The sequence below is a fragment of the Neolamprologus brichardi genome, chromosome 22 (genome assembly GCF_056152115.1).
Source record: "Neolamprologus brichardi isolate AB-2024 chromosome 22, ASM5615211v1, whole genome shotgun sequence".
NCBI lineage: Eukaryota > Metazoa > Chordata > Actinopteri > Cichliformes > Cichlidae > Neolamprologus > Neolamprologus brichardi.
In genome coordinates, this window is record NC_142124.1 from 5,268,422 (window position 1) to 5,340,510 (window position 72,089).

Genomic DNA, 72,089 nt, shown 5'->3' on the forward strand with positions numbered 1-72,089 from the left:
TCTGAGATCTAATTCCGCCAACCACTAGATGTTTTAAATTTAGCAGAAGGCTGTCATAAAACTTGCTGTTGCAACCTTTCGATCCAATAAATAACAACATACTGTGAACATATATACATTATTTTCCATGGTGTCATCTAGACACAATTTTCATATAGAAATTAACTCTTTATAATAATTTTCATCAGGAAACTGCTGTAGTTGCATCAAATAATTATGAAAATGTCTTTGCCTACAACTTAATTGCTGGATATCAAATATGTACTGAATGAATAACTAAACAACGATGGTGAGTTTGCATATACTTTGTGAATATTTGCATCAGTTCCTCCTTTAGGTGGCGCTCTCACTTGGTGTTGGCTCTCTCTGCAGTATAGTATCACTTCCTGTTACAACCAATGACTGCAGAAAACATGGACGACCTGACAGCTCCCCAAAAATGAAGCCAGAACGTCTCTGACGCCCCCTGGTGTCTGGCTGCAGTATAGGTCATAAACCCTGCCTCCTCCATGTTAGCACATTTTTTTCTTTTTAAATTAACTTTATTTGTGAACAATAATATAAAAATATGAGACCATATTAGTTATCCATGCATATAAATATATACGGTTGAGCATTACAACAACAGAAAAAGAGAGATTTAAAAAAGCAAGAGGAATAACAAAAGAGTGAAAGAAAAAAAAAGTCTTAGGAATTCATTAGTTGGCTAAATCTTAACCTCCATGGCCTCAAATTCTTTTAGAGTATAATTTCTTTTAACTGGGTTGGGACAGATTTTGTTTACCAAAATATTTCTGATCGCTTTGTTTGTAAACCTGCTATCACAAGTCAAAGTCTCCGGCTATGCAGAGCTGTCTCAATCTAGGAGAATTTTTTAGAGTTTAATCATTGATCTCAAAGGGACTGGGATGGCTTTGGTAGTGTTTTATAACTCTTAGCAGTGCATCTTACGTCAAACTTCTCACAGAACGTCTGTTTTAATAAGACCCCATTCTCATCCATAAAATCAGCTACAGCCCAAATCCCTTTGGATCTTCAGTCATCCATGTACACTCATTTTTAACAGGTAACGAACTGCAATCAAAGTCACAATTTAAAATACTGTTCCTCCCATTTTACCAATCATCACATTGGGGTTAACATTTCAAAAGGAATGTTTGTTCTTAAGGATCTTAACCATTTCAATTTTAACACACCATTCATAACAGCTCCGCGTGGCTTGGATAAATTATAAGTATTTAACTGAAGTTTATTTTTATTTGTGTTAGTTCTTTTTTCTTTAACTTGTAGTTCTAAATTGGAAGATTATTGTGATCTTGAAATATAGAAATAAAATTATATTTTATTATCTTTTGTCGCTCAAAATAAGCGTCAAACTCGTGGAAGCTGGTATACCCACCAAAACGTGTGCATTTATTGAGACTTTTGGGGGGTGGTGCAAGATGGCGAGTTGAGCAGTCGCACGAATTAGGAGCTCGATAAATTTGTCCCAGAATTTAGATTGTGTTCTTAATTGTTTCCACTCGAGAATAGTGAAAAGAATACCCCAAGTATAGTTAAACCTGCTAAACTCAAAGTCGACCTCAAAAAACAAGAAACCAACATCGCCATGTGGTGAAAAGAAAGACGTCAAACAGGGAATGGAACATGATTACGCAGCAATGGACGTAGCAGTGAGGAAAAGGGAACATGGCAACGACTTGGTTCCTACACCTAAAAGAAGCCTGCAAAAAATAAAGTTAAATCAGCAGAGATGAGTGAAGGTGATGAAGTCTCTAGCTAACCAAAGATAACTACGATCTTAATGAGAGAGTGAGAGAGAAAGAAAGGTTTAAAATGAGGCGGTGCCTCCGGATTAAAGGATTAGAAGAGAAAAAAAAGATGAAGATGTCACATTATTATTATTATTATTATTATTATTATTATTGGTTATTGGAATCCTTGGCAAGATCGCACCTAATATGATAACAAAGGTTGAGGAATCTGTAGATATGGTGCATAGAGTTGAGAAGAAGATTGAAAACAAGGTCAGAAATGTCATCATTGCTTGCTCTGAGATGTAAAGGAAGAGCGTCGAAGCAAAGGTTTGGCGGTCTGTAAGGACGGCGGTTTCCACTTTGCTGAGGTACTGCCACGGGAGAAGTGGGAAGAGGAGGCGGCTGTGGCCCCAAATTGAACAAGCAAGATGGGCTGGAAAACGGGCCTTTTTCCAGGGTCCGCATGGATAGATGAAGGATGGAGGATTGGTGATGTTGAATGAAAGACTTCATGTAAGACTATATAGTGTAATATTATTAATCGGGCAACAGAGCTCTACTGAAAGTTACAGGTTATTACTCATTGAGTGGGTGACAAGTGTTATGATTTAAACTCATACTTATTTTTTTTATTATTATTTATTTATTTTTTCTTATAGTATGCTCTCTTACTTGTTATGGTTCACTCAAAAATTTTATTTGGTTCATTAAACGATTGGGGTTTGAAGGAAATTGTTAAGAGAAAGGCACTTTTTTTCATTTTGCAAGGAGCAAAAATGTCACTGTGTGTTTCTACAAGAAACTCACACGGTGGATGCTGACCTTTTGGGCTAATCAGTGGGGAGACCAGATTCTTTTCAGCCATGGTTCTAACAGATCTGGAGGTGTGGCGATTTGTTTTAATAAATTCCCAGGGGAGATTGTAACTTACAAAGCTGACAGATGGGCCCATTGGTAAACGGTAGTTTTCAAGAGTGAAGGTATATTTCTAATTGTCACAAATCTTTATAGACATAATAATGAGCATCAAAATAAAAGTCTATTGGAAAATTTAACAAATGTTATTTTAGAGTTTAAAGTTATGTACCCCACGGATTACATCCTAGTAGGAGGAGGTTGGAACATGACAGCAGATGAATGGATGGACAGATGGCCTCCTCGCTAAGGAAGGAGGCAACAAAATAATATTATTGAGAACTTTGCTAGTGATAATAATTTTACAGACATTTGGAGAAGTATGAATCCTAGAGTTAAGAATTTTTCGTGGTTTAAACCTAATAGTTTTCTGGGAACATCTCAGGCTCTCCGAGGTATGGAGGCCTATCTCCCCTCACCACACTCCCTGCCGGTGGCTGATGCCCTCAGACGTTGGTGTGTTGGTGGTTCTTGGTGTCTGGGTGCTCATGTATGTACCAGCTCACTCCTGGTGGCTGATTGGCGGGGCCTGGCGCCTGTGGCCCGGCTGGGCCCCTTCCGGTGGGTGGGGTGCCCCGGCTCCGTCCTCTCTGGCAGAGCCGGCTGCCAGCAGAGCCCGCGGGCACGTCACTGCAACCCCCTCTGGCCTCTGCTCCGTGGCTGCTGGGTGACCTCTCGTTCTGGGCTCTCCTCAGCTCTTCCCAGTAGGGTGGCATGGTTGCCCCTGTGGTGGTCCTCCTTGGGTCCTCGTACTCTGGGGCCTGGATCTCCTCCATACCTGCTTTATGCCCTGGGGGACGGGGCTATGGCTCCCCACAGTCCCTAGCAGATTGTTACATGGAGAAACCGTTTGAATACAAGCATGCTGATCCACACAGGCGTGCACACAGGTATTCACAGACACAAACTACACATTTCTTGGCTGCTATCTCAAAGCACATTGGGCCCTGTGGATCTTGTGTGTTGCACAATAACATGTAATATTTAGTATCTACTGTTATCTACTGTTAGCTAGTTTATTGTGATGGTGTTGTATTTGTTATGTTGCTCTTTCTGGTTTGTTTTCTCTTCTGTTTTTTTTTTTTATCTCCATACAGTTGATCCAGGTGTTTTGTTTGTTTTCTTTTTTTTTCTCTTCTCCCCTCTATTTCTTTCCTTCTTTCTCCCTGTCCTATCCCCCAGTCATGTCTGTCCCGTCTGTAACAACCGACAATCAAATAAAATAAATACATAATTATAATAAAGGTCAATCAAATGGACCAATATGGCAATGCCATGATGATCCACTTGGTAAAGTAAATCCGCTTGGCATCTTTCTTGGCCTTAAGACAACAATTCTGATGGCTAAAGATCCAAACGGGACAGGCAAAAAAAAAAAAAAAATGCCAGCATTACTCTGGGTAACCCTGAACAGTTGCCTATTAAAGTCTGAGAAAAGCTTGCTGATTTTATTAAATGTTTTAATTTAGTTAGAGATTGTTTTCGCCCTCTTGTGGTCATACCTGAAAACATTTACTAAAACCCTTCTTCTCAGCAACATAACTTTTAACCACCACTGAAGTATTGTTACATTTGTGTTGAATCCTCGGGATTCCCATATACTTGTTTGCCATTCAACTAGGGACCATTTTTGAGCCGAGGACAACCCAAGGGCAGTAGGTGCCCATTATGAGCCACAAATGACCCGTTTATGGCAGAAAAAGACATTGCAGTGCACTCTACATCAGTTCTACTCAAAATTTGAGCTACTCTGGTTTTTTTTGGGTGGAAATCAGCAAAAGCCGAAAAGTGGTGAGACTGCTCGAACCACTTTTTGTACCACTTCACATGAGGCTTCTGCTTGGGACATAATGCTCCTTCATGATGAATCTGATTGGCAGACAAGCCTGAGGAGAAAAGCAACCAGTCTGAAGTATGATTAACATTTACATCTTCTGTCTATATTTATCTGTATGTTTGACAAACAGCGAGGCAACATTAGTGTGACTGTGTGAGAAAAAGAGCAACAACTATATGCAGAAAAGACAAAGCCAGACACGTGGCATGAAGAAAGACAGGAAGTCTGTGCGTGTGTGTGTTTGTGTGTGTGATTGAGAGATAGACAGACATGACACAAACTAAATAATCAAATGTAACAGTAACAAAGATAAACATCAGTAGATACATTTTCACTTCTGCCTCTGACTACTAAGACTAAAGCAGTCCTCATCAGCTGCGTTCAAACTCTGCAAGTAAGAAATCTGAACTTTTTTGTAGTTTTGGTTCCTCAAATAAGATTGTTACTTAATATCTCCCACTTATGACTAAAAGAGTTACAGTTGTGTACATTTTACACAGTTTGTGTCTTTCAGGATTGCTGATCTGTTTAACAATAATTTTACATAATACTCCATGTAATATTGGTAGCATCATTCTCATTGATTTTTCCTCACAAGTGTATAAGCTGGTTATAGAGTTTGGTAGTGTTCACTGAAGTCATATTACAGAGATAGTGTTGATAAAACGCACAACTAAGTTAGGCTAAAAGAACCTAACAAAAAAAGTTCTGATCATTTATTAGATGCTACAAAAGAATTTTGATGTTTTTGAAAATTGCATTAATACATTTCATCGTAAATACTGTGACTTTAACAAGAGACGTGTCTTACTATGGTTTTTATAAATTTGCTTTTTGGATATTATCGTTATCTTGTACAACATGCACATATTTGAGGGAAAGAGGATGACTGTGTGGCATCACTTGCACAATTGTGGTACAAAACAGTATTTCAGTCTAATGTACGTGAACTATGCCCAGTATAGAAAATATTAAGCAGAGATACAAATAGTAAGTATCAAAAATGTTCAATTTCTTTCTTTATATAATTTGACTGTATAATGAAAGAAGAGCGCAGTTAATGCGGAGTCATTTCTTTGTGGTGACTGTGTCCAACACTTAACCACCAACTTAAATAAGGCCATTTTATACTACTTTTACCATATTAATGGAGGTTCAGAATGTGTTGTTTCTCAGAGGATCACACAGTTTAATTCTAACGTGTCTGTATAGTTTTATCTCTGTTTCAAATTCATTCTTTTATTGTCTGCACCTTTAAATGCAAATGAGCTCCAGCCAGTTTCACAATGAAGGGTGCTTTCCTAAAGTCCCTCCTATCTCCTTTTCCTACCTCCTTTTTAATGACCTCGATTATGTTTTCAGTAATAAATGGCAATTTAATGTAATGTACTGCATTAATCTTCTTAAAAGTAAGTTTGTATGTTCCAGTATGTTACTTAATTACTCACCAGAGAAAATAATTAATTACATTTCGTTCTCATTACTCAATAAAATGACATGAAAAACATTGTCTCATAAGTTAACAATATAAACATGAGGCTACAGCCACGCACACCAACACAAATACTTATACTAATGAGGGCACAAATAGAATCTTTCTTTTAGTGTTTACATATGAGCACAAAGCAGACAACACAAAGTAAAGATGACAGCTGGCCTAAAGACACTTAAAAGTGATTTTCACAGTGATTCTACATTAAAAACGGAGTGCAGCCTGACTGCTCATCACTGTGTTATCATCACTCTTGGTTCTTGGCTAGCTTTGCGTTAGTATGCTGTCTGTAAAGATCCTGGTAAAGAGATGAGGTTGTGTTAGCAGTATAATGTGGTTGTTTCTGTACTGGATGCTGTTTGCACTTTACCATTGCATTTTTATCCTTTAGTGCATTAAAAATGAAAGTAATATTCATATCTCCACTCCTGAAAAGCTGTATCACTATACCACTGCAACATTTTCCTTTTCTCGAACACATACTGAAATTTCATCATCATCATCATCATCAACTTTATTTATAAAGCACTTTAAAACAACCACAGCTGACACAAAGTGCTGTACATTGGAACTGTAAAATAAAATTACATAAGATATAAGTAAAAACCAAATAAAAGAAGAGTGAAATCATTAAATAACTACTTCAATTAAAAGAGAAAACTAAGTCTCGCTGAGGTTAAAAGCCAAGGAATAAAAGTGGGTTTTAAGACGTGATTTAAAAGTGGACAGTGAAGGGGCCTCTCTAACGTGCATGGGCAAATTATTCCATAATTTTGGAGCCACAATAGAGAAGGCCCCGCCCCCTCTGAGCTTCCTCCTGGATCTCGGTACCTCCAGGAGCAGCTGGTCAGCTGACCTGAGAGACCGACAGGGTATGTGGGGATGAAGAAGCTCAGAGAGGTAAGGCGGGGCAAGACTGTGGAGGCATTTAAAAACAAACATAAGAAGTTTAAAATGAACTCTAAAAGACACAGGCAGCCAGTGCAGAGAGGCCAGCACGGGGGTTATATGCTCTCTTTTTCGAGTTCCTGTTAGGAGTCGTGCAGCTGCATTTTGAACCAGCTGCAGACGTGACAGCAATGACTGACTGACCCCCACATAAAGTGAGTTACAGTAGTCCAGGCGGGAAGAAATAAAAGCATGGATCACTGTTTCAAGATGCTGCCTTGAAAGAAAAGATTTTACTCTTGCCAGTCGCCTTAAATGATAAAAACTGGACTTCACCACTGCTCTGATTTGGTTGTCCAATTTAAAATCACTGTCCAACTTAAAACCAAGGTCAGTAACAACAGGTTTAAAATAGACTTTCCTGATTGTTCCCCTAGTGCACAGGAAGAAAAGAGTTTGATGGGTTTTTTTTCTTTTTATGGCATACAGATAACTGAAGTACCTTTAATTCTGGCATCATGACATATGTGTTTGCAAGAGTTTCCTTTTGACAAGGATCAAATCTGAATGTATTATGCATGGGTGATTTACTAATACTTGTGGCATGCAATTTAGTACAAATAAATGTAATGCTGAAGAAAGCACATTATATTTATCTATAAGCTTAATCACATACAGGAATAAGCACATAAAGGAAATCATGTGGTCATAATTTCTCCAAGAGGTAGAAAAAATCAGTAGAATGCTCACTAAATATTAATTCGTTGTCTCAGTAACTTCCCTTATGTGTTTCAGGTTGTGTACGTCTGTGTGCCTTTGCCTGATTTTGACGTTTTGTACATCAGTGTGAATAAATGGCTCACCTTTTGTTCTCTCCATCTGCCTCCTGTGTATCTGTACTTAGGTCTTAATTGCAGCGCTTTGTGACACATTTTGTCTCTTTGTTGATTTTTGTTGTGCTAATGGAAATGTTGCATTAGAAAATCTCTGCCTATTAGGCTCCCTTCTCTTCTGTAGTGCAGCTAGATGTTGCTAGAACTGCACCCAAAATGCTTCACCAGATGATTTTCAGGCATTTTACCCCTGAGTACCTGAGTGTAGTGCTATATATAAATTATAGATTTTTGCCTCTATTAAATTGTCGTGTTCAATAACAACTGATGACTGATACACCAAAGGGATTGTGCTTTTGTGTTAGTGTGCCCTCAATTTAGGTTCAAATTGGTTTGATGTCAGGAAGGCAATAAGTGAACTAAGTCACCTCAAATGTGAAATGAGAATTATCATACTCTTTCACAGAAATTAAGATGAGAAAATGATGGAATTGTTATGGTCCTGGATCATCTTGACCCAGCGTTCTCAGTTTTCTTGTGATTCTGTATGGTTCCTAGGTTGTTCTTTAGTTTAGTTTATTAGATTCCCCCTTTCATCTTTGCCCTCTGTCTCCCTCTGTGTGTCTGTTTATTTAATTGTGAGTTCTTATGCCTTGTTTCCCCTCCTTGTGTTTCCCCAGCCCATCAGGTCTGTGCTTTCCCCGTGTTCTCTCTCCCCCTCGTGTCTGCGTCTCTGTCTTCCTGTTTTACTTTGATAGTCTCCCGTCAGTGTACGTCACGTTGTGTTTGCTCCTGCTCTGTCTTGTTACCATTATCTGTGTCAGCTGGGTTCCCCGTGTGCTCCCACGTCCCTCGTTTCCTTGAGTGTATTTATGTCCGGGTCTCCCGCAGTTCTGTGCCTCTTCGCATTATTAGTTATTAATTTCCCAGTTTAGTTTTGTACCGTCTTTTTTCCCATTCAGCAAATATAGCTGCATTTTGGGTCGAAATCCAGAGTTCCGCCTGCACACAGCCAATTTATGAAAGGAATGGTAACATTTTATAAACTACAAGACAGATGTCAACTTTACTGTGACGTCAAAATGTTCTGCAAAAACCCAAATGTCTTAAGAACAGAAAGAGCAGTTGTGACCTTTTGTGACACAGATACTGAATTCCTTCAAAGTCTTCGGTTTAAATTATATTTGTTTTTGTCTGTGGACAGACATGGATGCAATGTCATGAACTGGCTGTGTGGAGGCCGATGAGGACCCAAACGCAAAACTCACGGAGACAGGAACTGAACTCAAAATCACTGCTTTATTGCAGGCCTTAACACGAAACAGAACTAAACTGGGAATACTAACAGAAGACCGAGGGAACACAGAAAGCCACACAGGTTCGGGGAGGAGACATTGATGACGCGACACCGAACTGAGGGAGACATGCACATAAATACACAGAGGGTTAATGAGGGAAGTGGGAGCACACGGGGAACACAGCTGACACAGATAATCGTAACGAGACAGGGCAGGAGTGAACACAACATGACACATACTGACGAGAGACTGCCAAAGTAAAACAGGAAGTACACAGAGGTTCAGACAGGAGGAGAGAGAGCACAGACATAACGGGCTGGGGAAAACATTAAATGAAACACGAGGGGAAACGAGGGCTCACAGATACACAGAGGGGCACACAGGGGGTAATCAAATAAGGAACATCTTTAACAGAACCTAGGAACCACGGCATAAGGAACAAAATACAAAAATACAAGAAAACTAAGAATGCTGGGCCAACATGGCCCAGGACCATGACATGCAAACTCTAATTTGACTGGTTGGTAGACAAACATCCATTAGTTTTTTCTTCCTTTGTTTCTATATGTGGTTGAAGAACTTTCTATGGTCACTGTTATGCCATGTTTATTTCCCCTTTCACTGCAGCAGCTTTGCTTCTCTGAACTGAAGAAACCACCTTTGTGCAGAACAGCTTTTTCCTTTGAGGAGTTGTTGTTGTCTTCTTTTCATTTGCACTATAGATTCTTTTTACAGGACTAATGATAGGGCATGGTTGGAACATTATTTGCTTAACATGAGAAGTATAATTTTAATCCCTTGTAACGGGTTTTAATGGTTACATCCTATAGTTTATGTTAAACAATAACAACAATAATGGGCGGTGCTACCAATCGGAGGAGCATCTTCATGTGGATTTCTAAAGTTCTGAATTGATTTTTAGAATTAATGGATCAGGCCAATGACGTAACCTTTTTAACACTTTTTTAACCAAATATAATCTCCATAGCAGCGACTAGACTACTGTTTACCTAATTATAGATAGATAAACTGGAATAATTACGTTGTTAACCCTTGGTAAGTTGTTGCCAAAGCAGAAGTCAAATATCTTCAAAGGTTTAGGTCGGAGGAATAAATCTCACCATAAACACCACCTGGTACCATTTCTGGAGTTTTAGACTTTGCTGATGGTATTTGCCTAATGTCGCTGATTCAATATAATTCAACCATGCACAAAAGTGGTTAAATGTAAAAATAAAAATAGATAAACATGTAAGTTCCAGGTGGAGGCTGGTGAAAGACTGAGTAAGGCTGGCTATGAATTGGGACTAGGGATGGGTATTGATAAGATTTTCACGATTCCGATTCCATTTTTGATTCTGTTTAACGATTCGATTCTTTATCGATTCTTTTTAAAAAAGGAGAACACTAAGGTCGATTAGCTTAGAACTTTGTTTTATATCTTCTCTTTGAACAAGATAGAAATTTAGGAGTAACATGGCCTTACAAACCCAACAGTGAGATCTTAAGAGATCCACAGCCTACGGCTCTTCAATGGGGCGTCACAGGGTCCCCAGGAAAAAAAAATGTAAATGTAAAATAATAAAATAAATATTCTTCTGTAGCAATAACAAAGTATAACATCAATTATTCTGTAGCAATTACACAAGAATATCCAGTAATGTCCCTGCCTACAATTAAACACATTCACTTACTGAAAATCATCTGCTGTGGCAAATGGGTGCAAGCCTTTTACCACAAACTGAGTCACTGCTCGGTGACATTCGTCTATCCTGCCTGAAAGGAGACGCTACCGGTAGACTGCAGCGACAACTGCCAGCATCTGAGCCAGACTCTGTCTCTCTCATCATGGTCACCTAAATGCACAGTAATGGCAGGTTTTGTAATAAGGCAGATCGCGCTAACATAATATGCACTGTTAGTTGATTATTTACCTGCCGCATTAACGGGAGAGGACGTGCAAACGTTACCGCTGCTGCTGGGTTGAGATTCACGAGTCCGGAGCGGAATTAAAAACACGACATTCATTTAAGGTCATCATGTGTTTTGTGAGCAAATGCTTTTGCATATTCGTAGTGTTTCCTCCCTTAAATGAAATATCTACTTTGCAAGTATTGCAAGTTGCCCTGTTGTCATCCATTCTCGTAAAGCAAAACCAAACTTTTGAGCGTTTGAGCCGCTTAGGCGCCGTGTTTCCTGCCAGGTAAATGACGCTCCGCAACGTGGTGACGTCATTCGGGGCGACTGGAATCGATAAGGGAATCGTTTGCAAAAATGGCAAACAATTCCAAGGAATTGAAACACTGGGAACCGGTTCTCAACAAGAACCGGTTTTCGATACCCATCCCTAATTGGGACCTGTCCAGACCTGTTCTAGCTCCTGCTTCCAATGAGCTGTGCATTTAGCCCTGGGCCTTCCGGTGTGCTGTGTGAACGTGTTTCTAGGCTGAGAAGAGCTTGGCTGCGTTGGATATATTGTAAATAGCTTAAATGGACCTTTTTTTTTGTTAATCTGGTAGCTGTAGTGGTGTAAAGTAGGGCTGGGTATCGTCACTGATTTTTAGAATCGATTCAATTCCGATTCACAAGGTCCAGAATCGATTCGATCCACGATTCGATTTAATTCGATTCGATTCGATTCACTTCGATTTGAATATGGGAAATTTTGACAGTCAGAAATATTATAATTCAGATTAGTACGTTTACATATTTTTGTATCTATAAAAAGGAAGCTGACACACGCAAGACTTTATCAAAGGTGTGAGCGTCACAGCAGATGCCTTTGTGTCAAAGTAGCTGAAGATAAAACACAGAAAAACATGAAGGTGATTTTTCCTGGCCTGGGATTTTATAAAAATATTCTGCAGTACATCAAAAATGAAAGAAAACCATTAATCAACACATGAACATCACCTCTGAAGTTACAGCGGTTTTATTAGAGACAGGGCTAAGCATTTTGCATTTTGCATAATTTTAAAAAGTTTAAATTTGTTCAGCATTGAACGGCAGAAATTAGGTTTTCTTTTCGGAAGTATATAAAACAGAAAAGAAAAAAAAAAGTCGGCCGATAGCGCTGTAAACAACTGTAGACTTGTGCGTAACAAGCAAGCGAATAATGCAGAAAACCTTACAGAGAGAGAGAGGGGGAGAGAGAGAGAGAGAGAGAGAGCTGTGCATCGTGGTCGAAGCAAAACAGTAAAAGTAAGAGTGAATACATGACCACGTTTTTGTGAAGCGTAGTTTGGATCTTCTTTTGCTGCTGGTTCGGTCAATATTGTTTGGAGAGACATCAAACTAACAGCTTTAGAATCAGCGCATAAAGGACGTGAACACAAAGCGCAGACCCGCCGACAGATCAGAATCAGCGGGCTGTCGGCTTTCAGCCCCGACCGTGAGAAATTCGACATCTAACTGATTCTGATCCGCGGGCTGCGCTGTGTGTTTAAGTCTTTGTGCAGAATCCGTGTTCCTGCTCTCATTTACTGTTTTAGCTGTTTGGTGGTTGTTGAAATTTTGTGAGATTTCACCTGAGATTCTGGCATTTCGGGCAAAATAAATTTATATTAAAAAAATCGATTCAGGATTTTAATGAATCGATTTTACGTAATTCAAGCCAGAATCGATTTTAATCGATAAATCGATTATAAAAACCCACCCCTAGTGTAAAGTCGTTTTCTTTTAGTACATTTGGGGATTCTCATTATAGGTAAGGCAGTTCTGTTTCATTTCTAGAGTGTTTTGTTTGTTGTTTTTGCTATGCCCACCCTGACACTTGCTACCTTTTGAGTTTAACAAAAACCTGGTTGTTGTAAACCATAATCCTGTGGCAGCGTTCGTTTTTCCTTGGGAGCAGGGAGTGTGGGCATTTTCACTTTCCTTTTTTTATTTTTCTTTTTTGTGTTGTGTTGTGTTGTGTTGTGTCCCACACGGCTCAGACCTGTACATACAGGTCTGCGTCAAGGGCCAGTATAATCATGCACAGCTACTCTTCCAGAGTTCAGGAATAAAAAGTATCTTATTATAACAGTATCACCAGGCTAATGTATCCCTTGAGATTAGCAGCATTAGCTTACAGATTTTGGCAAAATAAGTTCATGAAAACGTTTGCTTATATAAACTGATTTGGCCTTGACTGAAATTATTTCTAAGATAACAATCTATTAAGATGACTTGCACTCCCAGATTTACCTCTCCTGTTAGGCTTCAGTCAATTATCTGTTTGTTTGTTTGTTTGTTAGTCAGGAAGTATGATACTATAGAATGACATATGAGGAAATCCTATGATTTTGTGCTCAGTGTCAGATCAGGAGTTACATGGTTATTAATATTTTGAATTTTCTTTTCAGTTCTCTTTTTTCCAGCAACTTAATGTCTTCCAATGCATCTCTGTCCACCAAGGACAATGATGACATCATCATTAGAAACATCAAGCTTGTCCTCTACACAGTGACCGTTGTGCTCGGCATCACAGGAAACGCTGTGGTGATCTGGATGGCTGGAATCAAACTTAAGGTGAATATAGAGTGTTTTAAATATCTAATTTTGTTTGTCAGTAATATCTTCTGTGTCTCAGTGAAAATGCCAGAACGCGGCAAATCCCCGTTAGCGACTTAACGTGGATCGGCCCGGGCGCTAACGCATTAACGCGCTAATGCTTTGGCGCCTGGGCCGATCCACGTTAACTCGCTAACGGGGATTTGCCGCGTTAAAGCGGTTATGGCATTAACGTTGTATTAATGAGATTAACGCTGACAACACTACTTATATGTAAATGCAGAAACAAGAATATGTCAAACACTATACTCATGGAAACACCTTCAGTGACAAGTTTATCAAACACTTAATAGAGTTGAAAACATTTTTATGCTTAAAAAATGCTGTACAAAAAGTTTTAAAACTCTGTTAAAGAAAAGCAGGTAATAAGAATCCTGTAAGTCTTCACTGTGAATATCATGGCTAAGTACAGTACATCTAAGTTAAAACACAGAATAAGGCCATATGTTCTTGAAAAAACAACATCATTAACATAAGTGGTTGCTAGTAACTCAGACTGAATAATGAATAGTATTGTGCAAAAGTCTTAAGTCAAACTTCATTTCTTTATGTACAGTATACAATACATCTGGAAAGTTTTTACAGCCCTTCACTTGTTCCCTAATTGCCCATGTTTCAGCCTAATTACACAGTAGATTAAAGTAATTCAAAATTCTAAACGAAAAACCCCATAATGACAAAAAGTGTGCTTGAAATTGCCAGGATCCTGGCACAAGCATTTATTTGGCTTAGCAGGCAAATTCCAGGCTGATAGATGTCAGTGACTTTGCTTCTCATCTGTTCTTGAGTTCCTTTAGATCAGGGGTGTCCAACTCCAGGCCTTAAGTGTCAGTGTCCTGCATCTTTTAGATATTACGCTGGGTCCACACACATGAATCAAATGATTAGTTCATTTCCAGGCCTCTGGAGAACTTCAAGACACGTTGAGGACATAATTTAGCCAATTAAATCAGCTGTGTTGGATCAAGGACACATCTAAAACCTGCAGCACACCTGCCCCTGAGGCCTGGAGTTGGACACCCCTGCTTTTGATAATGGCATGTGATGCTGTCTGACATCTTTTAGGCTACTTAACTTTGTCAGGTAGGTTCTATTTAAGTGATTTCATGCATGTTTTGCATGTCATTACCCTGCATGGACGTCTAAAACTAACACATGAGTTAGAGGAAGTTTTTATTGTGCTATGAAGTCCCTTTTATATCAGCAAGAGCAACCTAAGTTTATGTGCTCTGGGAACTGGGTTTGGGCTAAAACACACCGTTTTACAAAGTGACATAATTGCTAATTAACAATATTAGTTGACACCAGATTTTACATCCACTTATTCACATGATCACTAGATGTGTGCATAATGCATGCTGCTCTGTGTATTGATAAATTGATAATGACTGTTTGGGGGGATAATAATATCAAAGTCTGGTTACTTGCTTCATGTAAATAATATATTATTTTACTTTGTCTCTTCTGTCTCTTCAGCCAGCAGTCAACAGTGTGTGGCTGGTGAATCTGGCGATAGCAGATCTGATTTTCTGTTTCACACGAATCTTCTCCATCATCCAGATAAAGTTAGAACGGTGGCCTTTTGGTCTCTTTCTCTGCCAGTTTCATGGTTTGTTCAAACACACCAACATGTTCTGCTCTGTCTTCCTGCTGGCTGTGATCAGTCTGGATCGAGTGCTTTGTGTCCGTCAGCCCATCCTCACGAAGCGTCGACGCACCCTCTTCGCAGCGAGGGTGGTGGCAGTCTGTGTCTGGATTATAGCGCTCCTCTTCAGTATTCCTTTCTTCACCTTCCGCAAAATCTACATGGACAACAACAACCAAACTAAGTGTAAAATGGTGTGGGTGGAGAAGCCAAAGGAAAACAAAAACACCAAAGTTGCTCTCTACTCCATGCAATTCATATTCAGCTTCATATTTCCCTTTATGGTCATTCTCATCTGTTACATCCTGCTTGGCCTGGGCCTCCGACGCACTCGTCTGTCAGGGAAATCTCGGCCCCTTCGTATATTAGTATGTTTGGTCATTGCCTTCTTCCTGTGCTGGGCACCTTATCAGTGCCTTGTATTTGTAGACATGGTGTATAATGAAAACAAAGTGGTGAAAAAGTGGTACTCTATAACAAAGAGCATTGCTTACTTTAACAGCTGTGTGAACCCGGTGTTATATTTCTGTATGGGGCTAAAATTCAAGGAGGGGTTTAGACAGAAACTCATGAGAGTTTATAAAAGGGCTCTGAGAGATGATATGGATGGCCAGATGGCTCAGCCAACTGATCCCTCTTTGGATTAAAGCTCCGGGTTAAAACAGAGAGTTGGCGGAAAGGAGTGGATGTAAGTAAATTTTACCTTTCCCCAGAAAAATACATGTCCTTATACATAACCATTAATATAATATTGAAATGCCGAAAAAAAATTTTGCTTCCATTATATGATCAAAACCAGTATTTCAGAGTGAAACATAAAAGGTGGGAAGACTATAGTAATGATAATCGGTCAAATTAAAAGATTTATCAACAGGCTCAACAAAACAGGTGTGTGAACTCCTACCTTTCACTAAATCTGTTTCACCATCACTATATTTAAAGTCAAGTCTTATGAACAGTGATAATTTGTTTGTTGTTTATTTATTTGTAATTCCTGGAAAATTCATATTGACACCAGAAAATTCACCCTCAATCATTGCGTCATATTTTACATATTATATATTATGTTTTTTCCTTTTTCTTTTCCTTTTTTCTTTTGTTTATCTATAATTACCTAATTATAGATAAGCTGGAATAATTACGTTGTTAACCCTTGGTAAGTTGTTGCCAAAGCAGAAGTCAAATATCTTCAAAGGTTTAGGTCTGAGGAATAAATCTCACCATAAACGCCACCTGGTACCATTTCTAGACTTTGCTGATGGTATTTGTCTAATGTTGCTGAATTGTGTGGGTTTTTTTTGTTGTTTTTTGGATAGTTATATTACATTGATTTTTGGCACTGTTTAAACTTAACTATTCCTCAGATGCCTTAAAATATAATTAAACCATGCACAAAAGTAGTTAAATGTAAAAATAAAAATAGATAAACATGCAAGTTCCAGGTGGAGGCTGGTGGAAGACTGAGTGAGGCTGGCTATGAATTGGGACCTGTTCAGACCTGTTCTAGCTCCTGCTTCCAATGAGCTGTGCATTTAGCCCTGGGCCTTCCGGTGTGCTGTGTGAACGTGTTTCTAGGCTGAGAAGAGCTGCGTTGTATATATTGTAAATAGCTTAAATAGACCTTTTTTTGTTGTTGATCTGGTAGCTGTAGGGGTGGGAAGTCGTTTTCTTTTAGTACATTTGGGGATTCTCATTATAGGTAAGGAAGTTCTGTTTCATTTCTAGAGTGTTTTGTTTGTTGTTTTTGCTATGCCCACCCTGACACTTGCTACCTTTTGAGTTTAATAAAAACCTGGTTGTTGTAAACCATAATCCTGTGGCAGCGTTCGTTTTTCCTTGGGAGCAGGGAATGTGGGCATTTTAGCTTTCCTTTTTTTTTTTCTTTTTTGTGTTGTGTTGTGTTGTGTTGTGTTGTATCCCACACGGCTCAGACCTGTACATACAGGTCTGCGTCAAGGGCCAGTATAATCATGCACAGCTACTCTTCCAGAGTTCAGGAATAAAAAGTATCTTATTATAACAGTATCACCAGGCTAATGTATCCCTTGAGATTAGCAGCATTAGCTTACAGAATTCTGTGCTTAAATAATGAATTTATTTATTTATGTATTTATTTAAACTTTACTAAAGTAACTCATTATTTAATCATTTTAATTTAAAATAAAAACACAATTTTTAAATCGACATTTCAAGCTTAATTATTTATCTATTAATAAATACTTAAATTTATTTAAAGTATTTATTTAAATGCTGTTTGTGCTCATGGCAAAGATGCTAAGCTGTGTGTGTGCTTCTACAAAGACCACTCAGCCTCGGGATTTACACTCTGCCCAACACGGATATAAGAAGAATATGAAAGGACTCTGCAGTGAAACTAAAGGGTGAACCTCCAAGTGTGCGCCTGTGGACTAAGCCTAACCACCAGTTAAAGGTAAGATGCTAATGTTAGCATTGCAGCATGTAGCACCACTCTTTTATGATCATCTTAGCTCATGAAAATATTACTTCCCAGCACTAGAAGTTAGCTACATTTTTTGTAAGCTTCACAAATAAAGCTTGAAGCAGCTCTGACTATTAGAACCAGCACTTAGCCCTGTTACATCTGTACCCTGTGTTAGAGCAATGGCTGCTGCCTACAGCCTTTTAAACACATCTGTCCAGATGTTGCCACATTACTCTCTGATGCTTTGAGTTAAAAGAACTAACTCGGGGTGATTAAAATAACAGCTGTGAGTTCTCTCATTCTTCATATCAATGCCCTCTGCTAAGATTGGAGATAACACTACTGATTTGAGTTCATGGGATGGGAAAAGTCATGTGCACCCAGTGAAGATTAACATATCGACAATATTTCAAATCACAACAAAGTAAAAAGCTCATTCGGTTATAACATGATGGAAACTGAAGCTGCAATTGAGATTTTGCTCTTTTGATATTTATTTTTTTAATTTTACCTGGAGGAGATTAGTGAACAATCACTGAATGTACCTCTACTGAGACCCAAAGATAATTAGAACATAGATATAAGCTAATGATGAACAGACTAATTAAGTATATTTACAGACTCTAACTTTCAGACTATAACAACTGTTCCATGATGTCCCAAACAAACATAAATCACTTTTGCTCCATATTTAGTTTTTTCAGGACATACGCCAGGACAGCCATGCTTTAATTGTACTAGCCGACTTGAAAACACCTAATGTGATGGCTGAAAATGAGATCTTTAAAACTGAAAACATTTAAACATTAAAAGACGACTATCCCATATTCACTGAATTAATACATGTAAATTTCAGTGACACAATTTGTACTTCTGTAACTACAGCTAGGCTTCATTCCAGATGTTAGTAAGGTATGGTTTAACAAGTTGCTCATATTAAACACATACCCCCAGCAGAGAATCTAAACTAAGCACAAAAAGTAGGGAAATTTGTGTTTGGTCAAATATTTCTTTATAAATAGGTTAGCATTGCTAGCACCTAGCAATAGGTTAGCAAAGTGCTTACTTTGTTATAACGAAGGCTGAACTACAGACCAATAGACACACTGATTAACTCAGAGTTATAGGTTATGAACCAGTAGTTATATTTTCCACAGTATGCAGTGTTGCAGAGGTCAGAGTGATTTTACAAACTGAAATACCCAACAGTTGGTGCACCCATGAAAAACTTGTGAAATGCAAAAGAACTTTTTCTGCTACTGACGCTTGTTTGGTGCTGTTTACTGGATCAGATGATTGAAGTCTGGATGTAATGTAATATAAAATTTTAATTATTTAACAAAAAGGGGCCTAACAGGCATGTGCAATGGGATACTATCTCCGGCCAAGTATTATATTTTATTTTATAGTAATTTTATTTATTTATTTATTTATTTGTATATTGGCTGTACAAAGGATCAATCATGATGACATAAATATTAATCACAAATGAGCAATTTAACTTCTTTTCCCTGTGTGCTGATTCAATGACCCACCACAAGATGGTGGGAACTGTTTCACTGCTGTCTTTACTGCTGTGTGTTACAGAATAGTAGAGCCAGTGAGTATTCACAGACACACATCCACTGACAGACATGCCCCAGACATTTAACTGAATTCTAAAAACTAGATGTGTGTATTTATTTCAAGTTTTGTTGTCATGGCTTTTCAAATGTATGCACACTTAATCAACTTAATTAATTTGCAAATTTAAGCAGAGATGAAAACTGCTGATTCTCTGGCTGGCTGGAGCAGCATCTAATAACCAACTCGCAAAATAAAACAAAATAAAAACAAAACAACAAACACGAAAAGACCAGACATTATGATACAGACTTATAATTTGAAATTCGAAATTCTGTAGGCCTACACGAAAAGTGAGCGCGAGAGCTCTCGGTGCGCCTGCTCGCTGCTGAAGTCAAAGTAAACTTTATTGTCATCTCCGCTACATACAGTCCAGTATATAGAGAGACGAGACGACGAGGCTCCAGTTAAAGCAGTGCAAGTAAACAAACAATAAATATAAGAAGAGTAAGAAAATAAATATACACTTTAGGACTCGGGGTAAAGGGATCAATAACAATTTAAAATTTATAATTTACAGTTTGATGATTTAAAGTCTCACACACAACCCGTCGAAAGGGGAAGGGGCGGCTGCTTCCAAATAGAGCACATTTCATTCATAATGTTGTAAATCCAAGCCCATCATGTATTCATGATTTGAGTCCTGGATTGTGTGAAATCTCAGAAATAAACCTTAGACAAAGTGAATCTGTGAACTAAGGTGTAGGTCTATTAGGTTATGTTGTGGTGATCCTCGAGTTGGGGGATTTGTGTTCATACTGGAGTGCAAAATTAAAACCAAGATGGACAAGAAAAGTTCAAAGCCATCAGGTCCTCAGTTTAGAAAAAAGAGAAAAGAAGAAGAGAAACTATCAAAAGATACAGGTAAGCAGATGTGTGATTGGATAATGGCAGGTCATCCTGAAACAATCAGAATCAGAATCAAAATACTTTATTAATCCCTAAGGAAATTATGTGGGTTACAGGTGCTCCAAGAAGAAATGGTAAAAATAGTAACAGTAACAGACTAAACTCCAAACAATACATTATGTTACAGATTTTAATATTAATTAGTCATTGTCAGTTGTTGATTTGTCCTGTTATCATTGTATGAGGAATTATGATGGCTGTTTGGTAGCTGTTTGCATACAATGCATCAATGCATACTCTCTCTCTTCATATGTGTGTCTGTGTGTGTTTCTCTGGCGAAATTCAGTATGGTTCTGACAACAGTTTTATGTTAATGTACAATCCTTAATATGTTTTATGTGTGTGTGTGTGTGGGGGGGGGGGGGGGGGGGGGGCGCCAGAGGGAGTGTTCGCCCGGGGCACCCACAGCAGTGGACCGCCACTGCTGTGGGTTAATATGTTTCTGATTTGATCTTTGTAAGCAAACATTTGTGTAACTACTTCTCTACCAACATTAACTTTCTACAACACATGAGACTAAAAATTTCTCTTTATGTGCTACATCAAATATTAAGTTTTACATTAATTGTTGTACTTTTCCCAAAAGAAAAGTTTTGTGCATTTTGTGACACAAAATAAAGACAAGTCATATAAAAATATTTTAAGATTTTGTTACACAAATCAACACTACAACATATATTTGGCATTACTGCAACAGGGACAAAATAAAATAAAGGTCATATGGTGATATTCAATATACTTTTGTGCTTCCTCTGATACACACAATATCCCCAAAACTTCACCATACCAGTTAAAGGAAATCTGTTTTAACCCGTTTGTGCCGTACTTCTCCCTACTTCCTTTCAATACTCTTTAAAAACATTTAACTTTTTAGCTTAAACACACAAGAAACTTTATAGTAGCTAAAAAAAACTGCTAAAAAATAATTTAACACAAATAAATAACACATTTTCCATATGGAACCCAATGTAAGGGGAAATTATATTAGATTAATTTCATATTTTGAAGAATTGAATTGGAAAATATTTTCAAGTTTTCTTTAAAACAAAGTGTAAACAAATGGAAAAGTAGATCACATGTTTTTATACATTAAAACAATATGAGACAGCAGAAAACTCAATGTCACCAAGACTTATAGTGTAAAAAAATACTTTAGATTCTTCGGTTAAAATGATGAATGACTGATCTGATGTGATTCAAATCAATGTCATTCCTATAATGCCAATTTATAACAACTTCAACGTGCTTTATATTTTAAGGTAAAAACCCTAACAATAAACTGACCCCTATGATCAGCTGGGGGCGAGGGGAAAGAGGAGACCAAATCCTCTAACATTTTCACCGACATACACTTTCTCTTCTTTCTTTTTTTATAGCCTTATTGGCTTATTTTGATGTCTTCAGACTGAAAGATATTTTTTTCTTATATAAATAAATTGCATTTGAATCAATGTAAGTAAAAAAATAAGTAGTGCATGTATTGACATTTTTGGTAAAATCTCACACAACAGATATTTTAAAGTGCTGAACAGTCACACCGGTTGTTTATACCAAATCCTCTTCGTGAGGTCCTCTGGTGACCTCTGACTCAATATCATTGTCCTCAGTATCAAGGTCCTCCATGGAGCTGTAGCTTGAGTCTGCATAAGAACTGGACTCCTTAAAGGCAATTGAAAAACCATTAGCACAAAAATGGATTTCTGTACTGTTTAAAGAATACAAGTAATCTATCTATGCAGTATAGTTGCAAATACCCTTCTCCCTTGCAGGTATGACTTCCGGCTTCCAGTTTTCTTCCTCTCTTTGGGTTCCGTGTCCACAAAAGCTACATAATGGATGAGGGTGTGTATTCTGGATGAATGCAACATAAGAATGTTAGACTGTCTCATTGACTACCAAAAGACTGGGATTTGATCTAAGAGGTCACCTGTGGTATAGCATCGCAAGGAACTGGATAATAACCGTAACAGCAAATCCCATAATGAACATGAAGGGAACTGGTTCAACTTTGATAACATCTCCTGTTTTCTGTAACTGAAGGTTTAACTTTGGGATGCTGATGGCAAAGATGCTATTGAAGATCTGGAGGATGAAGGTTGTCACCAGCCAGAATGCATTCAAGATGAAGAAGGAAAAGTTGATCTGTGTGTAACGAGAAAAAGAAAGTAATTTAAGATTAACTGCACTTGTTTTCCTGTAGGAGAAGTACCAAAGTTCATGTTGATAATAATGATACAAAGTAACAGTGCTTTCACCCTGGAATTCTAAAGATGTACAGTATGCCCCTTCTTGATAACACATCCTCCCACACTTACTTTATTTCTCAGCTGTCGCAGCTCACTGGCCATCTTTTTCTGTTTTTCTTTGTCATCAGGTAGAGGTTTAAGATACTCCTTTTGAAGCTCTTCCCAGAATTCCTTTTCCTCCTGGAAAAGACAGAAACGTTTTCAATAGTTGAAACTAAAGAAATGGCAAAAATAGCTTTAAAGGAAAATAACCCACAAACATTCCTATTGCATTTAAATTTTAATTGGCAAGATAAGCATGTGTGTTTGTTAAAGCACAGTAATTACAGTAAGTTCATCATCAGATGTGAGAAGTAACAAATACTATGTCCAAGGTCCAACTGCTGTAAACAAAACGAGCTAACTTCACTCAGAGATGGAGAAAGATAAGAAAGACAGGACAGGGGAGGAAGAAGAGAGGTTAGATTTAAAGGTAAGGTCAGTGGCATTTGATAAAATAGAAGTTCAAAGCTTCTCTCTCTCTATATATATATATATATCTCTATCTCTCTCTCACTCTCTCTCTCTCTCTCACTCTCTCTCTCTCTCTCTCTCTCTCTCTCTCTCTATATATATATATATATATATATATATATATATATATATATATCTCTATCTCTCTATCTCTCTATCTATCTATATATATATATATAAGTTCTCGTGTTTTTAAATTAGATATTGGGTGTGTACATGTTTTTTTGTATTGTGAAACATGAAACAACATACTGAGGAAGACTAACTTTCATTTAAAGACTGGATCTACAGGTTAGCGCAGGATAAACAGATAAGTCGTCTGTACTGTGATGGAGTTAAAGTAAAGAACAGTGTGTGACTGGTGCACAGTGGCGGTGGTTTCATGGTCAGAGTTGGGTTAGATCATTTGTAGCAGAGATTCATATGAGTTTTAGTTAATAAGGCTGAGATCCACTGACTGAATTTCACCTTCATAGCAACTTTATACCATCTAGAAAACAGACAGCATAAACAGTGTACTGTCAGTGTAGAGGTTGGAAATCAGCCAGGAACACTCATGAAACATCTGCTCACACCTGGTTGATTTCAGGCTTGTACAACCACAAAGAGCAGCAGGTCAGCTGATCAGAGACCTGTACACTGGAAAAATCTACCAGAGCTCTCAATTCTTTTCCCCACACTGAGTCATTACAATTAATTTTAGGGTTCCTCACCCTGCTGAATCCAAATGGAGGAACCCTAAAACACCTGTTTAGAGGCAAAGTCACCCTCTACAATGTAGGGATCAGAAGATAAACATATCAATATAAATTTTGTTCTTTTTCTTCAGATTCAAGCTGATCATCATTCATTCATCATTATCATTATGTTGATATAACACAAGGACCAGTTAGCCTTGCACAAAAATAGAAATGTCCTCTAAAGAGCTTTTTTTGTTTCTTACTTTGAGTACATTTCAGACCTGGAACCTGGAGTAAAAAAGTTGAATCTGTACTTCAACTTTTACTGGAGTATTTTTTTAACAGTTTTAGTATTTGTACATACTGCTCATCGTCCTTTTTATAGATGGGAGTAAAGATAAATTCTGGACAGAGATGTAAACAAGGCAAATGAGATAACTGACAACACGTACACACCTGCTCGAGTGAGTCCTCTTGCAATTTCATGTCACTGGACAAATTCTGTAGCACCTCAATCCAGCTTGCTAATAAAAGGATGGCAAAAATCATTAAATCACAGCTGTATGTTTATCTGAATTCAAAAATAAACAAAAAAAACCTCAGAATGAATTTCATGGACTTACTTTGGATGTTGCTGTCTAATTGCCTGAAAGAAAATTTGGGAAAAAATAAAACTAAATATCAGTACATAGGACTGATGTGCTGAAATTATTTTTCCAGCTTCAGAACATACCCCTGTTCTTCTTCTGTGATAGTTATATCCTCCACAATAGTGTTTTGGGGTTCAGGTTCAAGCTGCTCAGGCTCTTGGGCTGTGTTGTCCTGACTCCTACTCAGCTGTTCACCTTGAAATCTCTGGCTGGATTTTTTGCAGCATTTGATCCATGAGACGAGCCATTGGCAGATACTTTTGGCTGCAAACAAAATCATACACGTTTCATAAAACAGAAAAACAATAACATCTGTGAGTGTCATAGAAAAAAGTCGAATATCTCTTACCTTTCTGTGCTCTCGTTTGTGGCTTGAGAGTTGGAGGTGGGGCTGCACCAGCAGCAGGTTTTGTCTCCCTGGTGCCCCAAGACACATTGTTCATGTTAACCATGGAGTAGATGGTGAGCAGAAGGTAGGCGCTGGGGATGCAGATGATGTAGAGAAAGCCATGGAACACCAGAGGAAATTCCTGAGGATGCATTGCTGCAGTGATTAGGTAAAGGATGGCCATGAAGATGATGAAAATGCTGCTGGGTGTCAGGATGGTTTTCTCTTTCAACATTGATCCTGAATAAACAAGACAGGTGTTCAAGCAGGTTTAAGTATTTCTTGTCAAAACATTAAACAAAATCTGAATAACAAAATGCAAAATTTATTATAAGTTAAATCTGATTAAACATAACATACCAATAATAGAAATTGTCACTGTCAACATAAGGAATGCATAACAGAGACTCAAGATTGCTGCAATGGTAATTTGAGTGTCTGACTTGAGCTTGAAACAAAGACCCAGGTAGATGGCTGGAGGTATCACAGATATGACAAGAGCAGCAGCAGAATTGATGTCCAAAACGAAGGTTAAACTACCTGCAAGATATTTGTCATGTTTTAAAGTTGTATCCATTTTTACCTCAAATAACATTTCAGTGGACACAAATTCACATGTGCACAGGTGATTTTGTAAAACACAAAGGTGATACTTGCCTGCAACCAAAAGACAGATGGTGGAGGGTCCCAGGATGGATGAAATCATACCAAACAGCTGGTAAAACATGAATGGTTTGGAAATGGATTTATTCCTTTTGGCAATAATTTCGGTGGAACCCAGCAGATCCACCACATTGGCCATTGTTGAAGGCCCCCATCGCCGGCGCTGAAAATAGTTATGTTAGGGCTTATTTGCTAATAGCACAAGCAATGTATGGATAGGTGAATAAATTCTATTAAACTTGGAGTAAAAAAGGAGACTGAGGCGTTATCTTTTTTTTATAACAACACAACACCAAATGCAGTATCGTTAGAAAGGTTTTCACCTGGTTGTAGAGTTCCTTGAAGTCCATCGGTGCATTGGTGTAGGCATCAGATGCTGCATTGTACTCCACTCTCCATCCCTGCTTAAGTAGCAGAGTACATAACCAGCGGTCTTCACCTGTGGTTACAAAATATATATGAATATATGTGTGTGTGTAAATAAAGGGCCACTAGAACAAGAAGGCATCGGTGGGCAATAAATGGGAAATGGGAAATGGCCTGTATTTGTATAGCGCTTTTACTAGTCCCCCCTAGGGACCCCAAAGCGCTTTATACACCCAGTCATCCACCCATTCACACACACATTCACACACTGGTGGAGGCAAGCTACAGTTGTAGCCACAGCTGCCCTGGGGTAGACTGACAGAAGTGAGGCTGCCATATCGCGCCATCGGCCCTTCTGGCCAACACCAGTAGGCGGTAGGTGAAGTGTCTTGCCCAAGGACACAACGACCGAGACTGTCCGAGCCGGGGCTCGAACCGGCAACCTTCCGATTACAAGGCGAACTCCCAACTCTTGAGCCTCGATCGCCCCACAATAGACGAAAATAGGGCGCTGTTGGAATGCTACTATGCAAGTAACCCCGGCGGAAGAGGTTACATGAATGGGATGAGGGACCTATGGAATCTTTGAGCTACTAGTTTGTTTGCCGTCAATGTGGATGTTGGGTATCAGTAGGGACTGCTCTCACAGCTATTGACGAGGTACAACACACATACTAGGGGGAGCCAGGATGACAGGTCAGGGGGGAGATATCATCACTCTCAAGTGCGATAGAAGAAGGATCGCGAGATCTGAGGAACTGATTGAAGACAGAATCAGAAGTGTTCCTTCTTCCTGATGTTGCCAACATTCGATATCACTACGTCTATCACTACAGGTGTCTTTTCTGCTTATCTACCACCCCTATGTCCAGTTGGTTAACCACCACCATTTTGTCGGTCTGTATCTGGAAGTCCCACAGGATCTTAGCTTGGTCATAGGGCTCTCATCCTATTAATGTACCCTTTCCTCTTACTTGCGTAGTAGCATTCCAACAGTGCCCTGTTTTCGTCTCTTGCACACCGATGCAGTCTTATTCTAATAGCCCACTTCTCATCAAGGTGCCAAACTTGAAGGCCAGACTGCCAGTGGCGACAGTGGAATAAAAAATATATACAAAAATATTAGAGTGGTCTTTAAACTGTTTGATTATTTACCTTGGTCATACTGGATGTAGTGACTGGCCTCTGTGGACTTGGTAGAATATGTCTTCATCACATTGTCATCCATTAGGGCCTCTGCTCTGAATAGACTGAAGCAGCCAGGGCTGCACAGCACGCAGCCAATCATGTGCTCAGCTGTCTTCTGCAGCCAGTGACTAACAGCATACTCAAACTTTTGGAACCAAACAACAGGACCTGCAAAGGAAATACAAAGTTACTAACTCTCTACAATGTCTACTGCTTTCAGCTGGGTATTTTAGTTCTTCTAGTTCTGTGTGCCTGCTGATTGAGTCCATTGTTTTGGGATTTTTTGGGCTCTAAAAAGCCAACTCTGAAAATAAACCTGTAAAGTGGAGTTGAAAGCATGCAGTAAATTAAATTGATGGAGTTGGGCCGTGCGAGTTTTTCTTTTTGTTCGTTTTATTTTTTCAACTAATTTCCACCTTTCAGTGACTAAAATAAATAAATAAATGCATCATTAGCAGTGATGGGAATAACGGCGTTACAAGTAACGGCGTTACAAGTAACGGCGTTACAAGTAACGGCATTACAAGTAACGGCGTTACTAACGGCGTTACTAACGGCGTTACTTTTTTCAGTAACAAGTAATCTAACCAATTACTATTCCTATCGTTACAACGCCGTTACAGTTACTAACAAGAAAATGCGGTCCGTTACTATTTTTCAACAAACAGGCGGTTGAAGCTGCGTTCAGCTTACCACATCTTATATCAGTTGCACGGAAGTAGCTGTAAGTAATCTGGAGGCTACAGCTTTAAGCAGCTGCGCGCGCTCCCGCGGACGGTAATCACGATCACTGTCTAGCTGTCGTGCTAGACAGTGATCGTGCTCCCTTAGCTCCAGGTGTTGTCCTGGAGCTAAGGGAGCAAAACAATAGCACGGGTGCTGCTGTTTGACTGAGGAAGAATAAAGTAGTCGTGGTAAGCCAATCACACTTCCACTTAAAGACAAAGCAACAACAGTCATGATAAACAATATATACCCGGCGTTTTTTCATCAATAGTTTCGTCACGTTTGGTGTCTAAGGACAGCGCTAGCAAGCACTCTCTGCTTATGAGAGAAAAAAACAAAACAAAACAAAAAACAGGGGAAGTTTTAGGAGTGACGGCGAGAGAGAGCGAGTTTTGAGATGTGAGAGATTTGTGACGTTTAGCGTGTTTGGAGTGTGTAGTTAATGTGTTGTCTTGTGTAGTTAGTGTGTAGTGTTGTGGATAGTTTTGTGTTGTGTGTCAGAACTATGAGGTGACTGCTGTCTCCAGGTAGAAACAGGAGTGATACACCTGCTGCTGTCAGACCTGCAGGTATCAGGCTGTGATGTTCTCCTTTATAGTGGACAGAAATTATTTTTTTGGAGTGGCACAAATAATTTGTGTGGCATCTTATTGAAGAACAGCTGATTGTTCTGTAAATAGTTTGAAATGGTGATTTAAAAAACGGGGTAAAAGGTAAATGGCTGCAAATAACTTTGTTGTTTGCAAAACTTGTGCATAGGATTTTAAAATTGACAATTTATATTTGCATTAAATTTATGAAATATGATTCATTAAACATGTTTGTGGTTGTTAAAGTAAAAAATAAAACTTGATCTGATTTTATGGTTTTTGTCTGATTTTAGATCAATTGTGTTAAGTATGTCAAAATGAAAACATGACTGGAAATTCAGACACGCGAGGTTGTGCTGAAAAGAATGATACCAAAGTAAATAGTTTTAAAGGTAAAATGTGGAGGGAAAATCAAAAGTAGTTAAAAATGGCCAATTATACTCTGGACCCCAGAGGGTTAAACATTTTTTTTAAAGCAACGCAATAGTTACTTTTCAAGTAATTAATTACTTCTAGAATATTGTAACTCTGTTACTAACTCAGTTGCTTTTTTGAAGAAGTAACTATTAACTATAATTAATTACTTTTTGAAAGTAACTTGTCCAACACTGATCATTAGTAACTGCTGTGAGATTAGTATTCCTCTGCAATAATGAGTGTTACCATTAGGCGGTGTTGTGATCCATCCTTTTAGTTGCGTTGAACATGAGCTGTGGTGTGTGTACAGACATAACTAAACTGATGAGACAAGAATTTTCGTCATTGTCACTACTGGATGTAATTCCATGGAAACATGGTGTTGTATGCTCAGTATTAAGCACTGCAGATTAAAGCATCAATGTGCATTTTGCATCCAAGAATTCTCTATGCTAAGAAACTATCTTGGGGCCCAGACGACAGAAGCTTGTTGTATGCATGATATTGTGCACAATTACATTTTATCTCCACCTCTTTGCTTTTTTATAAAAACAAGATGTACCTCATCTAACTGCTGGCCCAAACGGGTGATTTTGCATTCATGTTCTCAATGAACATGTCACTTAAGATATCGATAATTATTAGTTGTTGGAATGATGGCAGCCATTCAGAAATTATTAACATGTCTTCCAATCCAAATCTTTATAAAGTCCCAATGACATCTTACTCATATGTTTTTTTTTTTTTATTTTGTTACTATGTGCAAACCTGATCCAGTGGGGTGAATCCTGCCACATGCTGCACCAACGCGAGGGTACATTCTGAGACGGTCGATGAGCAACACCACAGAAGCAGGCTGGAAGTCAGTGTCCCCATCCAAAGCCAGGACGTAGGTGTTGTGCTTCTCTTTCTGGAAAAACATATACAATTTGCTTTGTTTGACCCTGAAGCTTTGGTTGTTTTTTATGCACCATGACAGTTGTTAGCAAGCATGTTTGAGCAAATCAGAAACTTTCTCTTTCATCTTACCTGAGCTTGTTTTTTTAGCTCGTGCTCATCCTCTCCCCTCTTCCAACGAATGTAATATTTGCTCATGAGTTTCCAGCCCAGGAGATAGTACAAATACATGATCTACAAAAAAACATAAATAATAATTAAAAATCCAATCTTTTTTACAACTCAAGACTTCAGATGATCTACATTACATGTTGCAGTTAATCATTTTCCCACCTGAGACCATCTCTTTTTGTGACGGATGCGTTCTTTATCCTTGAAGTGAACCACAATGTTGTTCCCTTGAGGCATGTTGATAAAAAGACGACCTCCATATGGCGTCTGTATGATTTTCTGATCAGGGACTTGTTGCTGCTTTCTGAAGAACTTTTGATCAACGTTGTTGAAGATGCTGATGATAGTCAGTAAGAAAAAATGTCTCTAAATTAATAGAGATTATAGTCCAGGATGGTAAAATCAATCCTGGACCTAAATGCATTAATAGCAGACTGCATGTAAACATACCCATAAACCTCTTTAATAACTTCTACAAGGTTCTTGGCATATTCATTCAGATGGCGACTCCCCTCAACATGTTCAAATGCGTCATCAAAGTAGATATGAGCTTCAAAAGTGAAATCATTGAACTTCGGGTCCTCCTTTGGTCTGTATTTGTCCAGTCTGTAAGGAAAAGCATGAACAGGAAGTGTGGGGAAATCCACAGCAAGAAAGTAAATTTTTATGATTTTAATACAGTAAACTGGCGTGGCCAAAGACACATATTTTTCACATTATTTTTGAGTGTAACATTGGTACTTTTCACTGTTGTTGGTTTTTCTTTAACTAAATTAAACCCTAATTAAATTTCAGATGCTCTTAATGATAAACTTTTAGTTTTTTTCACATTTTATTTGCTTTAAGGAATAACTGAATTTTCCATGTGGAGAGGGGAAGTCCAGAACATAGTAGTAACTCATTAAAGATTGAAGTTAGAGGAATAGCAAGATTTTTTTTTTCACAGAATCAGTGAGACTCACCTGAATATTGATATTATAATGTTCATCATCTCCTCGTAGGTCTCGTGCCACATGGTCGCACACAGATACACCATGACTGGTTCAAAATACCTACGTCTTCACATAAAATATTTATATGTGTATATTTAAAATGCATTGCATATTTGTAGTTTGAAGAATTGACAGTATCATAAAATATTGCCTATACCTAGTCACAACTAATAAAAACACCATGTCCAAACACACCTAAATGAACCACAGAAGCACAATGAAAGAACAATGGTACACACACTTACTTTTTCATCCTTTCTTTGGTCTGGATGTCAAATCGGATGTTGAGGAGGAGGGACTGCTCGATAAAGGCTCCCTCATACAACCTCCTCATGAACAGGTCTTGAGTCCTCTCTATTCGGTGCACATTGAGCTTCCAGAGATGTAGGGTTACCAACACAAAGCCAATCCACCAGCACACTGCTGAACCTGAAGGAAGGTAAGGAAAATATTATTCATTGAACACTTTTTTTTATCAATAAATATGCTGATAATTTATAACACTCTATTTTATTACCTGTGAGTATGCCAATGTCAGCTATCTTGGACATGTCAAGGAAGCACAGAGTGTATGTAACATCCAGCACCAGATGTGGAAACACACTGTCATTCAGGCTTTGATTCCTTCCATCCACAGCCACCTTACAGTAGTCTGTGAAGTTGATGTTTGTAGTCCCATTCAGGCTTGTTCTGTAGTCCTGATAGTAAACAATAACTGGAATGACCAGCAGAGCCAAAACAGCTAGAGAGGCCAGGTATAGAGGAAGGATGAAGCATCGCCGCAAAGCATGCATCTTGCAGGCTACCAAGGCAAACCAGTGGCAGAGTGCTGAGGAGACCAGCTGGACCCCAATGATGATGGCTATAATTCTTGTCTCATGGCTCGGGATGGAGGTCAGAATGCTCCAGTCCATTTTGGCTAGAGGGATGTAGGCCCCAACAACACACGCAGTCACAACGATCCTGATGAGGCTGGAGAGAATGTGCAGTATGTTCTGGCACTCTTTTATGTCATTGCAAAGGTTCTCGAGGAAGGTGGGGCTGCTGTTCGCTGAGATTGTTTTTTTCAAGTAGTTTTCCCACCAGTTGAAAGACACCAAAATAGACCCTCCAACAGCTAACCCCACCCAGATGATCATGTTGTTATCAGAAGGATTCTTTGTAATATATAACAGAAGAAACAGGACATAACCAATCAAAATAAAGATGAAACCAAAGATGCAAGGCAGCACGAAGTGTTTCGTTTGTTTGGCAGAACACTGAGCGATCAGCTGTAGGATTGCAGAGATGACAGCTACTCCGTTGAATATCGTCACATTGGTCACAATGTCCAAGTGTGGCATCGCCACGATGGTGAGAATTGATGCACCTGCAGAAACCAGAAACTCAAAAAACAGAACCTAAAGAAGAAGCAGAAGATGATTACATTTTAAAGCATGATGAGAAAAAAAGTTAAAATCTGCAGACTTTCTGTTTTTAGCATCAAAGTTTTCTTACTAGGGCTGCAGTTGTTTTTCTGGGCACCTTTGATGTTTTATAACATGATTTCCAGATGCTTTTGAGGAATAGAAATACACTGGAGGCGATGAGAGAGCAGCCGATACACAGCAGTGCAACGGGTTTCTGTTCAGGAGGGAGAGTCTTTGTGCCTTCATTGGACAACGTGATTAGGAGGAGAAAAGACGTCTGTAAGAGAGGAAAAGAAATCTCTGAATATGTCAGTTATTAGTGACACTATTTTTTGGCAAGGGAAAATCAACAACTGCTCTGTGTGATTGATTCCTTAGAATAAGTATAAATATTAATATCTATCTTTTTAGCTGCAGCAGAATAAATATCACATATGTTAAAAAATGTCCAAAAAACAACAAACCTTGCTACATAATGCCGATCCAAACACAATAACAGTTACAGCAAACAGACAAATGATCTTCAGCAATTTGATCATTTTCCATGGTGTCTGTTCATCTTCAATGATTGGGACTTCTTGACAGGTGTCCCACGGCCTCCTGAATGAAGAGACAAAAAGTCAAAGTCTGACGTAGAAAGGCATGTAAAGAGCATAGTTAAGTGTAAATTATTGAGCCTGATAAAATGTATTAAACTTGTTAAATAATGTCAAATGATAAAATTTAAATTTCCTAAATGGCACACATATGTCTTACTATTTCTGTGTTATGGCTAATGGGTTTTACTAGTTTTTCCAGTAAAACATGGAAATTAAAATATAAAAATTACATTTCTTTACAGATCACACTTACTTTGGTAAATCTCTTTGCTCCTCCATGATTAATACAGCAAATGAATGTCTCTGTTTGGAAGCACTATATAGCGGTTTAGGTATGAGTCATCATGTAGCCACTCCCACATGTAAGGGAAATACCTGATTGCAGCAGGTGAAGAGAAATATGAACAAACAGGATCCAGAAAAACTGAAACTAACTGCATATTTTCATGTTTAGTGCATAATATTTAGTAGGATATTAAGAGTCTTTAACTATCTGTACATAATGTATGGGACATGCAGGAAACAAATATAGGTTTTTTCTTCTGTTCTTAGGACTTCTGTCCCACAAAAACAAAGGTTCCATCCTCTAAGAAATATATGTTGATTAAATTTTCTGCCAGTCTCCAAATATTTAACTTATGAATTCTTTTTTTTAATTCTTTATTTTATTTATGCGTTAGAGCAGGGGTTGGGGAACTCCAGATCTCAAGGGCCAGTGTCCTGCAGATATCACCCTGGCTCAACATACAAATGGGTCAAACGTCAAATGATTAGTTCATTATCAGGCCTCTGGAGAACTTCAAGACATGTTGAGGGCTGAGGAGGTAATTTAGCCATTTAAATCAGCTGTGTTGGATCAAGGACACATCTAAAACCTGCAGGACACCGGCTCTTGAGGCCTGGAGTTCCCCAGCTTAATCTTTGTAGCTTTAAGTGTTGCTGTGCATTTACTGTACATGCAGAGTTACATTTATGTGGATAGTCGATGTGGATAAGTACATATCTTAGTAAGCTTAACAAGCCATTTCATCTTGGATTAAACTAAATAATAAGTAAAAACAGTAACAGCATCCTGTTGTTGATACTTTGTGCTAAACAACAGCTCAAGAAGAGCACATCATAATGTTTCTTACTTTTTGTTTTGTGAACAATTGCCTCAGTATTTTTGCTCCACTGTATAGCACAAAAAGCACAAGTGTCCATTATTATTATTATTATTATTATTTTTTTTTAAATGTATCTTCATGGTGTTATACATTTTTTCTCCCTCATCTGTATTTATGAGTCATTGATGTCGGACCAAAACTCCAGAGAATAATGTGTCACTGCATTTATGTAGAAATAGCTTTTCATCTGTGTGGAACTCTTGACAATTGTAACTAAGTATGGCACATGCTCAAACTTTGAGTGCTGAAATGCACACCCATTACAAAGAACAACATCTTTTCAGAATGTAGGTGTGAGCGGTTTTACAAGGAAATTTAACAATACACTTGAAAGAACACTAGTTGTCCCGTAAGTATCATTCAAAGTAGGATGTCTATGTGCTATTCAGATAGTGTTAAACTCGCCATAAACTAAGCCTCATAAAGTATTGCAGACTGAAAGAGAAAATTAACTATATTATAAATAACTGAGATTATATTTTTTAAAGAGCTTTATTGCTGACAGAGCAAACTGTGATTTGTGTATACGTGTGTTTGCCTACCATAGCAGGAACCACAAAAGATATTTAAAGAGTTTTGCCCCCATCCAAAGCCAGGATGTAGGTGTTGTGCTTCTCTTTCTGAAGTATGCTTGTTTTTATTGTCTTTCATGTTGACAGATGTTATCAATATTCTGTCATCAATGTAAGATTTATTCATGAAATGTTTATAGGTTTATAGTCATTACAAAATAAAGGCCAAGTTTAAAATGGTCCATGCCATGTGGTTATAATCAGAGAAAATATCTATATGAGTTATCTTTTTAAAGTTTAGCATTAAGTGATCCAAAGTGATGCAAAAAAGTGTTTTAATTAAAAGTGAGACATCAACATAACAACAATAATGTAAAACCTATGACTGTAACTAGGGATGGGTATTGATAAGATTTTCATGACTCCGATTCCAGTTTTGATTCTGTTTAACGATTCGATTCTTTATCGATTCTTTTTAAAAAAAGGAGAACCCTAAGGTCGATTAGCTTAGAACTTTGTTTTATATCTTCTCTTTGAACAAGATAGAAATTTAAGAGTAACATGGCCTTACAAACCCAACAGTGAGATCTTAAGAGATCCACAGCCTATGTCTCTTCAATGGGGTGTCACAGGGTCCCCAGGAAAAAAAAATGTAAATGTAAAATAATAAAATAAATATTCTTCTGTAGCAATAACAAAGTATAACATAAATTATTCTGTAGCAATTACACAAGAATATCCAGTAATGTCCCTGCCTACAATTAAACACATTCACTTACTGAAAATCATCTGCTGTGGCAAATGGGTGCAAGCCTTTGACCACAAACTGAGTCACTGCTTGGTGACATTCGTCTATCCTGGCCTGAAAGGAGACGCTACCGGTAGACTGCAGCGACAACTGCCAGCATCTGAGCCAGACTGTGTCTCTCTCATCATGGTCACCTAAATGCACAGTAATGGCAGGTTTTGTAATAAGGCAGATCGCGCTAACATAATCTGCACTGTTAGTTGATTATTTACCTGCCGCATTAACGGGAGAGGACGTGCAAACGTTACCGCTGCTGCTGGGTTGAGATTCACGAGTCCAGAGCGGAATTAAAAACACGACATTCATTTAAGGTCATCGTGTGTTTTGTGAGCAAATGCTTTTGTATATTTGTAGTGTTTCCTCCCTTAAATGAAATATCTACTTTGCAAGTATTGCAAGTTGCCCTGTTGTCATCCGTTCTCGTAAAGTATAATTAAACTTTTTAGTGTTTGAGCCGCTTAGGCGCCGTGTTTCCTGCCAGGTAAATGACGCTCTGCAACATGGTGATGTCATTCAGGGCGACTGGAATAAGGAAATCGTTTGCAAAAATGGCAAACAATTCCAAGGAATTGAAACAGTGGGAACCGGTTCTCAACAAGAACCGGTTTTCGATACCCATCCCTACCTGTAACAGACAGGTCCGTCCATGTGCACGCATTTCTTCCTGCTGCTGTAAGGTTTCAGGGAGCAGACACAGTCTCATGGGTCATAATATTTAGTAGGATATTAAGAGTCTTTAACTATCTGTACATAATGTATGGGACATGCAGGAAACACCTATAGGTTTTTTCTTCTGTTCTTAGGAGTTCTGTCCCACAAAAACAAAGGTTCCATCCTCTAAGAAATATATGTTGATGAAATTTTCTGCCAGTCTCCAAATATTTAACTTATGAATTCTTTTTTTAATTCTTTATTTTATTTATGCGTTAGAGCAGGGGTTGGGGGAACTCCAGATCTCAAGGGCCAGTGTCCTGCAGGTTTTAGATATCACCCTGGCTCAACATACAAATGGGTCAAACGTCAAATGATTAGTTCATTACCAGGCCTCTGGAGAACTTCAAGACATGTTGAGGGCTGAGGAGGTAATTTAGCCATTTAAATCAGCTGTGTTGGATCAAGGACATCTAAAACCTGCAGGACACCGGCTCTTGAGGCCTGGAGTTCCCCAGCTTAATCTTTGTAGCTTTAAGTGTTGCTGTGCATTTACTGTACATGCAGAGTTACATTTATGTGGATAGTCGATGTGGATAAGTACATATCTTAGTAAGTTTAACAAGCCATTTCATCTTGGATTAAACTAAATAATAAGTAAAAACAGTAACAACATCCTGTTGTTGATACTTTGTGCTAAACAACAGCTCAAGAAGAGCACATCATAATGTTTCTTACTTTTTGTTTTGTGAACAATTGCCTCAGTATTTTTGCTCCACTGTATAGCACAAAAAGCACAAGTGTCCATTATTATTATTATTGTTATTTTTTTTTTTTTAAATGTATCTTCATGGTGTTATACATTTTTTCTCCCTCATCTGTATTTATGAGTCATTGATGTCGGACCAAAACTCCAGAGAATAATGTGTCACTGCATTTATGTAGAAATAGTTTTTCATCTGTGTGGAACTCTTGACAATTGTAACTACCTATGGTACATGCTCAAACTATGAGTGCTGAAATGCACACCCATTACAAAGAACAACATCTTTTCAGAATGTAGGTGTGAGCGGTTTTACAAGGAAATTTAACAATACACTTGAAAAAACACTAGTTGTCCCGTAAGTATCATTCAAAGTAGGATGTCTATGTGCTATTCAGATAGTGTTAAACTCGCCATAAACTAAGCCTCATAAAGTATTGTGGACTGAAAGAGAAAATTAACTATATTATAAATAACTGAGATTATATTTTTGAAAGAGCTTTATTGCTGACAGAGCAAACTGTGATTTGTGTATACGTGTGTTTGCCTACCATAGCAGGAACCACAAAAGGGATTTAAAGGGTTTTGCCCCCATCCAAAGCCAGGATGTAGGTGTTGTGCTTCTCTTTCTGAAGTATGCTTGTTTTTTTTGTCTTTCATGTTGACAGATGTTATCAATATTCTGTCATCAATGTAAGATTTATTCATGAAACGTTTATAGGTTTATAGTCGGCAACAAAATGAAGGCCAAGTTTAAAATGGTCCTGTTGCCATGTGGTTATAATCAGAGAAAATATCTATAGGAGTTATCTTTTTAAAGTTCCATTTAGCATTAAGTGATCCAAAGTGATGCAAAAAAGTGTTTTCATTAAAAGCGAGACATCAACATAACAACAATAATGTAAAACCTATGACTGTAACTAGGGATGGGTATTGATAAGATTTTCATGACTCCGATTCCAGTTTTGATTCTGTTTAACGATTCGATTCTTTATCGATTCTTTTTAAAAAAGGAGAACACTAAGATCGATTAGCTTAGAACTTTGTTTTATATCTTCTCTTTGAACAAGATAGAAATTTAGGAGTAACATGGCCTTACAAACCCAACAGTGAGATCTTAAGAGATCCACAGCCTACGGCTCTTCAATGGGGTGTCACAGGGTCCCCAGGAAAAAAATTGTAAATGTAAAATAATAAAATAAATATTCTTCTGTAGCAATAACAAAGTATAACATAAATTGTTCTGTAGCAATTACACAAGAATATCCAGTAATGTCCCTGCCTACAATTAAACACATTCACTGTGGTGCAAGCCTTTTACCACAAACTTAGTCACTGCTCGGTGACATTCGTCTATCCTGGCCTGAAAGGAGACGCTACCGGTAGACTGCAGCGACAACTGCCAGCATCTGAGCCAGACTCTGTCTCTCTCATCATGGTCACCTAAACGCACAGTAATGGCAGGTTTTGTAATAAGGCAGATCGCGCTAACATAATATGCACTGTTAGTTGATTATTTACCTGCCGCATTAACGGGAGAGGACGTGCAAACGTTACCGCTGCTGCTGGGTTGAGATTCACGAGTCCGGAGCGGAATTAAAAACACGACATTTATTTAAGGTTATCGCGTGTTTTGTGAGCAAATGCTTTTGCGTATTTGTAGTGTTTCCTCCCTTAAATGAAATATCTACTTTGCAAGTATTGCAAGTTGCCCTGTTGTCATCCGTTCTCGTAAAGTATAATGAAACTTTTTAGTGTTTGAGCCGCTTAGGCGCCGTGTTTCCTGCCAGGTAAATGACGCTCTGCAACATGGTGATGTCATTCAGGGCGACTGGAATAAGGAAATCGTTTGCAAAAATGGCAAACGATTTCAAGGAATTGAAACAGTGGGAACCGGTTCTCAACAAGAACCGGTTTTCGATACCCATCCCTACCTGTAACAGACAGGTCCGTCCATGTGCACGCATTTCTTCCTGCTGCTGTAAGGTTTCAGGGAGCAGACACAGTCTCATGGGTCATAATATTTAGTAGGATATTAAGAGTCTTTAACTATCTGTACATAATGTATGGGACATGCAGGAAACACCTATAGGTTTTTTCTTCTGTTCTTAGGAGTTCTGTCCCACAAAAACAAAGGTTCCATCCTCTAAGAAATATATGTTGATTAAATTTTCTGCCAGTCTCCAAATATTTAACTTATGAATTCTTTTTTTAATTCTTTATTTTATTTATGCGTTAGAGCAGGGGTTGGGGGAACTCCAGATCTCAAGGGCCAGTGTCCTGCAGATATCACCCTGGCTCAACATACAAATGGGTCAAACGTCAAATGATTAGTTCATTACCAGGCCTCTGGAAAACTTCAAGACATGTTGAGGGCTGAGGAGGTAATTTAGCCATTTAAATCAGCTGTGTTGGATCAAGGACACATCTAAAACCTGCAGGACACCGGCCCTTGAGGCCTGGAGTTCCCCAGCTTAATCTTTGTAGCTTTAAGTGTTGCTGTGCATTTACTGTACATGCAGAGTTACATTTATGTGGATAGTCGATGTGGATAAGTACATATCTTAGTAAGCTTAACAAGCCATTTCATCTTGGATTAAACTAAATAATAAGTAAAAACAGTAACAACATCCTGTTGTTGATACTTTGTGCTAAACAACAGCTCAAGAAGAGCACATCATAATGTTTCTTACTTTTGGTTTTGTGAACAATTGCCTCAGTATTTTTGCTCCACTGTATAGCACAAAAATCACAAGTGTCCATTATTATTATTATTGTTATTTTTTTTTTTTTAAATGTATCTTCATGGTGTTATACATTTTTTCTCCCTCATCTGTATTTATGAGTCATTGATGTCGGACCGAAACTCCAGAGAATAATGCGTGACTGCATTTATGTAGAAATAGTTTTTCATCTGTGTGGAACTCTTGACAATTGTAACTACCTATGGTACATGCTCAAACTATGAGTGCTGAAATGCACACCCATTACAAAGAACAACATCTTTTCAGAATGTAGGTGTGAGCGGTTTTACAAGGAAATTTAAAAATACACTTGAAAAAACACTAGTTGTCCCGTAAGTATCATTCAAAGTAGGATGTCTTTGTGCTATTCAGATAGTGTTAAACTCGCCATAAACTAAGCCTCATAAAGTATTGTGGACTGAAAGAGAAAATTAACTATATTATAAATAACTGAGATTATATTTTTGAAAGAGCTTTATTGCTGACAGAGCAAACTGTGATTTGTGTATACGTGTGTTTGCCTACCATAGCAGGAACCACAAAAGGGATTTAAAGGGTTTTGCCCCCATCCAAAGCCAGGATGTAGGTGTTGTGCTTCTCTTTCTGAAGTATGCTTGTTTTTATTGTCTTTCATGTTGACAGATGTTATCAATATTCTGTCATCAATGTAAGATTTATTCATGAAATGTTTATAGGTTTATAGTCATTACAAAATGAAGGCCAAGTTTAAAATGGTCCTGTTGCCATGTGGTTTGTCGGGTGAAAAGGGAGGATAAAAACATCAAGTTCACCAGGGAAGACACAAAGGACGACTGTTTGCCTTTCCTGGACTGCGCTGTGCACATTGAAGAGAATGGCAACCTCAACATCGAAGTTTACCGGAAGCCCACACACACGGACCAGTACCTCCTGTTTGACTCCCATCACCCTCTGGAACACAAACTTGGAGTAATTAGGACCCTACACCACCGGGCAGAACATGTTCCCTCTAAGCCTGAGGGGAAAAAGAAGGAACACACACATGAACACACACACTCAAAACGTGCGGCTATCCTAAATGGGCGTTCTTAAAGTCAGCAAAGAGGCACAGAAAAGAAGATCAGACACCAGTGAGGGAGGATAAGAAGGACAGACGCAACAACATTGTCATCCCCTATGTAGCCGGTGTATCAGAGAAACTCAGGAGGGTTTTCTCCAAGCATGACATCCCGGTGTACTTCAGACCCAGCAACACACTCAGACAAAAACTGGTTCACCTGAAAGACAAAACGCCAAAACACAGACTTAACAATGTGGTGTATGCCGTACAGTGCAGCGAGGAATGCCCAGACCTCTACATTGGAGAGACCAAACAGCCACTTCACAAGCGCATGGCACAACACAGAAGAGCCACCTCCACAGGACAAGACTCAGCTGTCCATCTGCATCTAAAGGTCAAAGGTCACTCTTTCGAGGATGCCAATGTTCACATTTTGGACAGAGAGGACAGATGGTTTGAAAGAGGAGTGAAAGAAGCATCTATGTCCACTGTGAGCGACCATCTTTGAACAGAGGCGGTGGTTTACGACACCAACTGTCTGCCATCTATAATCCAGTTTTGAGATCCCTTCCCAGACGCCTTAACGCCCACTCACATCCTGGGCCATCTGACCTCAGGAATTCGCATGATAAGGTGGGGCCAGGGTTAAAAAAAAACTCACCCGAAACTCTGGCTGATTGGGACTCACACCCAGTTCCACACAGGCGATTAGAGGATCATCAGGGGGTCCTTTTGTCCCTCTGTGGGGGGACACTCCCACTAGGTTTATATCTGGGACTCCCCACCATTTGACCTTAGAACTGAAGAAGCTTCTCGGATGAGAGGTGAAACGTCTTCAAGTAACTTAAAGAAGTCCAGACGCTTTTCTTTGCAAGCTCCTTTGACTACGATGACCTGGATGACTGAGAACCTTCACAGACAGAAAGGACTCTGCAGTGAAACTAAAGGGTGAACCTCCAAGTGTGCGCCTGTGGACTAAGCCTAACCACCAGTTAAAGGTAAGATGCTAATGTTAGCATTGCAGCATGTAGCACCACTCTTTTACGATCATCTTAGCTCATGAAAATATTACTTCCCAGCACTAGAAGTTAGCTACATTTTTTGTAAGCTTCACAAATAAAGCTTGAAGCAGCTCTGACTATTAGAACCAGCACTTAGCCCTGTTACATCTGTACCCTGTGTTAGAGCAATGGCTGCAGCCTACAGCCTTTTAAACACATCTGTCCAGATGTTGCCACATTACTCTCTGATGCTTTGAGTTAAAAGAACTAACTCGGGGTGATTAAAATAACAGCTGTGAGTTCTCTCATTCTTCATATCAATGCCCTCGGCTAAGATTGGAGATGACACTACTGATTTGAGTTCATGGGATGGGAAAAGTCAAGTGCACCCAGTGAAGATTAACATATCGACAATATTTCAAATCACAACAAAGTAAAAAGCTCATTCAGTTATAACATGATGGAAACTGAAGCTGCAATTGAGATTTTGCTTTTTTGACATTTCTTTTTTTAATTTTACCTGGAGGAGATTAGTGAACAATCACTGAATGTACCTCTACTGAGACCCAAAGATAATTAGAACATAGATATAAGCTAATGATGAACAGACTAATTATGTATATTTACAGACTCTAACTTTCAGACTATAACAGCTGTTCCATGATGTCCCAAACAAATATAAATCATTTTTGCTCCATATTTACTTTTTTCAGGACATACGCCAGGACAGCCATGCTTTATTTGTACTAGCCGGCTTGAAAACACCTAATGTGATGGCTGAAAATGAGATGTTTAAAACTGAAAACATTTAAACATTAAAAGACGACTATCCCATATTCACTGATAAATACATGTAAATATCAGTGACACAATTTGTACTTCTGTAACTACAGCTAGGCTTCATTCCAGATGTTAGTAAGGTATGGTTTAACAAGTTGCTCATATTAAACACATACCCCCAGCAGAGAATCTAAACTAAGCACAAAAAGTAGGGAAATTTGTGTTTGGTCAAATATTTCTTTATAAATAGGTTAGCATTGCTAGCACCTAGCAATAGGTTAGCAAAGTGCTTACTTTGTTATAACGAAGGCTGAACTATAGACCAATAGACACACTGATTAACTCAGAGTAATAGGTTATGAACCAGTAGTTATATTTTCCACAGTATGCAGTGTTGCAGAGGTCAGAGTGATTTTACAAACTGAAATACCCAACAGTTGGTGCACCCATGAAAAACTTGCGAAATGCAAAAGAACTTTTTCTGCTACTGACGCTTGTTTGGTGCTGTTTACTGGATCAGATGATTGAAGTCTGGATGTAATGTAATATAAAATTTTAATTATTTAACAAAAAGGGGCCTAACAGGCATGTGCAATGGGATGCTATCTCCGGCCAAGTATTATATTTTATTTTATAGTAATTTTATTTATTTATTTATTTATTATTTATTTGTATATTGGCTGTACAAAGGATCAATCATGATGACATAAATATTAATCACAAATGAGCAATTTAACTTCTTTTCCCTGTGTGCTGATTCAATGACCCACCACAAGATGGTGATAACTGGTTTAAAACTGTTTAACTGCTGTGTGTTACAGAATAGTAGAGCCAGTGAGTATTCACAGACACACATCCACTGACAGACATGCCCCAGACATTTAACTGAATTCTAAAAACTAGATGTGTGTATTTATTTCAAGTTTTGTTGTCATGGCTTTTCAAATCTATGCACACTTAATCAACTTAATTAATTTGCAAATTTAAGCAGAGATGAAAACTGCTTTTACAGCTGGACATCTAAATAGACTCCTGGTTATAAGAAAAAGGGGATTGTTTATGCCATCATCCCCTTGTCTGCCACAGACTGTCTCAGTTTTAGACTAGAAAAACCCTCAGATTGTAAGAACTGAGATGATTTTGGAGGTCTTGTTATTTTACTCACACAGAAAATGGAAGCACAAATTATTAATTAACAGTATAAATTGCAGGGGTGTGGGTTAATATGTTTCTGATTTGATCTTTGTAAGCAAACATTTGTGTAACTACTTCTCTACTAACATTAACTTTCTACAACACATAAGATTAAAATTTTCTCTTTATGTGCTACATCCAGTGTTGGGAAGGTTACTTTTAACATGTATTCCATTACAGAATACAGAATACATGGCCTAACATGTATTCTGTAACGTATTCTGTTACGTTACTCGATGAGAGTAACGTATTCTGAATACTTTGGATTACTTAATATATTATCATGCTGTTTACAACTACATGAATGTACTATTGCTGTGATTTATTACTGTTACTGAAGGTCCGCGGCTCCGAACCGTAGTAAAGGGACCTCTGGCTAATACGGTGGGTTCTGTGTCGGCTCGTAGCTGAAAACTAGCTTTACTTTGTTGTCTGGGTCAACTTTGCTAGCGAGAGACAGAGAGAGGCGTTGAAAGGCTGCTCCAACAGAACTTATTGTTTTTGGAGGAAAACACGAACACGTTGTACAGTCGAGTCTTAATAGCTTACTTACAACTGGGCTCGTCAGGCTCTCTTCTTGGCTGCAGTGGTTATTATTATATTTACATGCTTCCAGCTCCCGTTTTTGCTCGATGACAGCTCGTACTTTTCCTTTTTCTCCCTCCCTCGCTCACAGACACATAACGTGTATGGCAGTCCATTCTCCCTGCAGCACGGACTACACTGCCTATGATGCTACATTCTTTAGAGCTATACCTGTAGCATTCTGCCTATTAGCTTAGCACAACGACAACAAAAAGGCCTCTCTCACCCAGGAAACACACAGAGAGCGAGCGTCACCCTGTAACCATGGCAACCGTGACGCTGCCACCTGGAACAACAGAACGTAGCTGTCAAACAAAACCCAAACAGTCCTGACCCGCCACAATATGAAACAGGGAAGTACCGCCGTGTAATCCATTTATTTCAACAAAGTAACTGTATTCTAAATACCACCTTTTTAAACTGTAACTGTAACGGAATACAGTTACTCATATTTTGTATTTTAAATAGTAACGGCGGTACATGTATTCCGTTACACTGGCTACATCAAATATTAAGTTTTACATTAATTGTTGTACTTTTCCCAAAACAAAGACATTTTGTGCACAAAATAAAGACAAGTCATATAAAAATATTTAATGACTTTGTTACACAAATCAACACTACAACATATATTTGCCATTACTGCAACAGGGACAAAATAAAATAAAGGTCATATATGGTGATATTCAATATACTTTTGTGCTTCATCTGATACACACAATATCCCCAAAACTTCACCACACCAGTTAAAGGAAATCTGTTTTAACCTGTTTCTGCCGTACTTCTCCCTACTTCCTTTAAATACTCTTTAATAACATTTAACTTTTTAGCTTGAACACAGAAGAAAGAAACTTTATAGTAGCTAAAAAAACTGCTAAAAAATAATTTAACACAAATAAATAACACATTTTCCATATGGAACCCAATGTAAGGGGAAATTATATTAGATTAATTTCATATTTTGAAGAATTGGAAAATATTTTCAAGATTTCTTTAAAACAAAATGTAAACAAATGGAAAAGTAGATCCCATGTTTTTATACATTACAACAATATGAGACAGCAGAAAACTCAATGTCACCCAGACTTATAGTGTAAAAAAATACTTTAGATTCTTCGGTTAAAATGATGAATGACTGATCTGATGTGATTCAAATCAATGTCATTCCTATAATGCCAATTTATAACAACTTCAACGTGCTTTATATTTTAAGGTAAAAACCCTAACAATAAACTGACCCCTATGATCAGCTGGGGATGAGGGGAAAGAGGAGACCAAATCCTCTAACATTTTCACCGACATACACTTTCTCTTCTTTCTTTTTTTATAGCCTTATTGGCTTATTTTGATGTCTTCAGACTGAAAGATATTTTTTTCTTATATAAATAAATTGCATTTGAATCAATGTAAATAAAAAAATAAGTAGTGCATGTATTGACATTTTTGGTAAAATCTCACACAACAGATATTTTAAAGTGCTGAACAGTCACACCGGTTGTTTATACCAAATCCTCTTCATGAGGTCCTCTGGTGACCTCTGACTCAATATCATTGTCCTCAGTATCAAGGTCCTCCATGGAGCTGTAGCTTGAGTCTGCATAAGAACTGGACTCCTTAAAGGCAATTGAAAAACCATTAGCACAAAAATGGATTTCTGTACTGTTTAAAGAATACAAGTAATCTATCTATGCAGTATAGTTGCAAATACCCTTCTCCCTTGCAGGTATGACTTCCGGCTTCCAGTTTTCTTCCTCTCTTTGGGTTCCGTGTCCACAAAAGCTACATAATGGATGAGGGTGTGTATTCTGGATGAATGCAACATAAGAATGTTAGACTGTCTCATTGACTACCAAAAGACTGGGATTTGATCTAAGAGGTCACCTGTGGTATAGCATCGCAAAGAACTGGATAATAACCGTAACAGCAAATCCCATAATGAACATGAAGGGAACTGGTTCAACTTTGATAACATCTCCTGTTTTCTGTAACTGAAGGTTTAACTTTGGGATGCTGATGGCAAAGATGCTATTGAAGATCTGGAGGATGAAGGTTGTCACCAGCCAGAATGCATTCAAGATGAAGAAGGAAAAGTTGATCTGTGTGTAACGAGAAAAAGAAAGTAATTTAAGATTAACTGCACTTGTTTTCCTGTAGGAGAAGTACCAAAGTTCATGTTGATAATAATGATACAAAGTAACAGTGCTTTCACCCTGGAATTCTAAAGATGTACAGTATGCCCCTTCTTGATAACACATCCTCCCACACTTACTTTATTTCTCAGCTGTCGCAGCTCACTGGCCATCTTTTTCTGTTTTTCTTTGTCATCAGGTAGAGGTTTAAGATACTCCTTTTGAAGCTCTTCCCAGAATTCCTTTTCCTCCTGGAAACGACAGAAACGTTTTCAATAGTTGAAACTAAAGAAATGGCAAAAATAGCTTTAAAGGAAAATAACCCACAAACATTCCTATTGCATTTAAATTTAAATTGGCAAGATAAGCATGTGTGTTTGTTAAAGCACAGTAATTACAGTAAGTTCATCATCAGATGTGAGAAGTAACAAATACTATGTCCAAGGTCCACCTGCTGTAAACAAAGAGAGCTAACTTCACTCAGAGATGGAGAAAGATAAGAAAGACAGGACAGGGGAGGAAGAAGAGAGGTTAGATTTAAAGGTAAGGTCAGTGGCATTTGATAAAATAGAAGTTCAAAGCTCATATATCTCTCTCTCTCTCTATATATATATATCGCTATCTCTCTATCTCTCTATCTATATATATATATATAAGTTCTCGTGTTTTTAAATTAGATATTGGGTGTGTACATGTTTTTTTGTATTGTGAAACATGAAACAACATACTGAGGAAGACTAACTTTCATTTAAAGACTGGATCTACAGGTTAGTGCAGGATAAACAGGTAAGTTGTCTGTACTGTGATGGATTTAAAGTAAAGAACAGTGTGTGACTGGTGCACAGTGGCGGTGGTTTCATGGTCAGAGTTGGGTTAGATCATTTGTAGCAGAGATTCATATGAGTTTTAGTTAATAAGGCTGAGATCCACTGACTGAATTTCACCTTCATAGCAACTTTATACCATCTAGAAAACAGACAGCATAAACAGTGTACTGTCAGTGTAGAGGTTGAAAATCAGCCAGGAACACTCATGAAACATCTGCTCACACCTGGTTGATTTCAGGCTTGTACAACCACAAAGAGCAGCAGGTCAGCTGATCAGAGACCTGTACACTGGAAAAATCTACCAGAGCTCTCAATTCTTTTCCCCACACTGAGTCATCACAATTAATTTTAGGGTTCCTCGCCCTGCTGAATCCAAGTGGAGGAACCCTAAAACACCTGTTTAGAGGCAGTCACCCTCTACAATGTAGGGATCAGAAGATAAACATATCAATATAAATTTTGTTCTTTTTCTTCAGATTCAAGCTGATCATCATTCATTCATCATTATCATTATGTTGATATAACCCAAGGACCAGTTAGCCTTCCACAAAAATAGAAATGTCCTCTAAAGAGCTTTTTTTGTTTCTTACTTTGAGTACATTTCAGACCTGGAACCTGGAGTAAAAAAGTTGAATCCGTACTTCAACCTTTACTGGAGTATTTTTTTAACAGTTTTAGTATTTGTACATACTGCTCATCGTCCTTTTTATAGATGGGAGTAAAGATAAATTCTGGACAGAGATGTAAACAAGGCAAATGAGATAATTGACAACACGTACACACCTGCTCGAGTGAGTCCTCTTGCAATTTCATGTCACTGGACAAATTCTGTAGCATCTCAATCCAGCTTGCTAATAAAAGGATGGCAAAAATCATTAAATCACAGCTGTATGTTTATCTGAATTCAAAAATAAACAAAAAAAACCTCAGAATGAATTTCATGGACTTACTTTGGATGTTGCTGTCTAATTGCCTGAAAGAAAATTTGGGAAAAAATGAAACTAAATAAATAATATCAGTACATAGGACTCATGTGCTGAAATTATTTTTCCAGCTTCAGAACATACCCCTGTTCTTCTTCTGTAATAGTTATATCCTCCACAATAGTGTTTTGGGGTTCAGGTTCAAGCTGCTCAGGCTCTTGGGCTGTGTTGTCCTGACTCCTACTGAGCTGTTCACCTTGAAATCTCTGGCTGGATTTTTTGCAGCATTTGATCCATGAGACGAGCCATTGGCAGATACTTTTGGCTGCAAACAAAATCATACACGTTTCATAAAACAGAAAAACAGTAACATCTGTGAGTGTCATAGAAAAAAGTCGAATATCTCTTACCTTTCTGTGCTCTCGTTTGTGGCTTGAGAGTTGGAGGTGGGGCTGCACCAGCAGCAGGTTTTGTCTCCCTGGTGCCCCAAGACACATTGTTCATGTTAACCATGGAGTAGATGGTGAGCAGAAGGTAGGCGCTGGGGATGCAGATGATGTAGAGAAAGCCATGGAACACCAGAGGAAATTCCTGAGGATGCATTGCTGCAGTGATTAGGTAAAGGATGGCCATGAAGATGATGAAAATGCTGCTGGGTGTCAGGATGGTTTTCTCTTTCAACATTGATCCTGAATAAACAAGACAGGTGTTGAAGCAGGTTTAAGTATTTCTTGTCAAAACATTAAACAAAATCTGAATAACAAAATGCAAAATTTATTATAAGTTAAATCTGATTAAACATAGCATACCAATAATAGAAATTGTCACTGTCAACATAAGGAATGCATAACAGAGACTCAAGATTGCTGCAATGGTAATTTGAGTGTCTGACTTGAGCTTGAAACAAAGACCCAGGTAGATGGCTGGAGGTATCACAGATATGACAAGAGCAGCAGCAGAATTGATGCCCAAAACGAAGGTTAAACTACCTGCAAGATATTTGTCATGTTTTAAAGTTGTATCCATTTTTACCTCAAATAATATTTCAGTGGACACAAATTCACATGTGCACAGGTGATTTTGTAAAACACAAAGGTGATATTTACCTGCAACCATAAGACAGATGGTGGACGGTCCCAGGATGGATGAAATCATACCAAACAGCTGGTAAAACATGAATGGTTTGGAAATGGATTTATTCCTCTTGGCAATAATTTCGGTGGAACCCAGCAGATCCACCACATTGGCCATTGTTGAAGGCCCCCATCGCCGGCGCTGAAAATAGTTATGTTAGGGCTTATTTGCTAATAGCACAAGCAATGTATGGATAGGTGAATAAATTCTATTAAACTTAGAGTAAAAAAGGAGACTGAGGCGTTATCTTTTTTTTATAACAACACAACACCAAATGCAGTATCATTAGAAAGGTTTTCACCTGGTTGTAGAGTTCCTTGAAGTCCATCGGTGCATTGGTGTAGGCATCAGATGCTGCATTGTACTCCACTCTCCATCCCTGCTTTAGTAGCAGAGTACATAACCAGCGGTCTTCACCTGTGGTTACAAAATATATATGAATATATGTGTGTGTGTGTAAATAAAGGGCCACTGGAACAAGAAGGCATCGGTGGGCAATAGACGAAAATAGGGCGCTGTTGGAATGCTACTATGCATGTAACCCCGGCGGAAGGGGCTACATGAATGGGATGAGAGACCTATGGAATCTTTGAGCTACTAGTTTGTTTGCCGTCAATGTGGATGTTGGCAGTGTTGGGAAGGTTACTTTTAAAATGTATTCCATTACAGAATACAGAATACATGCCCCAAAATGTATTCTGTAACGTATTCCGTTACGTTACTCAATGAGAGTAACGTATTCTGAATACTTTGGATTACTTAATATATTATCATGCTGTTTACAACTACATGAATGTACTATTGCTGTGATTTATTACTGTTACTGAAGGTCCGCGGCTCCGAACCGTAGTAAAGGGACCTCTGGCTAATACGGTGGGTTCTGTGTCGGCTCGTAGCCGAAAACTAGCTTTACTTTGTTGTCTGGGTCAACTTTGCTAGCGAGAGACAGAGAGAGGCGTTGAAAGGCTGCTCCAACAGGACTTATTGTTTTTGGAGGAAAACACGAACACGGCGTACAGTCGAGTCTTAATAGCTTACTTACAACTGGGCTCGTCAGGCACTCTTCTTGGCTGCAGTGGTTATTATTATATTTACATGCTTCCAGCTCCCGTTTTTGCTCGATGACAGCTCGTACTTTTCCTTTTTCTCCCTCCCTCGCTCACAGACACATAACGTGTATGGCAGTCCATTCTCCCTGCAGCACGGACTACACTGCCTATGATGCTACATTCTTTAGAGCTATACCTGTAGCATTCTGCCTGTTAGCTTAGCACAACAACAACAGGCGCTCTCTCACCCAGGAAACATGCAGAGAGAGAGCGTCACCCTGTAACCATGGCAACCGCAACGCTGCCGCCTGGAACAACAGAACGTAGCTGTCAAACAAAACCCAAACAGGCCTGACCCGCCACAATATGAAACAAGGAAGTACCGCCGTGTAATCCATTTATTTCAACAAAGTAACTGTATTCTAAATACCACCTTTTTAAACGGTAACTGTAACGGAATACAGTTACTCATATTTTGTATTTTAAATACGTAACGGCGGTACATGTATTCCGTTACTCCCCAACACTGGGTGTTGGGTATCAGTGTTCCAACATTCTGAAGAAGGGACTGCTCTCACAGCTATTGACGAGGTACAACACACATACTATGGCAAGGGGGAGCCAGGATGACAGGTCAGGGGGGAGATATCATCACTCTCAAGTGCGATAGAAGAAGGATCGCGAGATCTGAGGAACTGATCTCAAAGACAGAATCAGAAGTGTTCCTTCTTCCTGATGTTGCCAACATTCGATATCACTACGTCTATCACTACAGGTGTCTTTTCTGCTTATCTACCACCCCTATGTCCAGTTGGTTAACCACCACCATTTTGTCGGTCTGTATCTGGAAGTCCCACAGGATCTTAGCTTGGTCATAGGGCTCTCATCCTATTAATGTACCCTTTCCTCTTACTTGCGTAGTAGCATTCCAACAGTGCCCTGTTTTCGTCTCTTGCACACCGATGCAGTCTTATTCTAATAGCCCACTTCTCATCAAGGTGCCAAACTTGAAGGCCAGACTGCCAGTGGCGACAGTGGAATAAAAAATATATACAAAAATATTAGAGTGGTCTTTAAACTGTTTGATTATTTACCTTGGTCATACTGGATGTAGTGACTGGCCTCTGTGGACTTGGTAGAATATGTCTTCATCACATTGTCATCCATTAGGGCCTCTGCTCTGAATAGACTGAAGCAGCCAGGGCTGCACAGCACGCAGCCAATCATGTGCTCAGCTGTCTTCTGCAGCCAGTGACTAACAGCATACTCAAACTTTTGGAACCAAACAACAGGACCTGCAAAGGAAATACAAAGTTACTAACTCTCTACAATGTCTACTGCTTTCAGCTGGGTATTTTTGTTCTTCTAGTTCTGTGTGCCTGCTGATTGATTTCATTGTTTTGGGATTTTTTTGGGCTCTAAAAAGCCAACTCTGAAAATAAACCTGTAAAGTGGAGTTGAAAGCATGCAGTAAATTAAATTGATGGAGTTGGGCCGTGCGAGTTTTTCTTTTTGTTCGTTTTATTTTTTCAACTACTTTCCACCTTTCAGTGACTAAAATAAATAAATAAATGCATCATTAGCAGTGATGGGAATAACGTTGTTACAAGTAACGGCGTTACAAGTAACGGTGTTACTAACGGCGTTACTTTTTTCAGTAACAAGTAATCTAACCAATTACTATTCCTATCGTTACAACGCCGTTACAGTTATTAACATGAAAATGCGGTCCGTTACTATTTTTCAACAAACAGATGGTTGAAGCTGCGTTCAGCTTACCGCATCCTATATCAGTTGCACGGAAGTAGCTGTACGTAATCTGGAGGCTACAGCTTTAAGCAGCTGCGCGCGCTCCCGCGGACGGTAATCACGATCATTGTCTAGCTGTTGTGCTAGACAGTGATCGTGCCCCCTTAGCTCCAGGTGTTGTCCTGGAGCTAAGGGGGCAAAACAATGGCACGGGTGCTGCTGTTTGACTGAGGAAGAATAAAATAGTCGTGGTAAGTCAATCACACTTCCACTTAAAGACAAAGCATTGCATTTTGCATCTTGGGGCCCAGACGACAGAAGCTTGTTGTATGCATGATATTGTGCACAATTACATTTTATCTCCACCTCTATGCTTTTTTATAAAAACAAGATGTACCTCATCTAACTGCTGGCCCAAACGGGTGAGTTTGCATTCATTTTCTCAATGAACATGTCACTTAAGATATCGATAATTATTAGCTGTTGGAATGATGGCAGCCATTCAGAAATTATTAACATGTCTTCCAATCCAAATCTTTATAAAGTCCCAATGACATCTTACTCATATGTTTTTTATTTTGTTACTACGTGCAAACCTGATCCAGTGGGGTGAATCCTGCCACATGCTGCACCAACGCGAGGGTACATTCTGAGACGGTCGATGAGCAACACCACAGAAGCAGGCTGGAAGTCAGTGTCCCCATCCAAAGCCAGGATGTAGGTGTTGTGCTTCTCTTTCTGGAGAAACATATACAATTTGTTTTGTTTGACCCTGAAGCTTTGGTCGTTTTTTATGTACCATGACAGTTGTTAGCAAGCATGTTTGAGCAAATCAGAAACTTTCTCTTTCATCTTACCTGAGCTTGTTTTTTTAGCTCGTGCTCATCCTCTCCCCTCTTCCAACGAATGTAATATTTGCTCATGAGTTTCCAGCCCAGGAGATAGTACAAATACATGATCTACAAAAAAACATAAATAATAATTAAAAATCCAATCTTTTTTACAACTCAAGACTTCAGATGATCTACATTACATGTTGCAGTTAATCATTTTCCCACCTGAGACCATCTCTTTTTGTGACGGATGCGTTCTTTATCCTTGAAGTGAACCACAATGTTGTTCCCTTGAGGCATGATGATAAAAAGACGACCTCCATATGGCGTCTGTATGATTTTCTGATCCGGGACTTGTTGCTGCTTTCTGAAGAACTTTTGATCAACGTTGTTGAAGATGCTGATGATAGTCAGTAAGAAAAAATGTCTCTATATTAATAGAGATTATAGTCCAGGATGGTAAAATCAATCCTGGACCTAAATGCATTAATAGCAGACTGCATGTAAACATACCCATAAACCTCTTTAATAACTTCTACAAGGTTCTTGGCATATTCATTCAGATGGCGACTCCCCTCAACATGTTCAAATGCGTCATCAAAGTAGATATGAGCTTCAAAAGTGAAATCATTGACCTTTGGGTCCTCCTTTGGTCTGTATTTGTCCAGTCTGTAAGGAAAAGCATGAACAGGAAGTGTGGGGAAATCCACAGCAAGAAAGTAAATTTTTATGATTTTAATACAGTAAACTGGCGCGGCCAAAGATACATATTTTTCACATTATTTTTGAGTGTAACATTGGTACTTTTCACTATTGTTGGTTTTTCTTTAACTAAATTAAACCCTAATTAAATTTCAGATGCTCTTAATGATAAACCTTTAGTTTTTTTCACATTTTATTTGCTTTAAGGAATAACTGAATTTTCCATGTGGAGAGGGGAAGTCCAGAACATAGTAGTAACTCATTAAAGATTGAAGTTAGAGGAATAGCAAGATTTTTTTTTTTTTTTCACAGTATCAGTGAGACTCACCTGAATATTGATATTATAATGTTCATCATCTCCTCGTAGGTCTCGTGCCACATGGTCGCACACAGATACACCATGACTGGTTCAAAATACCTACGTCTTCACATAAAATATTTATATGTGTATATTTAAAATGCATTGCATATTTGTAGTTTGAAGAATTGACAGTATCATAAAATATTGCCTATACCTAGTCACAACTTATAAAAACACCATGTCCAAACACACCTAAATGAACCACAGAAGCACAATGAAAGAACAATGGTACACACACTTACTTTTTCATCCTTTCTTTGGTCTGGATGTCAAATCGGATGTTGAGGAGGAGCGACTGCTCGATAAAGGCTCCCTCATACAACCTCCTCATGAACAGGTCTTGAGTCCTCTCTATTCGGTGCACATTGAGCTTCCAGAGATGTAGGGTTACCAACACAAAGCCAATCCACCAGCACACTGCTGAACCTGAAGGAAGGTAAGGAAAATATTATTCATTGAACACTTTTTTTTATCAATAAATATGCTGATAATTTATAACACTCTATTTTATTACCTGTGAGTATGCCAATGTCAGCTATCTTGGACATGTCAAGGAAGCACAGAGTGTATGTAACATCCAGCACCAGATGTGGAAACACACTGTCATTCAGGCTTTGATTCCTTCCATCCACAGCCACCTTACAGTAGTCTGTGAAGTTGATGTTTGTAGTCCCATTCAGGCTTGTTCTGTAGTCCTGATAGTAAACAATAACTGGAATGACCAGCAGAGCCAAAACAGCTAGAGAGGCCAGGTATAGAGGAAGGATGAAGCATCGCCGCAAAGCATGCATCTTGCAGGCTACCAAGGCAAACCAGTGGCAGAGTGCTGAGGAGACCAGCTGGACCCCAATGATGATGGCTATAATTCTTGTCTCATGGCTCGGGATGGAGGTCAGAATGCTCCAGTCCATTTTGGCTAGAGGGACGTAGGCCCCAACTACACACGCAGTCACAACGATCCTCATGAGGCTGGAGAGAATGTGCAGTATGTTCTGGCACTCTTTTATGTCATTGCAAAGGTTCTCGAGGAAGGTGGGGCTGCTGTTCGCTGAGATTGTTTTTTTCAAGTAGTTTTCCCACCAGTTGAAAGACACCAAAATAGACCCTCCAACAGCTAACCCCACCCAGATGATCATGTTGTTATCAGAAGGATTCTTTGTAATATATAACAGAAGAAACAGGACATAACCAATCAAAATAAAGATGAAACCAAAGATGCAAGGCAGCACGAAGTGTTTCGTTTGTTTGGCAGAACACTGAGCGATCAGCTGTAGGATTGCAGAGATGACAGCTACTCCGTTGAATATCGTCACATTGGTCACAATGTCCAAGTGTGGCATCGCCACGATGGTGAGAATTGATGCACCTGCAGAAACCAGAAACTCAAAAAACAGAACCTAAAGAAGAAGCAGAAGATGATTACATTTTAAAGCATGATGAGAAAAAAAGTTAAAATCTGCAGACTTTCTGTTTTTAGCATCAAAGTTTTCTTACTAGGGCTGCAGTTGTTTTTCTGGGCACCTTTGATGTTTTATAACATGATTTCCAGATGCTTTTGAGGAATAGAAATACACTGGAGGCGATGAGAGAGCAGCCGATACACAGCAGTGCAACGGGTTTCTGTTCAGGAGGGAGAGTCTTTGTGCCTTCATTGGACAACGTGATTAGGAGGAGAAAAGACGTCTGTAAGAGAGGAAAAGAAATCTCTGAATATGTCAGTTATTAGTGACACTATTTTTTGGCAAGGGAAAATCAACAACTGCTCTGTGTGATTGATTCCTTAGAATAAGTACAAATATTAATATCTATCTTTTTAGCTGCAGCAGAATAAATATCACATATGTTAAAAAATGTCCAAAAAACAACAAACCTTGCTACATAATGCCGATCCAAACACAATAACAGTTACAGCAAACAGACAAATGATCTTCAGCAATTTGATCATTTTCCATGGTGTCTGTTCATCTTCAATGATTGGGACTTCTTGACAGGTGTCCCACGGCCTCCTGAATGAAGAGACAAAAAGTCAAAGTCTGACGTAGAAAGGCATGTAAAGAGCATAGTTAAGTGTAAATTATTGAGCCTGATAAAATGTATTAAACTTGTTAAATAATGTCAAATGATAAAATTTAAATTTCCTAAATGGCACACATATGTCTTACTATTTCTGTGTTATGGCTAATGGGTTTTACTAGTTTTTCCAGTAAAACAGGGAAATTAAAATATAAAAATTACATTTCTTTACAGATCACACTTACTTTGGTAAATCTCTTTGCTCCTCCATGATTAATACAGCAAATGAATGTCTCTGTTTGGAAGCACTATATAGCGGTTTAGGTATGAGTCATCATGTAGCCACTCCCACATGTAAGGGAAATACCTGATTGCAGCAGGTGAAGAGAAATATGAACAAACAGGATCCAGAAAAACTGAAACTAACTGCATATTTTCATGTTTAGTGCATAATATTTAGTAGGATATTAAGAGTCTTTAACTATCTGTACATAATGTATGGGACATGCAGGAAACAAATATAGGTTTTTTCTTCTGTTCTTAGGACTTCTGTCCCACAAAAACAAAGGTTCCATCCTCTAAGAAATATATGTTGATTAAATTTTCTGCCAGTCTCCAAATATTTAACTTATGAATTCTTTTTTTTAATTCTTTATTTTATTTATGCGTTAGAGCAGGGGTTGGGGAACTCCAGATCTCAAGGGCCAGTGTCCTGCAGATATCACCCTGGCTCAACATACAAATGGGTCAAACGTCAAATGATTAGTTCATTATCAGGCCTCTGGAGAACTTCAAGACATGTTGAGGGCTGAGGAGGTAATTTAGCCATTTAAATCAGCTGTGTTGGATCAAGGACACATCTAAAACCTGCAGGACACCGGCTCTTGAGGCCTGGAGTTCCCCAGCTTAATCTTTGTAGCTTTAAGTGTTGCTGTGCATTTACTGTACATGCAGAGTTACATTTATGTGGATAGTCGATGTGGATAAGTACATGTCTTAGTAAGCTTAACAAGCCATTTCATCTTGGATTAAACTAAATAATAAGTAAAAACAGTAACAGCATCCTGTTGTTGATACTTTGTGCTAAACAACAGCTCAAGAAGAGCACATCATAATGTTTCTTACTTTTGGTTTTGTGAACAATTGCCTCAGTATTTTTGCTCCACTGTATAGCACAAAAAGCACAAGTGTCCATTATTATTATTATTATTATTTTTTTTTTTTAAATGTATCTTCATGGTGTTATACATTTTTTCTCCCTCATCTGTATTTATGAGTCATTGATGTCGGACCAAAACTCCAGAGAATAATGTGTCACTGCATTTATGTAGAAATAGCTTTTCCTCTGTGTGGAACTCTTGACAATTGTAACTAAGTATGGCACATGCTCAAACTTTGAGTGCTGAAATGCACACCCATTACAAAGAACAACATCTTTTCAGAATGTAGGTGTGAGCGGTTTTACAAGGAAATTTAACAATACACTTGAAAGAACACTAGTTGTCCCGTAAGTATCATTCAAAGTAGGATGTCTATGTGCTATTCAGATAGTGTTAAACTCGCCATAAACTAAGCCTCATAAAGTATTGCAGACTGAAAGAGAAAATTAACTATATTATAAATAACTGAGATTATATTTTTTAAAGAGCTTTATTGCTGACAGAGCAAACTGTGATTTGTGTATACGTGTGTTTGCCTACCATAGCAGGAACCACAAAAGATATTTAAAGAGTTTTGCCCCCATCCAAAGCCAGGATGTAGGTGTTGTGCTTCTCTTTCTGAAGTATGCTTGTTTTTATTGTCTTTCATGTTGACAGATGTTATCAATATTCTGTCATCAATGTAAGATTTATTCATGAAATGTTTATAGGTTTATAGTCATTACAAAATAAAGGCCAAGTTTAAAATGGTCCATGCCATGTGGTTATAATCAGAGAAAATATCTATATGAGTTATCTTTTTAAAGTTTAGCATTAAGTGATCCAAAGTGATGCAAAAAAGTGTTTTAATTAAAAGTGAGACATCAACATAACAACAATAATGTAAAACCTATGACTGTAACTAGGGATGGGTATTGATAAGATTTTCATGACTCCGATTCCAGTTTTGATTCTGTTTAACGATTCGATTCTTTATCGATTCTTTTTTAAAAAAGGAGAACACTAAGGTCGATTAGCTTAGAACTTTGTTTTATATCTTCTCTTTGAACAAGATAGAAATTTAAGAGTAACATGGCCTTACAAACCCAACAGTGAGATCTTAAGAGATCCACAGCCTATGTCTCTTCAATGGGGTGTCACAGGGTCCCCAGGAAAAAAAAATGTAAATGTAAAATAATAAAATAAATATTCTTCTGTAGCAATAACAAAGTATAACATAAATTATTCTGTAGCAATTACACAAGAATATCCAGTAATGTCCCTGCCTACAATTAAACACATTCACTGTGGTGCAAGCCTTTGACCACAAACTTAGTCACTGCTCGGTGACATTCGTCTATCCTGGCCTGAAAGGAGACGCTACCGGTAGACTGCAGCGACAACTGCCAGCATCTGAGCCAGACTCTGTCTCTCTCATCATGGTCACCTAAACGCACAGTAATGGCAGGTTTTGTAATAAGGCAGATCGCGCTAACATAATATGCACTGTTAGTTGATTATTTACCTGCCGCATTAACGGGAGAGGACGTGCAAACGTTACCGCTGCTGCTGGGTTGAGATTCACGAGTCCGGAGCGGAATTAAAAACACGACATTTATTTAAGGTTATCGCGTGTTTTGTGAGCAAATGCTTTTGCGTATTTGTAGTGTTTCCTCCCTTAAATGAAATATCTACTTTGCAAGTATTGCAAGTTGCCCTGTTGTCATCCGTTCTCGTAAAGTATAATGAAACTTTTTAGTGTTTGAGCCGCTTAGGCGCCGTGTTTCCTGCCAGGTAAATGACGCTCTGCAACATGGTGATGTCATTCAGGGCGACTGGAATAAGGAAATCGTTTGCAAAAATGGCAAACGATTTCAAGGAATTGAAACAGTGGGAACCGGTTCTCAACAAGAACCGGTTTTCGATACCCATCCCTACCTGTAACAGACAGGTCCGTCCATGTGCACGCATTTCTTCCTGCTGCTGTAAGGTTTCAGGGAGCAGACACAGTCTCATGGGTCATAATATTTAGTAGGATATTAAGAGTCTTTAACTATCTGTACATAATGTATGGGACATGCAGGAAACACCTATAGGTTTTTTCTTCTGTTCTTAGGAGTTCTGTCCCACAAAAACAAAGGTTCCATCCTCTAAGAAATATATGTTGATTAAATTTTCTGCCAGTCTCCAAATATTTAACTTATGAATTCTTTTTTTAATTCTTTATTTTATTTATGCGTTAGAGCAGGGGTTGGGGGAACTCCAGATCTCAAGGGCCAGTGTCCTGCAGATATCACCCTGGCTCAACATACAAATGGGTCAAACGTCAAATGATTAGTTCATTACCAGGCCTCTGGAAAACTTCAAGACATGTTGAGGGCTGAGGAGGTAATTTAGCCATTTAAATCAGCTGTGTTGGATCAAGGACACATCTAAAACCTGCAGGACACCGGCTCTTGAGGCCTGGAGTTCCCCAGCTTAATCTTTGTAGCTTTAAGTGTTGCTGTGCATTTACTGTACATGCAGAGTTACATTTATGTGGATAGTCGATGTGGATAAGTACATATCTTAGTAAGCTTAACAAGCCATTTCATCTTGGATTAAACTAAATAATAAGTAAAAACAGTAACAACATCCTGTTGTTGATACTTTGTGCTAAACAACAGCTCAAGAAGAGCACATCATAATGTTTCTTACTTTTGGTTTTGTGAACAATTGCCTCAGTATTTTTGCTCCACTGTATAGCACAAAAATCACAAGTGTCCATTATTATTATTATTGTTATTTTTTTTTTTTTAAATGTATCTTCATGGTGTTATACATTTTTTCTCCCTCATCTGTATTTATGAGTCATTGATGTCGGACCGAAACTCCAGAGAATAATGTGTCACTGCATTTATGTAGAAATAGTTTTTCATCTGTGTGGAACTCTTGACAATTGTAACTACCTATGGTACATGCTCAAACTATGAGTGCTGAAATGCACACCCATTACAAAGAACAACATCTTTTCAGAATGTAGGTGTGAGCGGTTTTACAAGGAAATTTAAAAATACACTTGAAAAAACACTAGTTGTCCCGTAAGTATCATTCAAAGTAGGATGTCTTTGTGCTATTCAGATAGTGTTAAACTCGCCATAAACTAAGCCTCATAAAGTATTGTGGACTGAAAGAGAAAATTAACTATATTATAAATAACTGAGATTATATTTTTGAAAGAGCTTTATTGCTGACAGAGCAAACTGTGATTTGTGTATACGTGTGTTTGCCTACCATAGCAGGAACCACAAAAGGGATTTAAAGGGTTTTGCCCCCATCCAAAGCCAGGATGTAGGTGTTGTGCTTCTCTTTCTGAAGTATGCTTGTTTTTATTGTCTTTCATGTTGACAGATGTTATCAATATTCTGTCATCAATGTAAGATTTATTCATGAAATGTTTATAGGTTTATAGTCATTACAAAATGAAGGCCAAGTTTAAAATGGTCCTGTTGCCATGTGGTTTGTCGGGTGAAAAGGGAGGATAAAAACATCAAGTTCACCAGGGAAGACACAAAGGATGACTGTTTGCCTTTCCTGGACTGCGCTGTGCACATTGAAGAGAATGGCAACCTCAACATCGAAGTTTACCGGAAGCCCACACACACGGACCAGTACCTCCTGTTTGACTCCCATCACCCTCTGGAACACAAACTTGGAGTAATTAGGACCCTACACCACCGGGCAGAACATGTTCCCTCTAAGCCTGAGGGGAAAAAGAAGGAACACACACATGAACACACACACTCAAAACGTGCGGCTATCCTAAATGGGCGTTCTTAAAGTCAGCAAAGAGGCACAGAAAAGAAGATCAGACACCAGTGAGGGAGGATAAGAAGGACAGACGCAACAACATTGTCATCCCCTATGTAGCCGGTGTATCAGAGAAACTCAGGAGGGTTTTCTCCAAGCATGACATCCCGGTGTACTTCAGACCCAGCAACACACTCAGACAAAAACTGGTTCACCTGAAAGACAAAACGCCAAAACACAGACTTAACAATGTGGTGTATGCCGTACAGTGCAGCGAGGAATGCCCAGACCTCTACATTGGAGAGACCAAACAGCCACTTCACAAGCGCATGGCACAACACAGAAGAGCCACCTCCACAGGACAAGACTCAGCTGTCCATCTGCATCTAAAGGTCAAAGGTCACTCTTTCGAGGATGCCAATGTTCACATTTTGGACAGAGAGGACAGATGGTTTGAAAGAGGAGTGAAAGAAGCATCTATGTCCACTGTGAGCGACCATCTTTGAACAGAGGCGGTGGTTTACGACACCAACTGTCTGCCATCTATAATCCAGTTTTGAGATCCCTTCCCAGACGCCTTAACGCCCACTCACATCCTGGGCCATCTGACCTCAGGAATTCGCATGATAAGGTGGGGCCAGGGTTAAAAAAAAACTCACCCGAAACTCTGGCTGATTGGGACTCACACCCAGTTCCACACAGGCGATTAGAGGATCATCAGGGGGTCCTTTTGTCCCTCTGTGGGGGGACACTCCCACTAGGTTTATATCTGGGACTCCCCACCATTTGACCTTAGAACTGAAGAAGCTTCTCGGATGAGAGGTGAAACGTCTTCAAGTAACTTAAAGAAGTCCAGACGCTTTTCTTTGCAAGCTCCTTTGACTACGATGACCTGGATGACTGAGAACCTTCACAGACAGAAAGGACTCTGCAGTGAAACTAAAGGGTGAACCTCCAAGTGTGCGCCTGTGGACTAAGCCTAACCACCAGTTAAAGGTAAGATGCTAATGTTAGCATTGCAGCATGTAGCACCACTCTTTTACGATCATCTTAGCTCATGAAAATATTACTTCCCAGCACTAGAAGTTAGCTACATTTTTTGTAAGCTTCACAAATAAAGCTTGAAGCAGCTCTGACTATTAGAACCAGCACTTAGCCCTGTTACATCTGTACCCTGTGTTAGAGCAATGGCTGCAGCCTACAGCCTTTTAAACACATCTGTCCAGATGTTGCCACATTACTCTCTGATGCTTTGAGTTAAAAGAACTAACTCGGGGTGATTAAAATAACAGCTGTGAGTTCTCTCATTCTTCATATCAATGCCCTCGGCTAAGATTGGAGATGACACTACTGATTTGAGTTCATGGGATGGGAAAAGTCAAGTGCACCCAGTGAAGATTAACATATCGACAATATTTCAAATCACAACAAAGTAAAAAGCTCATTCAGTTATAACATGATGGAAACTGAAGCTGCAATTGAGATTTTGCTTTTTTGACATTTCTTTTTTTAATTTTACCTGGAGGAGATTAGTGAACAATCACTGAATGTACCTCTACTGAGACCCAAAGATAATTAGAACATAGATATAAGCTAATGATGAACAGACTAATTATGTATATTTACAGACTCTAACTTTCAGACTATAACAGCTGTTCCATGATGTCCCAAACAAATATAAATCATTTTTGCTCCATATTTACTTTTTTCAGGACATACGCCAGGACAGCCATGCTTTATTTGTACTAGCCGGCTTGAAAACACCTAATGTGATGGCTGAAAATGAGATGTTTAAAACTGAAAACATTTAAACATTAAAAGACGACTATCCCATATTCACTGATAAATACATGTAAATATCAGTGACACAATTTGTACTTCTGTAACTACAGCTAGGCTTCATTCCAGATGTTAGTAAGGTATGGTTTAACAAGTTGCTCATATTAAACACATACCCCCAGCAGAGAATCTAAACTAAGCACAAAAAGTAGGGAAATTTGTGTTTGGTCAAATATTTCTTTATAAATAGGTTAGCATTGCTAGCACCTAGCAATAGGTTAGCAAAGTGCTTACTTTGTTATAACGAAGGCTGAACTATAGACCAATAGACACACTGATTAACTCAGAGTAATAGGTTATGAACCAGTAGTTATATTTTCCACAGTATGCAGTGTTGCAGAGGTCAGAGTGATTTTACAAACTGAAATACCCAACAGTTGGTGCACCCATGAAAAACTTGCGAAATGCAAAAGAACTTTTTCTGCTACTGACGCTTGTTTGGTGCTGTTTACTGGATCAGATGATTGAAGTCTGGATGTAATGTAATATAAAATTTTAATTATTTAACAAAAAGGGGCCTAACAGGCATGTGCAATGGGATGCTATCTCCGGCCAAGTATTATATTTTATTTTATAGTAATTTTATTTATTTATTTATTTATTATTTATTTGTATATTGGCTGTACAAAGGATCAATCATGATGACATAAATATTAATCACAAATGAGCAATTTAACTTCTTTTCCCTGTGTGCTGATTCAATGACCCACCACAAGATGGTGATAACTGGTTTAAAACTGTTTAACTGCTGTGTGTTACAGAATAGTAGAGCCAGTGAGTATTCACAGACACACATCCACTGACAGACATGCCCCAGACATTTAACTGAATTCTAAAAACTAGATGTGTGTATTTATTTCAAGTTTTGTTGTCATGGCTTTTCAAATCTATGCACACTTAATCAACTTAATTAATTTGCAAATTTAAGCAGAGATGAAAACTGCTTTTACAGCTGGACATCTAAATAGACTCCTGGTTATAAGAAAAAGGGGATTGTTTATGCCATCATCCCCTTGTCTGCCACAGACTGTCTCAGTTTTAGACTAGAAAAACCCTCAGATTGTAAGAACTGAGATGATTTTGGAGGTCTTGTTATTTTACTCACACAGAAAATGGAAGCACAAATTATTAATTAACAGTATAAATTGCAGGGGTGTGGGTTAATATGTTTCTGATTTGATCTTTGTAAGCAAACATTTGTGTAACTACTTCTCTACTAACATTAACTTTCTACAACACATAAGATTAAAATTTTCTCTTTATGTGCTACATCCAGTGTTGGGAAGGTTACTTTTAACATGTATTCCATTACAGAATACAGAATACATGGCCTAACATGTATTCTGTAACGTATTCTGTTACGTTACTCGATGAGAGTAACGTATTCTGAATACTTTGGATTACTTAATATATTATCATGCTGTTTACAACTACATGAATGTACTATTGCTGTGATTTATTACTGTTACTGAAGGTCCGCGGCTCCGAACCGTAGTAAAGGGACCTCTGGCTAATACGGTGGGTTCTGTGTCGGCTCGTAGCTGAAAACTAGCTTTACTTTGTTGTCTGGGTCAACTTTGCTAGCGAGAGACAGAGAGAGGCGTTGAAAGGCTGCTCCAACAGAACTTATTGTTTTTGGAGGAAAACACGAACACGTTGTACAGTCGAGTCTTAATAGCTTACTTACAACTGGGCTCGTCAGGCTCTCTTCTTGGCTGCAGTGGTTATTATTATATTTACATGCTTCCAGCTCCCGTTTTTGCTCGATGACAGCTCGTACTTTTCCTTTTTCTCCCTCCCTCGCTCACAGACACATAACGTGTATGGCAGTCCATTCTCCCTGCAGCACGGACTACACTGCCTATGATGCTACATTCTTTAGAGCTATACCTGTAGCATTCTGCCTATTAGCTTAGCACAACGACAACAAAAAGGCCTCTCTCACCCAGGAAACACACAGAGAGCGAGCGTCACCCTGTAACCATGGCAACCGTGACGCTGCCACCTGGAACAACAGAACGTAGCTGTCAAACAAAACCCAAACAGTCCTGACCCGCCACAATATGAAACAGGGAAGTACCGCCGTGTAATCCATTTATTTCAACAAAGTAACTGTATTCTAAATACCACCTTTTTAAACTGTAACTGTAACGGAATACAGTTACTCATATTTTGTATTTTAAATAGTAACGGCGGTACATGTATTCCGTTACACTGGCTACATCAAATATTAAGTTTTACATTAATTGTTGTACTTTTCCCAAAACAAAGACATTTTGTGCACAAAATAAAGACAAGTCATATAAAAATATTTAATGACTTTGTTACACAAATCAACACTACAACATATATTTGCCATTACTGCAACAGGGACAAAATAAAATAAAGGTCATATATGGTGATATTCAATATACTTTTGTGCTTCATCTGATACACACAATATCCCCAAAACTTCACCACACCAGTTAAAGGAAATCTGTTTTAACCTGTTTCTGCCGTACTTCTCCCTACTTCCTTTAAATACTCTTTAATAACATTTAACTTTTTAGCTTGAACACAGAAGAAAGAAACTTTATAGTAGCTAAAAAAACTGCTAAAAAATAATTTAACACAAATAAATAACACATTTTCCATATGGAACCCAATGTAAGGGGAAATTATATTAGATTAATTTCATATTTTGAAGAATTGGAAAATATTTTCAAGATTTCTTTAAAACAAAATGTAAACAAATGGAAAAGTAGATCCCATGTTTTTATACATTACAACAATATGAGACAGCAGAAAACTCAATGTCACCCAGACTTATAGTGTAAAAAAATACTTTAGATTCTTCGGTTAAAATGATGAATGACTGATCTGATGTGATTCAAATCAATGTCATTCCTATAATGCCAATTTATAACAACTTCAACGTGCTTTATATTTTAAGGTAAAAACCCTAACAATAAACTGACCCCTATGATCAGCTGGGGATGAGGGGAAAGAGGAGACCAAATCCTCTAACATTTTCACCGACATACACTTTCTCTTCTTTCTTTTTTTATAGCCTTATTGGCTTATTTTGATGTCTTCAGACTGAAAGATATTTTTTTCTTATATAAATAAATTGCATTTGAATCAATGTAAATAAAAAAATAAGTAGTGCATGTATTGACATTTTTGGTAAAATCTCACACAACAGATATTTTAAAGTGCTGAACAGTCACACCGGTTGTTTATACCAAATCCTCTTCATGAGGTCCTCTGGTGACCTCTGACTCAATATCATTGTCCTCAGTATCAAGGTCCTCCATGGAGCTGTAGCTTGAGTCTGCATAAGAACTGGACTCCTTAAAGGCAATTGAAAAACCATTAGCACAAAAATGGATTTCTGTACTGTTTAAAGAATACAAGTAATCTATCTATGCAGTATAGTTGCAAATACCCTTCTCCCTTGCAGGTATGACTTCCGGCTTCCAGTTTTCTTCCTCTCTTTGGGTTCCGTGTCCACAAAAGCTACATAATGGATGAGGGTGTGTATTCTGGATGAATGCAACATAAGAATGTTAGACTGTCTCATTGACTACCAAAAGACTGGGATTTGATCTAAGAGGTCACCTGTGGTATAGCATCGCAAGGAACTGGATAATAACCGTAACAGCAAATCCCATAATGAACATGAAGGGAACTGGTTCAACTTTGATAACATCTCCTGTTTTCTGTAACTGAAGGTTTAACTTTGGGATGCTGATGGCAAAGATGCTATTGAAGATCTGGAGGATGAAGGTTGTCACCAGCCAGAATGCATTCAAGATGAAGAAGGAAAAGTTGATCTGTGTGTAACGAGAAAAAGAAAGTAATTTAAGATTAACTGCACTTGTTTTCCTGTAGGAGAAGTACCAAAGTTCATGTTGATAATAATGATACAAAGTAACAGTGCTTTCACCCTGGAATTCTAAAGATGTACAGTATGCCCCTTCTTGATAACACATCCTCCCACACTTACTTTATTTCTCAGCTGTCGCAGCTCACTGGCCATCTTTTTCTGTTTTTCTTTGTCATCAGGTAGAGGTTTAAGATACTCCTTTTGAAGCTCTTCCCAGAATTCCTTTTCCTCCTGGAAAAGACAGAAACGTTTTCAATAGTTGAAACTAAAGAAATGGCAAAAATAGCTTTAAAGGAAAATAACCCACAAACATTCCTATTGCATTTAAATTTTAATTGGCAAGATAAGCATGTGTGTTTGTTAAAGCACAGTAATTACAGTAAGTTCATCATCAGATGTGAGAAGTAACAAATACTATGTCCAAGGTCCAACTGCTGTAAACAAAACGAGCTAACTTCACTCAGAGATGGAGAAAGATAAGAAAGACAGGACAGGGGAGGAAGAAGAGAGGTTAGATTTAAAGGTAAGGTCAGTGGCATTTGATAAAATAGAAGTTCAAAGCTTCTCTCTCTCTATATATATATATATATCTCTATCTCTCTATCACTCTATCTATCTATATATATATATATAAGTTCTCGTGTTTTTAAATTAGATATTGGGTGTGTACATGTTTTTTTGTATTGTGAAACATGAAACAACATACTGAGGAAGACTAACTTTCATTTAAAGACTGGATCTACAGGTTAGCGCAGGATAAACAGATAAGTCGTCTGTACTGTGATGGAGTTAAAGTAAAGAACAGTGTGTGACTGGTGCACAGTGGCGGTGGTTTCATGGTCAGAGTTGGGTTAGATCATTTGTAGCAGAGATTCATATGAGTTTTAGTTAATAAGGCTGAGATCCACTGACTGAATTTCACCTTCATAGCAACTTTATACCATCTAGAAAACAGACAGCATAAACAGTGTACTGTCAGTGTAGAGGTTGGAAATCAGCCAGGAACACTCATGAAACATCTGCTCACACCTGGTTGATTTCAGGCTTGTACAACCACAAAGAGCAGCAGGTCAGCTGATCAGAGACCTGTACACTGGAAAAATCTACCAGAGCTCTCAATTCTTTTCCCCACACTGAGTCATTACAATTAATTTTAGGGTTCCTCACCCTGCTGAATCCAAATGGAGGAACCCTAAAACACCTGTTTAGAGGCAAAGTCACCCTCTACAATGTAGGGATCAGAAGATAAACATATCAATATAAATTTTGTTCTTTTTCTTCAGATTCAAGCTGATCATCATTCATTCATCATTATCATTATGTTGATATAACACAAGGACCAGTTAGCCTTGCACAAAAATAGAAATGTCCTCTAAAGAGCTTTTTTTGTTTCTTACTTTGAGTACATTTCAGACCTGGAACCTGGAGTAAAAAAGTTGAATCTGTACTTCAACTTTTACTGGAGTATTTTTTTAACAGTTTTAGTATTTGTACATACTGCTCATCGTCCTTTTTATAGATGGGAGTAAAGATAAATTCTGGACAGAGATGTAAACAAGGCAAATGAGATAACTGACAACATGTACACACCTGCTCGAGTGAGTCCTCTTGCAATTTCATGTCACTGGACAAATTCTGTAGCACCTCAATCCAGCTTGCTAATAAAAGGATGGCAAAAATCATTAAATCACAGCTGTATGTTTATCTGAATTCAAAAATAAACAAAAAAAACCTCAGAATGAATTTCATGGACTTACTTTGGATGTTGCTGTCTAATTGCCTGAAAGAAAATTTGGGAAAAAATAAAACTAAATATCAGTACATAGGACTGATGTGCTGAAATTATTTTTCCAGCTTCAGAACATACCCCTGTTCTTCTTCTGTGATAGTTATATCCTCCACAATAGTGTTTTGGGGTTCAGGTTCAAGCTGCTCAGGCTCTTGGGCTGTGTTGTCCTGACTCCTACTCAGCTGTTCACCTTGAAATCTCTGGCTGGATTTTTTGCAGCATTTGATCCATGAGACGAGCCATTGGCAGATACTTTTGGCTGCAAACAAAATCATACACGTTTCATAAAACAGAAAAACAATAACATCTGTGAGTGTCATAGAAAAAAGTCGAATATCTCTTACCTTTCTGTGCTCTCGTTTGTGGCTTGAGAGTTGGAGGTGGGGCTGCACCAGCAGCAGGTTTTGTCTCCCTGGTGCCCCAAGACACATTGTTCATGTTAACCATGGAGTAGATGGTGAGCAGAAGGTAGGCGCTGGGGATGCAGATGATGTAGAGAAAGCCATGGAACACCAGAGGAAATTCCTGAGGATGCATTGCTGCAGTGATTAGGTAAAGGATGGCCATGAAGATGATGAAAATGCTGCTGGGTGTCAGGATGGTTTTCTCTTTCAACATTGATCCTGAATAAACAAGACAGGTGTTCAAGCAGGTTTAAGTATTTCTTGTCAAAACATTAAACAAAATCTGAATAACAAAATGCAAAATTTATTATAAGTTAAATCTGATTAAACATAACATACCAATAATAGAAATTGTCACTGTCAACATAAGGAATGCATAACAGAGACTCAAGATTGCTGCAATGGTAATTTGAGTGTCTGACTTGAGCTTGAAACAAAGACCCAGGTAGATGGCTGGAGGTATCACAGATATGACAAGAGCAGCAGCAGAATTGATGTCCAAAACGAAGGTTAAACTACCTGCAAGATATTTGTCATGTTTTAAAGTTGTATCCATTTTTACCTCAAATAACATTTCAGTGGACACAAATTCACATGTGCACAGGTGATTTTGTAAAACACAAAGGTGATACTTGCCTGCAACCAAAAGACAGATGGTGGAGGGTCCCAGGATGGATGAAATCATACCAAACAGCTGGTAAAACATGAATGGTTTGGAAATGGATTTATTCCTTTTGGCAATAATTTCGGTGGAACCCAGCAGATCCACCACATTGGCCATTGTTGAAGGCCCCCATCGCCGGCGCTGAAAATAGTTATGTTAGGGCTTATTTGCTAATAGCACAAGCAATGTATGGATAGGTGAATAAATTCTATTAAACTTGGAGTAAAAAAGGAGACTGAGGCGTTATCTTTTTTTTATAACAACACAACACCAAATGCAGTATCGTTAGAAAGGTTTTCACCTGGTTGTAGAGTTCCTTGAAGTCCATCGGTGCATTGGTGTAGGCATCAGATGCTGCATTGTACTCCACTCTCCATCCCTGCTTAAGTAGCAGAGTACATAACCAGCGGTCTTCACCTGTGGTTACAAAATATATATGAATATATGTGTGTGTGTAAATAAAGGGCCACTAGAACAAGAAGGCATCGGTGGGCAATAAATGGGAAATGGGAAATGGCCTGTATTTGTATAGCGCTTTTACTAGTCCCCCCTAGGGACCCCAAAGCGCTTTATACACCCAGTCATCCACCCATTCACACACACATTCACACACTGGTGGAGGCAAGCTACAGTTGTAGCCACAGCTGCCCTGGGGTAGACTGACAGAAGTGAGGCTGCCATATCGCGCCATCGGCCCTTCTGGCCAACACCAGTAGGCGGTAGGTGAAGTGTCTTGCCCAAGGACACAACGACCGAGACTGTCCGAGCCGGGGCTCGAACCGGCAACCTTCCGATTACAAGGCGAACTCCCAACTCTTGAGCCTCGATCGCCCCACAATAGACGAAAATAGGGCGCTGTTGGAATGCTACTATGCAAGTAACCCCGGCGGAAGAGGTTACATGAATGGGATGAGGGACCTATGGAATCTTTGAGCTACTAGTTTGTTTGCCGTCAATGTGGATGTTGGGTATCAGTAGGGACTGCTCTCACAGCTATTGACGAGGTACAACACACATACTAGGGGGAGCCAGGATGACAGGTCAGGGGGGAGATATCATCACTCTCAAGTGCGATAGAAGAAGGATCGCGAGATCTGAGGAACTGATTGAAGACAGAATCAGAAGTGTTCCTTCTTCCTGATGTTGCCAACATTCGATATCACTACGTCTATCACTACAGGTGTCTTTTCTGCTTATCTACCACCCCTATGTCCAGTTGGTTAACCACCACCATTTTGTCGGTCTGTATCTGGAAGTCCCACAGGATCTTAGCTTGGTCATAGGGCTCTCATCCTATTAATGTACCCTTTCCTCTTACTTGCGTAGTAGCATTCCAACAGTGCCCTGTTTTCGTCTCTTGCACACCGATGCAGTCTTATTCTAATAGCCCACTTCTCATCAAGGTGCCAAACTTGAAGGCCAGACTGCCAGTGGCGACAGTGGAATAAAAAATATATACAAAAATATTAGAGTGGTCTTTAAACTGTTTGATTATTTACCTTGGTCATACTGGATGTAGTGACTGGCCTCTGTGGACTTGGTAGAATATGTCTTCATCACATTGTCATCCATTAGGGCCTCTGCTCTGAATAGACTGAAGCAGCCAGGGCTGCACAGCACGCAGCCAATCATGTGCTCAGCTGTCTTCTGCAGCCAGTGACTAACAGCATACTCAAACTTTTGGAACCAAACAACAGGACCTGCAAAGGAAATACAAAGTTACTTTTAACTCTCTACAATGTCTACTGCTTTCAGCTGGGTATTTTAGTTCTTCTAGTTCTGTGTGCCTGCTGATTGAGTCCATTGTTTTGGGATTTTTTGGGCTCTAAAAAGCCAACTCTGAAAATAAACCTGTAAAGTGGAGTTGAAAGCATGCAGTAAATTAAATTGATGGAGTTGGGCCGTGCGAGTTTTTCTTTTTGTTCGTTTTATTTTTTCAACTAATTTCCACCTTTCAGTGACTAAAATAAATAAATAAATGCATCATTAGCAGTGATGGGAATAACGGCGTTACAAGTAACGGCGTTACAAGTAACGGCGTTACAAGTAACGGCATTACAAGTAACGGCGTTACTAACGGCGTTACTAACGGCGTTACTAACGGCGTTACTTTTTTCAGTAACAAGTAATCTAACCAATTACTATTCCTATCGTTACAACGCCGTTACAGTTACTAACAAGAAAATGCGGTCCGTTACTATTTTTCAACAAACAGGCGGTTGAAGCTGCGTTCAGCTTACCACATCTTATATCAGTTGCACGGAAGTAGCTGTAAGTAATCTGGAGGCTACAGCTTTAAGCAGCTGCGCGCGCTCCCGCGGACGGTAATCACGATCACTGTCTAGCTGTCGTGCTAGACAGTGATCGTGCTCCCTTAGCTCCAGGTGTTGTCCTGGAGCTAAGGGAGCAAAACAATAGCACGGGTGCTGCTGTTTGACTGAGGAAGAATAAAGTAGTCGTGGTAAGCCAATCACACTTCCACTTAAAGACAAAGCAACAACAGTCATGATAAACAATATATACCCGGCGTTTTTTCATCAATAGTTTCGTCACGTTTGGTGTCTAAGGACAGCGCTAGCAAGCACTCTCTGCTTATGAGAGAAAAAAACAAAACAAAACAAAAAACAGGGGAAGTTTTAGGAGTGACGGCGAGAGAGAGCGAGTTTTGAGATGTGAGAGATTTGTGACGTTTAGCGTGTTTGGAGTGTGTAGTTAATGTGTTGTCTTGTGTAGTTAGTGTGTAGTGTTGTGGATAGTTTTGTGTTGTGTGTCAGAACTATGAGGTGACTGCTGTCTCCAGGTAGAAACAGGAGTGATACACCTGCTGCTGTCAGACCTGCAGGTATCAGGCTGTGATGTTCTCCTTTATAGTGGACAGAAATTATTTTTTTGGAGTGGCACAAATAATTTGTGTGGCATCTTATTGAAGAACAGCTGATTGTTCT

The 72,089-nt window shown here is 38.6% G+C and overlaps 4 protein-coding genes across 4 annotated transcripts in view; 1 reads left to right on the plus strand and 3 right to left on the minus strand.

Moving 5' to 3' along the window:
- The first annotated feature begins 13,352 nt into the window (after positions 1-13,352).
- Positions 13,353-16,149, plus strand: LOC102782083 (formyl peptide receptor 2-like). The gene is made up of 2 exons (XM_006804223.3): positions 13,353-13,532; positions 15,051-16,149. Exons 1-2 carry the CDS (start codon positions 13,389-13,391, stop codon positions 15,864-15,866), a joined length of 960 nt encoding a protein of 319 aa, XP_006804286.1. The 5' UTR covers positions 13,353-13,388; the 3' UTR covers positions 15,867-16,149.
- Positions 16,150-21,739: 5,590 nt separating this feature from the next.
- LOC148096624 (chitin synthase chs-2-like) lies at positions 21,740-32,968 on the minus strand. The gene is made up of 22 exons (XM_087835302.1): positions 32,943-32,968; positions 32,555-32,690; positions 32,179-32,367; positions 31,199-32,081; positions 30,927-31,110; positions 30,652-30,747; positions 30,140-30,295; positions 29,852-30,026; positions 29,651-29,752; positions 29,390-29,531; positions 26,856-27,056; positions 25,658-25,773; positions 25,325-25,497; positions 25,032-25,207; positions 24,633-24,911; positions 24,367-24,547; positions 24,257-24,279; positions 24,090-24,157; positions 22,510-22,620; positions 22,122-22,336; positions 21,949-22,045; positions 21,740-21,853 (listed from the first exon to the last, which is right to left on the minus strand). The coding sequence occupies exons 1-22, from the start codon at positions 32,966-32,968 to the stop codon at positions 21,740-21,742; spliced, it is 3,843 nt and encodes a 1,280-aa protein (XP_087691428.1).
- A 12,463-nt stretch (positions 32,969-45,431) lies between these two features.
- On the minus strand, positions 45,432-55,923 carry LOC148096625 (chitin synthase chs-2-like). Its single transcript, XM_087835341.1, has 22 exons — positions 55,898-55,923; positions 55,510-55,645; positions 55,134-55,322; positions 54,154-55,036; positions 53,882-54,065; positions 53,607-53,702; positions 53,090-53,245; positions 52,802-52,976; positions 52,601-52,702; positions 52,340-52,481; positions 51,089-51,289; positions 49,247-49,362; positions 48,918-49,086; positions 48,621-48,800; positions 48,222-48,500; positions 47,956-48,136; positions 47,839-47,861; positions 47,672-47,739; positions 46,202-46,312; positions 45,814-46,028; positions 45,641-45,737; positions 45,432-45,545 (listed from the first exon to the last, which is right to left on the minus strand). The coding sequence occupies exons 1-22, from the start codon at positions 55,921-55,923 to the stop codon at positions 45,432-45,434; spliced, it is 3,843 nt and encodes a 1,280-aa protein (XP_087691467.1).
- Positions 55,924-65,637: 9,714 nt separating this feature from the next.
- The window catches only part of LOC148096626 (chitin synthase chs-2-like), an 11,134-nt gene continuing 4,682 nt past the window's right edge, over positions 65,638-72,089 (minus strand). The window contains exons 11-22 of the mRNA XM_087835318.1: positions 70,644-70,844; positions 69,446-69,561; positions 69,113-69,285; positions 68,820-68,995; positions 68,421-68,699; positions 68,155-68,335; positions 68,045-68,067; positions 67,878-67,945; positions 66,408-66,518; positions 66,020-66,234; positions 65,847-65,943; positions 65,638-65,751 (exon numbers count right to left, since the gene is read on the minus strand). Coding sequence (XP_087691444.1) covers positions 65,638-65,751; positions 65,847-65,943; positions 66,020-66,234; positions 66,408-66,518; positions 67,878-67,945; positions 68,045-68,067; positions 68,155-68,335; positions 68,421-68,699; positions 68,820-68,995; positions 69,113-69,285; positions 69,446-69,561; positions 70,644-70,844 — 1,754 coding nt within the window. The remainder of the gene's footprint in view (positions 65,752-65,846; positions 65,944-66,019; positions 66,235-66,407; positions 66,519-67,877; positions 67,946-68,044; positions 68,068-68,154; positions 68,336-68,420; positions 68,700-68,819; positions 68,996-69,112; positions 69,286-69,445; positions 69,562-70,643; positions 70,845-72,089) is intronic.

What these genes read in the sequence shown, in the direction of transcription:
- LOC102782083 (XM_006804223.3), top strand. Translation starts at nt 13,389, where the DNA reads ATGTCTTCCAATGCATCTCTGTCCACCAAGGACAATGATGACATCATC. An exon ending in TGGCTGGAATCAAACTTAAG is followed by an intron (nt 13,533 to 15,050) that starts GTGAATATAGAG and finishes CTGTCTCTTCAG; the next exon opens with CCAGCAGTCAACAGTGTGTG.
- LOC148096624 (XM_087835302.1), bottom strand. Translation starts at nt 32,968, where the DNA reads ATGGAGGAGCAAAGAGATTTACCAAA. An exon ending in CTACATCCAGTATGACCAAG is followed by an intron (nt 25,774 to 26,855) that starts GTAAATAATCAA and finishes TTGTAACCACAG; the next exon opens with GTGAAGACCGCTGGTTATGT. An exon ending in TGCGACAGCTGAGAAATAAA is followed by an intron (nt 22,337 to 22,509) that starts GTAAGTGTGGGA and finishes CGTTACACACAG; the next exon opens with ATCAACTTTTCCTTCTTCAT.
- LOC148096625 (XM_087835341.1), bottom strand. Translation starts at nt 55,923, where the DNA reads ATGGAGGAGCAAAGAGATTTACCAAA. An exon ending in GTTATTAAAGAGGTTTATGG is followed by an intron (nt 52,977 to 53,089) that starts GTATGTTTACAT and finishes GACTATCATCAG; the next exon opens with CATCTTCAACAACGTTGATC. An exon ending in AGCTAAAAAAACAAGCTCAG is followed by an intron (nt 52,482 to 52,600) that starts GTAAGATGAAAG and finishes ATGTTTCTCCAG; the next exon opens with AAAGAGAAGCACAACACCTA.